Source organism: Erythrolamprus reginae, unplaced genomic scaffold, assembly GCF_031021105.1.
Source record: "Erythrolamprus reginae isolate rEryReg1 unplaced genomic scaffold, rEryReg1.hap1 scaffold_252, whole genome shotgun sequence".
Taxonomy (NCBI): domain Eukaryota; kingdom Metazoa; phylum Chordata; class Lepidosauria; order Squamata; family Dipsadidae; genus Erythrolamprus; species Erythrolamprus reginae.
The window spans coordinates 1-67000 of record NW_027248619.1 but is presented as its reverse complement, the minus strand read 5'-3'; the positions used below and the strand labels follow the sequence as shown (position 1 = coordinate 67000).

The window sequence follows — 67000 nt, the reverse complement described above, 5'->3', positions numbered from 1 at the left end:
TGCATCCTAATATAGTAGATATTAATCAGTCCAGAAATACAATTTTTGTAAAATATTAATAACAGAAACAATAGTAACAAATTACAAAGCACATAGCTGTTGATGCTACATATTGACTTTATGATTGACTACTTTAAATTGGATTGAATTGTTTTAATAGCCATGCCATTTTGTATTTTTAGTATATATTTTTACAGTTCACTAAGATACTTTAATGTCCATAGATAAAGAGTGAATAGGAAAAGTATATTTAGATCTAACATCTAGATGTACAAAATGAAAAGAAATGAATTAAAGAAATCATGCATATTTTCTTAACTTAAAAGGTTAGACTTCACACAATCTTTATTTCTTGTATCTTAAATTACATGTACTAACTTATGAACAAATTCAAGTGATTTTAATGTAAATGGGAAAGCTTTGACTTCATACTGTTTAAAGATATTAAATCACCCTCATGTTTTCTTGTTAATATTCTCTTGGCATTGCTTCAAGCTTTTAGAACTTTATTACTTTAAATATTAAAAATGTCCAAAGTTATACAGTGGTCCCTCGATTTTCGCGGGTTCGAACTTCGCGAAACGGCTATACCACGGTTTTTCAAAAATATTAATTAAAAAATACTTTGCTGTTTTTTTCCCTATACCACGGCTTTTCCTGCCCGATGACATCATACGCCATCGCCAAACTTTCGTCTGCCTTTAATAAATATTTTTTAAATAAACTTTAATAAATAAGCATGATGAGTAATAATCTAAATGGTTGCTAAGGGAATGAGAAATTGGAGTTTAGGGGTTTAAAGTGTTAAGCGAAGGCTTGTGATACTGTTCATAGCCAAAAATAGCGTACTTACTTCCGCATCTCTACTTCACAGAAATTCGACTTTCGCGGGTGGTCTCGGAACGCATCCCCTGCGAGAATCGAGGGAACACTGTACTTATAAATTGGGTTACTTTTTAATTCATTATAATATTTACCCATGAATCCTCGGTTTAGGCATTGTTAGTTCATAAATATTTTAAGTGATGAGCTATACTAATTATTGAAGTACATAATTATCAGTCAACACATATTTAATTTAATTTAATTTATTAGACTTGTATGCCGCCCCTCTCCAAAGACTCAGGGTGGCTCACAACAGTAATAAAAACAGTATAACAATGGAACAAATCTAATAATAAGGGAGATTTTAATTAATAGATTTCCTACTTATATATTTATAAAAAGAGCAAGTAATTGTCGAGATTTGAAAAAGCACACACTGAAGCAGAGATAAAGCTAGTTAACATAGCTATTCATCAGTAAATGGGAAATGTTATTTTGTTTACATAATAGAATACGGTGTTATTTGTTAGAGACGTAAATCTATATAATTCAAATGCATTAAACAAATTTATCAGTTACTATATACTAATATTCAAACCTAGATATGTATACAGTACTTAATAACACAATGCTTTTAAAAGTAATGCATATTTAATGATTTGAACATATGATTAATTTTGTAGTTTTTATTATCTACAATATACACTGCTCAAAAAAATAAAGGGAACACTCAAATAACACATCCTAGATCTGAATGAGTGAAATATTGCACCAGAGGCGGAATAAGACCTCGGACATCAAGAGCTGGGTTTAAATGGGTTACTTTATTAAAGTTAAATGAACATTAACTGATTATTGACCAATAACCAGGATCTGCAGAGGCCACTAAAAATTTGGGGCGGAAATAATTCATGAATAACCTTCCTGGGCAACTATGGGCATAGCTCCTTGCTGTACAGGGTGAAGGTACCACGTCTTCACCTAGTTCCTGGCCACGCCTTGGCATGTGGGAGGGCTCACCTTCCAATCCCCTTCTGGTTATTGGGATAGGTTAGTCCCAAGGGCACTCCCTCTCCTATTGCCCCGGCCGCATGGGACCTGGAGCTCCTGGCGAGAGATTGCCCATCATCTTCCAAAAGATGCCCTAAAGGAGAACACGCAGTTGCTACCACTGCCCATTTCCGCCCCTAACCTGCCAACCCCAGTGACCAAAGGGAAACCGATTATCAAATTGTGACTAAATGTGCCACAACTCCTAACCAGTCCATCTTCACTTCCCAGTATGGAATAGGTGAAAATACGGTCACCGCTAAAATACTGAGACCGCAAAAAAATCCTATTCGCCCCCCTAGGCGGCTCCTTCAAGGCACACTGTAAGATAGGGAGGGTGGGTGGGTGTCCGCTTTTTCTGGAGCCAGGGGTGAGAGGCAGGATGCCTGGGCGCAGCCCTCTTTATAGGGCTCACCCAGTCATGCCCCCGGCTGGAGAAGGCTATTTGTAAAAGCGCGACACCCATGCAGCGATCTTGCGATATCTTGCGAGATCATGGCTGTTTGATATGTTCTCGGCCAAGTTCTTCCTGGCCCCGGTGCAATTTCGGGCAGCCATTAAATCGGGCGCCTGTGCATTTGCATCGGAGGTGGAATAAGAACTCGGACACCAAGAGCTGGGTTAAATTGGTCACTTTATTAAAATGAAATGAACATTAACTGATTATCGACCAATAACCAGGACCTGCAGAGGCCACTAAAAATTTGGGGTGGAAATAATTCATGAATAACCTTCCTGGGCAACTATGGGCATAGCTCCATGCTGTACAAGGTGAAGGTACCATGCCTTCACCTGGTTCCTGGCCATGCCTTGGCATGTAGGAGGGCTCACCGTCCAATCCCCTTCCGATTATTGGGATAGGTGAGTCCCAAGGGCACTCCCTATCCTATTTCCCCAACCACATGGTACCTGAAGGGCCTGGTGAGAGATTGCCCATCGTCTTCCAAAAGATGCCCTAAAGGAGAACACGCAGTTGCCACCACTGCCCATTTCTGCCCCTAACCTGCCATGGAGGGGGTCAGATCTCTATCTTGGCCCCTTGACTCCCCCCTCAACCTACACCAGCTCACTCAGGCACCTCTGCAGGTCCCCAAGGAAAAAATTGGCATTCACCTCACATGAGAGGTGAATGCCATCGGCTTGGTAGAGCCAAGGCCTGTCAATTCCGATCTAGTGTTTTTGTTGACTGTTGCTAACCTCTTTCCAGCATTATCCTTGCTCTAGGGAATAATAAGTTGTGCCACACCATCCTTTAGAGGATCACAGCCCAAAGCAACTTGCAACTGGGCAACCAACATAAAGGTGACCCAAAGGTCTACATAGGCTAGACAGACTACTGCTAAACTTCTCACATTCTAGGGTCATGCCAACTTGGCAAGACCAGCCAGTTGGCGTCACCACCCAATGAAGAGCTGCTGGTCTTCACAGGCTTGACTGATCATGGCCAGGCCATTGTCCAACCAGAGATGTTGCCACTGTGTGCAACAACAGCAAATTGGGTGGCACCATGGTAGATAACCACCCCATATGAAAACTGGGAGGAGCCCCTCTATCGCAGGCCTCTTGGTCAGGCCAGAGCACCATGTCCCACTGGCACAGCATCTGCTGCAATCAAAATTCAGACTTCGTAGTTCTCTCGGGCTCCTCCCACAAGCAGCGATCTAAAAAAATAACATGGTAGGTTATCATCACGGCAGTAAGGCCACCCTGTACATACTGTCAAATGCTTGTCTGAAGACCAACGACTTTCCCTGGCCGATAGTGTCAACAATCCTCTATCCAAAACCTGGCAGCTGCTATTGCTGTCACAGGCCAAAGAATGTGGCACCTACCATCGCAGGGCCTCACCAGCTTGGCCCCAGTGAATGGGGGCATCCTGTTGATAGGGTAACCAGCATTTGGGCCACCTTGTGGAGCTAGGTGCCCCCACCCCTGTCACTATGAAAATACTCCTGTCGAATAAAGGCAGACAAATGCGCAACCTCATGCCTGTCCACTCAGTTCTAGATCCCACAGCAGCGGCCCAAAGGCCAACCCTGATCTTCTCCATGACCAATGACATATTGGTGAACCATGCCAAAGAAAAAGCAAGGCACCAAAGTGGTGTGGGGAATCAATATTAGCATTGCCATTTTCACCTCTCTAAAATGGATGCGTGTTTGTCCAAGAAGACCAAGAAGCATCATCGGCATCTTCCGTTAGACAGTCAAACTGAGCATGGGCACCAGGCCAAAAAGCAGAATTTTAAATGCCAATGATTGAGCCAGGCCATCCTAGTGCAACTTCTAGTGTAGACTAGGACCTTGACTATGTCAGCGAGGTCAGGGGAAAAATGTAAGCCAAATGAAAAAGAGTATTACCAAAGGAAACCTTTGAGATGAGGGGGGGGGACACATGGCATTGGCTTTAGCTAAATCAAACTAGGAGCCTCGGTGTAACCACAGCCACCAGCATACTGTTGTAGGATTGAACTAGCAGCTTTTGCCCTGTATGGCAAAGAAGTAATATCTAGCTATATAAGCTGCCTAATTACTAAGGGAAAACCTAGAGAGATAGTGTTGTTGATGTTGGACAGCATAATTACCCTCTCATCTAGTTAGGCCACAAAGCACCTAATGGTATTAAATAGTAAGTGTAAGCGGTACTGCGAAGTAATACTCAATACCAAGCTTTGCCAACCTTCATTTTAATGTTGCTCAACAGAATTCTGCCAGCGCAAAACTGCCTTTAATCCCTAGGCAATGTACTTATTACCTTCTGACGTCCCTCAATTAAGTCACACATTGTGGGCGTACCGTTCCTGGTCCCAATTTTTATAGCTGGTTGAACTAAAGATGAGGGAATAAGAGTTCGTATCTTTGGTACGAATTCGTTCACTACCTGTTTCCTACCCATCTGCTGGGGAGCTAGGCAAAATTACCTATGTTGGGGCGGGGGGGGGGGAGTCCCCTTCAAATCACTGTCCACCGGAGGTGAAATTAGCAAACACCAACCACAGCCAGCAGTCAGCAGAAGCAGCCTATGCACTGCACTTGAACCGCTGCATCACCAAGGCTTTTAAAGAAGAAAGGTTAGGATGATATTTCAAACTCAATCCACTCTATCACCTGGCCATATTCTTACCAGGAAACGAGTCCGCAGGGTCTGCCTAGCAAGGCCAAAATAATAACCTCCAAACTGCAAGCTCTCTGATATCAAAAACCTGCTCATAAAAATTTCTTCAAGAAAAAGTGCATAAATTATCCCTGCAAATGCAGTATTAATAGAAAAGAGTGCAAGTGCACACCTTGCATTCAGTCTTACCAATAATACGAGAGTAATTGCAGGATTGTCTGTGATATTACGGCATCCAAAGTCCTAAACCATTACTAGTAATGGTCAGATTAGTGGAAGGCAAAAAAGAACACCAAACTGCATTAAACGTCTGTAGGAGCAATCATGATCAGTAACACAACACAAGTAACATTTAGGCTACTAGCTGAATCACACCATCATAATTGTGGATGCCTTCAAATGGGAAGTGCTCCCAGACAGCACATGTTAATCACTTTCTACGAAGCAACGAACAGGTACCTACCTATTGGCACAATGGACCATGGAGAACAAATGTATATACCCTCCTTTATGTATATGGACTGTTAAGCATGTCATTTATATTATTTATTTATTTTAATCATTTATTAGTGAATACTGAAAGGGATTTAAAGAGTCAGGGCTGATGCCATGGTCTCTACACCCCCATCCCCTCATGAGTAAAGCCTAAGCCGAAGCTCCCATCTGCCAATACCAAGTAAAGCTAAAAATCTTTTATTAACCACATGATATATATCATACAAACATTTATCAAACATAACACATATCAAACATAACATACAGATCCCAAACAGTGTGATAATATCACACTGGGACCAATTTGAAGTCACAGGTATTTTTACCCGTCTACCTCAAAAGGTAGAGTACCTAACTTCAAGTATCATCTTTTATAGTAGTTTCATGTCTAATTAACACCCCCTTCCTCCTGTCCATATATGGGGTTGTCTTGCATCCAATTTCATCATAGTTCCTTGGAACTCTTTAGATTAATCTATCAAGTTATTATCCTGTTTATGAATGTTTCTTGGCCTAAAAAATAGGATTTCTTCATCTTGATACAGGATGTAAACATGTTATGGTACTGTTTGTTTTTCTGGCAAGGACTACTGTCCAAAAGGTCGGAAGTTTAGTACTCCAATAAGAGTGTTCCGTATCTATCTAGGCCTTAGATGCCTGGATCCTATAGATAATTCTCTCACAGGGTGATACATACATCGCAAGTATATACAATTATTATTGTATGCATTGTGAACTGCATACTTGTGTATATATAAATCACATATCAGTGAATAAATATATACAGACGTACAGGGCCGGGCTACAATTCCCAGCCCTACTGGAACGGGCTGGGAATGTGCCCCCACTATGTGCTCCTGTGCCATGTGTGTGCATGACCCCTGCACAACCCCCTGCACGGAATCAGCAGCTGCGTGTGAGGATGAGCTATCCGGGGTTTTTTTCACGTCTGCGCATGCCCAGAAATGAAAAAAAACCCCTGGAAATAGCCTAAAAAAGGGTAAGTGGCCGCTTGCCGCTGCCATTTGCCCCGCTCGCCACCGTTCACCCCCCCATCCACACGCCTGTCACGATGGCTCCCTGCCATCTTATGCCCTACCTGCTGCTGCACCTCTCGTGGCAGCGACTGCCTGCAGCCACTGGTCGCCTTTTGCCCTGCCCACTCCTGCACCTCTCACAGCAGTGGCTGCCTGCAGCTGCCGGCTACCTTTTGCTCTGCCTGCCCCTGGTGCCTCTTGTGGTGGCAGCTGCCTGCAGCCGCCTGCCGCCTTTTGCCCTGCCTGTCCCTGCGCCTCTCATGGCAGCGGCTCACCACCACCACCCACTCCTGCCTGCTGTGCTGCACTGCAAGCGGCCCACCTGGTCCTTACCTTGCCTGCAGGGGCGCCACAGGCATGGTGTGGCCGGAGATGGGCAGCAGCCGGAATGGCATGTGGGCTTCTTTCCAGTAGCAAAAATTGCCAGCTTCTTTGCTTCCGCGCATGTGTGGAAGCAAAAAAGCTTAATTTTTTACCGGAATCGCTCTGGCTGCTCATGCACACACTTGCACGAGCAGCTGAAACCGGAACAAGCCTATGCACTCTGCTTTTCCCAGCTGAATGACCGTTCTGGGCGTTCCGGTTGGAGCCCACCCCTGCATATGTATACACACATATATATACACACCTACGAACAAACCTCCATATATATATATATATATATATATATATATATATATATATATATATATATATATACACACACACACGCACATACATACCTATATATGTATAAGCATACATATAAACATATATACATGTGTACTTACATATAAAACAAATTAATATTAGTTTAAATTAAAACTGGATCCTGTGGTTAAATTAATTTAACTACATGATCAGACAAAGTTTCCTTAAACTGAAGTAAATAGCTCATCCAGAACCCTTGTACTAATTCTGCTGGATAATTAGAGCTAATTTTATTGCAATCCCTCCATCCACTGTGAATCTCCCTTGATTCTAATGTAATGAATTAATTTTTATTTTTATTTTTTTCCATGATTTATTGTTTAATAAAGCAATCAAAATTAAAAATACATAGTTTATAAATAAATGGATCCTCAATTAATTAATATGCATGATGATTGGTAATAAATTACTACTTGGGGAAACACATTCCAATTATAATTAATAAAGACAAATTAATTAAAAAACCCTGAACTCAATCCAAGCTGCCACGACCCAACCAAATTAATTATGTGGGCTCCAATCAGCAGATATATTAGATCTTCTAGCAGCTGGGACTAATCTCATTACAGATGTGTATGCCTGGTTAGTATCAAGGGGCCTTCTGCAAGGCAAGTAAAATTTACATCCTATGCCAACAATTCCAAGCAGTGAAGGGAGGGGCATGTTTAAGGCAGCCCTCCACCCCCCCTCACACACACATGAAAGCAAAGCTAGGCGCACCCGAACCAAGGCCTGCTCCATGCCAAGAAGGAGTGGGCGGGTCCCCATGCGGCTCACCTCAGGCGCCATCCTGCACGTGGCCCATTTGAGGCCTCTGGATTCGGCAGCAAACATGAACAAAGGAAAGGGAAAAGGCTTCCCTGCTGCTGCCGCTGCTGTTGCCTTTTCGCCACGGCAGTAAAGTGCTCCGGGTGCGCTGCCAGCTGCCGGTATTCCCAGGTGATCTCCCAGCCATTAAAACTTTTGCCCCCTTGCTCCCGCTGCATTGGAGCCAGGACAGCAAGCCCTGCAACCGTGGGCTCACCAGGTAAGCCGGTGAAACCCTTTCTCCATGTCCTGGGCAGCGCCCAAACCAAGGCTGCACCATGTGGAGGAGAGTAGCTGATGCGGACGCATATCCACTTTTTCTGGAGCCAGGGGCAAGAAGCAAAATGCCTGGATGCAGCCCTCTTTATAGGACTCGCCCAGGCACGCCCCCGGCTGGAGAAGGCTACGTGTGAAAGTGTGACGCCCGTGCAGCGATCTTGCAATACCTCATGAGATCATGGCTGTTTGGTACATGCTGGGCCGAGTTCTTCCTGGGCCTGGTGCAATTTCGGGCGGCCGTTAAATCGGCCATCTGTGCATTTCTCATTGAATACTTTGTTCTGTACAAAGTTGAATGTGCTGAAAACAAAATGAAATTGATTATCAGTCAGTGTTGCTTCCAAAGTGGACAGTTTGATTTCGCAGAAGTCAGTTTGATTTCGCGGAAGAAAAACAACCCCAAAATATGAACAAGTGGGATGATACCTCCCGCTTACCAGACATCTGGAAACCAGCCCTCAAACATATCCCAGCCATAGAAACCAGACTCAGAACACACATTGCAAAACAATCAAGTAGCCTGCAAGCTCCAACTACTCAGGATATCACGCCTAATCTACAACCATTAACTAATCAGCATACCTCAGCTACATCAACGACCCCAGATGTTACCCCACTGACTCACCAGGAAGTTTCTACATAGCAGGCAATTGCTGAGCCATCAAACCACACCCAGCCACCAGTATTTATAGAAGGAAGGCAGCTCAGGTGTCGCAGTGTTCACCCTAGAACAAGGGCAGAAACACCAGCCTGAAGATGACGAGTGGGACCTCGTCGAAACGTCGCCAGAAATTTCCAAATCCTACATGGGAAGAAACCTTGAACCTGCAACCTTTGCCTTCAGAATAAATGGGATGTTTAAGATTGCCCTATATTTGTACAGGTTTACAGTCAAAGGATGGTTTCCCCAATAGAGTTATTAACAACTATATTCACTTACAGAAACATTGACTTGTTCTTAATTGGTCTCATTTTAATATTCAGAAGTCACAGGTCAAATAATTAGGTAATAGTTGTCATTTCTTCACAGATCTTCTAAACAAAATTCTAGAACTATGAGAAGTTGAGAAGTACTCTCCCCTGATTTCATTATCATAGAGTAGTTTAACACTGCTCTTAGAATGGTAGATAGCTAGACAGTGTGATAAGCAATATGCTAAATATATTGCAAATACATTTTCCCTGCCATCGAGATAGAGTGTTTGAGTTGAATGTCTATAGAACACAGATGCTGCACTTAGTACCCTTTATCCTAGGGCCCCACCCTATGAAAATAACCTTACAGAGAGAGTTTGCAGTAATAAAACTCTCCTGTTTGAGTAAGGACTCTGTAACATGTTCTAGGACAGCATTTTCATCTAAAATTAAATTCTGACATCTTTGCCATTAAAGTTCAGGTAAGTTACTTTGGAGATGTTGTGGTCAATGGTCATCCTTCTTGGGGTAAACTATAGTCCATCAGCCCACTCCCCTTTCCCTGTAATGGCAAGTTGCAATTTCCCACCCTATATTCTCCTACTGCTTCACTATTTGCTCCCAGGCCATTTTGTATTTCTCTTACTAACCTCAATCATATAGCATTCTGTGATGCAACCAAGAATGCAGTTTGTTGCTCTCATAATAAGCTTGTACAGTATGTAGAAAATGTAACTTGCTCCTGTAGCTCGATGAGCAGTGAAACTATTGAACATATATCTTTCTATTGTTCATTTTATAGAATCATTCAAAGTCTGATTTCTCCAATACTTGTATCACTACCAGATTGTGCAAACCAATTTATATTTTCTCACTAATCTCAAATCATTTTATGACATGCAAGGTTTTAAATTTGGGCAGGAGCTTGTAAAAAGTTAATTAGATGCAATAAAATCCTTGCACATTTGCACAGTTATTGAATACTATGTATTCTGTTTCACGAGCTTCCAATTAATTCCAATCTCCAGAAAATCACTTCTCTTTAATAAAACTCAGTCTTTATTCAAAATCAAGCAATAGATGAATGCAAACGCAGGGTTAAAAGTAGCATAGGAGCAGATTCTATCTCATTTAGAGCCAGCTTTGATCAAGGTCCAGGAAGCACACCAAACTCAGTCTTTATCTACATTCCTTAGCTCACCAAAAAATTTTCTTTGCGTAGTGTCCAGCACAGATTGTCTTTTTGAGGCAGAAATCGTGGTTTTAAAACTTCATTCAAGCAAACCCCAGTTTCTCGTCTCTTCCATAGAACGACGTTGAGGCTCCATGCCCCATTTCCCACAATCCCATTCCTTTATATTGTCTGAAAGTGACATAATACACTATGGCTGTGAATTAATACCTTTTACTCTGGATCTCCTTTCGCCTTCTGATCATTCTTCTATAGCAAGAATTTATCCAATTGTTTTCCACTAACATGTCTTCCCCACTGTCTGACTGAGTCCATTCCCCCAATGTCACATCAGCCCCCTCAGGCTCTCTCCAGTCACTTTCTGCCTCACTCTCACTCTTAGCTTCCTCCAGCAGCCCCCCTGGCCCAGGGTACCCAGAGGGGCCTGGCTCATCCTCCAGAGCGGCATGACCTGAGGTGGACAAGGAGTGCTCAAAGCACTATGTACTTGACTAGTTGTAGCCATTTATTTAATTATTTAATGTCTATATAGAATTTACCCATTTCAGAAAAGTATTTTTGAGCAGTGAACAATCATATAAACAATTAAAACAATTACAATATAAATAAAAATAAATATATGTCAGCCAATTCTTTCAACAATTCTAAACAATCCCTTGTTTGCATTCTGATTCAGGTGACTCTGAAGACAGTTTAACCCCAAGGTGGTTTTATGAGTGCTAAAGACTGGTTAATGTAAAGAGTTTAAATCCTTCCATTCACCACCAATTAGTTAGATTTGAAGCAGCTTTCAGATGAAAAGTGAAATGTCTTCAAGAAAAATCAAGAAAGTCCAGTTGTCTTTTAAACAGCATCTTCGGGGTAGCCATGACCCTGATGACTCAGAACATCTTTAGATGTGGCAACTGAGAAAGATTTTCAACATAGATATCAATATAACCAAGAAATAGAGCTTTTTGCACACTCAGGAGCTCAGATCCACACACATAACCAAGTCTTCAAGGGTTTATGAAAGGCCAATATAATTGGAGTCATCCTAATTTCTAAGGCAGAATGTTCCAGAGGCCAGAGTTATGGTGGACAAAGCATGTCTCCTAGTCTCTGCCAGCTGACATTCCTTGGTTGATAGGACCCTTAACATGACCAACCTGTTGGACCCATTTTGACCTATATTCTATTGTTTTTGTTTTGTTTTTCTTGATTTGCATAAAACATGTTATCTTCTTCATATTTTAGATCTAATGTATACAATTTAATTATCTTATAGTAATATTCAGCTATTGTAATACACCAATATTAAAACATATTAAATATATTTTAATTGGATATAAGTTATCTATAAATTATTTGTAAATTTTTCCTTGTTTCTATGCCATTAATTTTAATCCTTCATCTATAATTCTCATAGTATATAGAGATGGTCTGGAAGGTTATACAATTTTACAGTTTTATGCTAGTTTATGCTGATCTGTTGTCAAAAGAACTAACTGCAAGAAAACAAGGCAACGTGTTGCTCATAACCCACTGTGAAGTTATTCTCTTGGATGTGACTTAAACTCCCAGGATGTTGTACCTCTTCTGCTTCATTCTCAAGCAGCTAATAAGATTTTGGCCAGGTGTCCTGCATTGGGATTTCCTAAGAAGTTTTTTTCTTAGTTCCTAAGAAGAAAGAGCACTCTCTGATGCCAGAGTGTCTGGGAGCTGTAATCTAAGGACAAATTAGAAAATGAAGCAGCAAGAAAGGAAATTGTTCTGTTTCTCTTAGTGTACCTACTGTATATACAAGATTTTTTTTTCTGCCTCAGCTTGCAAAAGTATGCAAAAGTATTATCCTTGTCTAGCAGATTTATAGAGAAGTTGGAAGCCTCATAATATAATTCAGTGAAAGAGTTATAATTTTAATAGTTATAAGAAGAGTCAGATTTACCAGATACGTTGCATTTCCCATAAAGAACAAACATAGCATTTTTATAAGTCCACAAATTTTGTATTGTGAAATTCTAAAATTTCATTTACATAGGGGACATACCTCCAAAAAGATGGATAGTTAACTTCGATAGAGATCTTCATGATGGCCTTGTCCTTGCTGCACAAGTGGCAAGTTATTGTCCCTATTTGGTAAGAAAGTTTTTTAAAACTTTTTGTTATTTTATGTTTGTTTATAATACATTTTTACATATTAATGGGAAAGGCTAATTTGGTACTTTTATGAAATGTGAATCAAACCAAACTAAAAACAACAATAAATTTAATTATTTTATGACTATACACTATTTAATATGATTATTATGTTGGATTTTACATTTCAGGTGTCCTCTTCTGAGTATGTTATTTTTTAAACTATGCTCAAACCCATTGTCAAACCTTCTCTTTTATCTGAGTCTCTGACTAGGATTGAAAAATTTTCTTTATCTTTGGGGATATTTTTTTTATTCAATTTGATGCCATCTCAGTCAAAAAGAAGGGTGTCAAACTCAATTTCATTGAGGGTCTCATCAGGGCTGTAGTTGACCTGGGGTGTGTGTGTTGCCAATTGGATGAGTGTGGCTGACTGGGGGTTTGTGACCCACTTGACACCACTCCCTGGATGTAGTCAGCTCCTGATGGCTGGGTCAGGATGGAATAAGTCATACTGGCTAACTTGATGTGGGGACAATTTGGGGCCCCACAAGTCCCTTGCCTCCCCAAACTGCTGGCAGCCAAGTGCATGCACACACACACACACACACACACACATGAACACACATTACAAGTTTGGGAACTTTTACCCACGTAGAAAGGAGAGTGTCTACTCCACAAGCCCAGGCATGATTGGCACTTTGTAAGCTCAGATGTGGGTAAAAGTCTTCAAGTTTGGAATTAGGTGGGTTTGTGTGCATGTGGACGGCATGCCAAAGGAGATGTTCTTCTCCCAATCCCAGACATTGGTGGCATTTCCCTTACTGGTGTACCCTCCCAGTAAAGGAGGAGGCGAAGGACACTGCTGCTTTCTGTGGAGATGTGGAGGAGAAAGTTTCATGAAGCAGTTTATTCTGAATCCAACTTCTGCATTTATAAATCTCTAAAGAGCAAGACGATGCGGCAGAGTGGTAAGGATTCTGGGTTTTGGGGGCAACCTTCACATGCTGCTCTTCCACTATCCCCTCCTCATCTCCAGAGATCTTTCAAGGTAGAAAGATCTTTGGAGGACTCCGAATAAATTCCTTCCTGCAAACTTTTACTGTATCAGCATTATGGTTGCCTAAAATGGCCAGTTGCATGTAAGATAATTGTATAATATTAGTTCAGGAGTGTATTAACATGGGCCTAATAGAATTAACATTTCAAATTTAAACAAATATTTGAAATAAATCTGCAAAAACAATTTTAAAACAAAGAACAAACATAAGCTTTTAACATGCAAAAACAAATTTAAAACAAAAAACCCATAAGCTTTTTAGTTCTCTCTCTCATGCAATTTTTTCCAAGCCAGATGCTCGGCATCTTTTATTGGTTTTATTGAGCTGTGGAAACTCTCAGGATAGAGTAGAGGTGTGCATCAGTGAGGCACTTTTGTTCACCCTCATCACAGAGAAAGGTTGCTCACACAGGTATGTGCTTCCAAACATGCACAGCATTTAAACAGCTTGTAGACGGAGTTGGGGCATTGTTTCAGGGATGAACCTGGTGAATTGTGCGGGCCAGGGTGGTTTCCACTTACCTTTGCCATCGGTTTGCATTGGAATTTTTGCATGTTCCCTCGTGCAGTTTGGCTTCTGTGCATGCTCAGTAGCTGGAATCAGCCTGAAACATAGCTAAGGAGCTGATCAGCTGTGGTTCAGGTGAAGGAATAAAGGTCAGTTTAAACCCAGGGATGAGCAGGATGGTCCTTTTATAAGCAACAGAACAGGAAAAATCCTCAAAACAATTTTAAAAATTGCAAAAAATATCCCCAAAATGAAGGTAGCACCACATACTGGCACCAGTCAATCCAGTTTAGTGACTTCCACAGCTGGTCACTACCAGTTCAGGAGATCCAGTCCAAACCAGGAGGAACCCACCCCTGATGCACTCCCTACAGAATCATATTTTGTCTTAAGTGTGCTGTTACATTGGAATTCTATCAGTTCCATCTGCATGTTTACAGGTACTTCCTCCACATCAACTGCAAATGGATTTCTGAGTAGTCCAAAATTGAAAGTCATGAGATACCATTCAGATGGTTGGTAGCGGAGGGAGGGATGGTTACGTGGAGAGGAAAGAAAATCACAATTGACATGACTGAGCAATCAGAAGATTATAGAAGAACATTTGAACAAGAAAGGAGAAAGCAGTACAGAAGCGGAATTCTTAAAGTCAAGAAGAGAAGGAAACAGAGAAGTAGATAGAAAAAAAGGAAAAGAAGAAAAAGAAGACAGAACAGGAAACCTACGAGAACCAAGAAGTACCAGAAGAGTGAGAGTAACTTATAGACAATAAAATGCAAAATTCAATCAAATTATTCTTAGTTAATATAAATGGAATAAATTCAGAAGAAAAGGGGACAACTCTTTAATAATTTATGAAAACACAATGCTGACATTATATGCATGGAGGAAGTACATATTAAAAAAGATGATGTTAAAATATTGGAAAAAACAAAATTAGGTAAACTCTTTACATCTCTAGCGGAATTAAAAAAAAGAGGGATTATAGCATATATTAAAACTTGGTTTAATTCCCCAAAAAATTGCTTAAAAAGAAGGAAGAATATTAATAATGGAAATTACAATAAAGGAAAAGAAAGTAGCATTTGCCATAATTTAATGCCCCAAATGTTAACTAGAAAGAAATTTATAAGAAATTATACAATCAAATTGTTAAAGTAGAAAAAGAGTACATCTGCATTATAGCTGACATCAATGCAGTATCAGATATAAAAACATTATAAAGGTGGAAGAGAGAAAAATAAAAATAGAAAAGTATTACCTTCAAATTTCTTAGATATGGTGAATGGATTTAAATTAAAAGATATATGGCGAGAAAGGCACCCTAAACAAGAAAAGTATACATATTTTTCCATCCCACATAAATCATAGTTCAGATTAGATATGGTCTGGACTGATATGGAATTAGAAAAAAATATTACAACAGTGTAAATAGAACCCAATACATGGGCTGGTCACAATCCCATAACATTAGCAATAGAAGGAGATAAAAGGAAAGGAAAGAAAGAAAGAAACAGATGGATAATGAACCAGAGGATGATAGGGGGAAAAGGATATAAGCAATATATGGAGAAAGAGTTAGATTTAAAATAAATAAATAAATTGGACTGATGAAACTACTACCCAAATTATATGGAACACAACTAAAGCATATACAAGGGGATTAACTATTACATACCCACTTAGGAGAAATAGGAATAGATATAACCAGATAAAAGAAATTCAAAATAAAATAGGAGAATTAGAAATTAAAATGCAAAGAGATCCAATTAACAGTAGAATTAATAAAGAAAGAGAACTACTTAAACATAAAATGAATTTGGCAACACAAGAAAAAATAGCTATTAAAATTAAAATGTCTAAACAAAATTATTTTGAACATGCTAACAAACCGGGCAGATGATTAGCATACAAGTTAGGAAAACAAAACGAAAAAAGATACATATAACAATTAGAGGACAAATCAGAGATTAGACAATTTGATATAGAAGAAAAAAAGAATAGTAATGGAATATTTCCAAGATTTATACAAAAAAGATGAAATAGATGAACAAGACATACAAACATTTAAATCAATGTAATATCCCAAGAATACCAGAAATTAATAAAGATAGAATGGAAGAAGATATAATATTAACAGAATTATAAAGGGTGATTCAAAAACAAAAAAATTATAAAGCTCCCGTACCTGATGGGATTCTAGCTGAATTTTGTAAAGAAATGCAAGAACCTTTAAAAAATCTACTTTTGTTAACATTTAATGAAATACTGCCTAAGGGCAAAACACCACAAACATAGAAAGATGCATTGATTACTCTGATACCTAAAAATAATTTGTTGAGACATATGATTAGTTACAACAGACCAATTTCATTATTAAATACCGATTATAAAATATTTACTACAATAATTGCAGAATGGCTAAAAAAGATAATTAATGAGATAATACATGTAGAACAAAATTGCTTTTTGCCAAATAGAAACATCAGAAACAATGTGAGGAATGTACTAAATAGCTTAGAGTACTAGTTTCTCAAGGTGTACTAGAGCACACCTTGAGAAATCAGTTACCTTAATGTTTCTTGATGCAGAGAAGGCATTTGGCAATCTAAATTGAATTTTTTAAAAAGCCAATTAATGAGCATGAACTTTGGAGAAAAATTCATAAGAACAATACAAACCATATATACTAAGCAAACAGCTAAAATTATTATCAACGGAGATACCACAAAGAATATAACTATAGAGAAAGGAATACACCAAGGTTGTCCCGTAATGTAATGCAGCCATGTGTGCAGCCTCCACTTCCTTAGCACCCTTCGAGGAGAAGGGCTGTGTGGACAACCTTTGGTTCAGGAAGATTACGTGCAGTAGAGCACAGACACCGCAATTTTGGTTTCTTTTTATCTAATTCCTATAATATTCTTGCAGATTTAAATAGTGAGGTTGTTGCGGACATTAACAAGGCCCTCCAGGTAGAGGATGAGGGGATGTTCCAAAGGGAAGTTGTTGTAACAGAGGTGCATTTTCTTGTGGGTGACTCAACTGTTAGAGGTGTTGATTTGGGACAGAGTAAGGATGTGGTGAGGCTGATGAAGTGTCTCCCAGGGGCCACTGCCAGCAGGGACAGGAGGCGGATTACAAATATTGTAAAGGCTGTGAGTAAAGATAGTAACATTGATGTGGTGGTGCATCTTGGCACAAATGACTTGTCTCAGAGAAATGTTAATCAAGTAAAAAGAGATTTCCAATGTCTTAGTGTGGAGTTGGGCAGAATAACTGATTCAGTGACTTTCTCAGAGGTGTTACTGGTTTGTGGTCAGGAGGATAAAACAACTTGTATTGCAGAGTTTAATGAGTGGTTAAGGCAGTAATGTAAAGCTGAAGGTTTTGGATATAATAGTCGCGATGTTAGTAGGTGGTCTAATAGGGAGTTGTTTAAGAGGGAAAGTTTGCACCCATCATACAGAGGTACCCAGGTGCTTGGTGAGGAGTTCAGAACTTTTTTGGACTGGCATTTAAACTAGGTAAAGGTGACAGAGATGTAACTGATGTGGATGATTTCTGTCCCTGAACAATGAGGATAAATCAGTTTGCTGAAATTTATGAAAAGGGAGCTGTAAATGAAATAGACGTACCGTGTTTCCCCGAAAGTAAGACAGTGTCTTACTTTCTTTTTATCCCCAAAAGCCCCACTATGTCTTACTTTCGGGGTATGTCTTATATTGGAAAAAAATTGTTGATTTTTTTGTTTTAACCATAAAATTAACATTTAGACGTGGTGACGTATGGAGGGGGGTGGCGCGGAAGTGGGCAGGAGGCGGCGCTCATTAAGATCAGAGGGAGGTGGCAGACACGGCGACGTATGGAGAGGGGGACGGTGCGGACGTGGGCAGGAGGCGGCGTGCAGCTAGATGAGAGGGAGGCGGCAATACCCCCGTGTTTCCCCGAAAGTAAGACATATGTCTTACTTTCGGGGTATGGCTTATATTAGCCGACCCCCTGAAACCCCCGATACGTCTTACAATCGGGGGTGTCTTACTATCGGGGAAACAGGGTAGTTGTTGAGGATAAGAGACAAACAAATAATGATAATAATATTCGTCGGGTAATGTGCACAAATGCCTCCAGGGAAATCTGAGGATTATGACAATAAGATGGTGGATGAAATTACCCAAATGGCAGTAAAGGGAGATATTGTGATTATGGGTGATTTCAACATGTCTGATGTTAACTACCCTTACATGCAAAAGTAAAAATATAGTAGAGGCCCTTACAGGAGCAGCTGTGGTACAGCTGGTTAAGACACCAACTTGACGGAAGAATATTCTAGATTTAGTTTTTACAAAGGGGAACAGGGTTTCAGAGGTTAAGGTGGGAGAAAACCTTGCAGTGACCACCTACATTTGTGGCTTAATGTAAAAACTGATTGTGAGCAATCCTATACTACAACCAAAGTATTGGATTTCAGAAAAACAAATTTCAGTAAAATGGGGAAATATTTAAATAATGAATTAAAGGGCTGGGATAAAATGGCAGGAGCAAGTGCGCAGTGGACTGTATTAAAAAAGGCCATCTTCAAAACCACTGGACTGTATGTAAGGCAAATAACTAAAGATAAAAGGAAGAAACCGCTATGGTTTAGTAATGATGTAAGGGCTATAGTCAATGAAAAAAAGTCTGCCTATAGGAGGTATAAAGTGTCTGGAAGTATAGCTGACAGAAAGGTATATAAAATGAGACAGAAGGAGGCAAAACAGATAATATATGCTGTTAAAGCCTCAAAAGAGGAAGAAATTGCAAAATCTGTGAAGAAGGGGGATAAAACCTTTTTCAGATATATTAGTGATAGGAAGAAGAAAAACTGCAGTATCACAAAGCTTAGTACTGGAGACAATACATACATTGATGGGAATAACCCTGGACTCAGGCTGCTGCTGCTCAATGCCAGGTTGGTAGTTAACAAGGCTCTCCTCATCCGGAATTTGATCCTGGAGGAGGAGGCTGGCCTGGTATGTGTGACTGAAACCTGGCTGGGCACAGAGGGAGGAGTTCCTCTCTCTGAAATATCAGGTACAGCATCAGCCGCAACGCCAGGGAAGTGGGGGAGGAGTGGCTATTATACCTAAGGAGACTATTAGCCTACATAGACTCACTACTCCTGAGATTGTGGTTTGTGAGTGCCTTTTTGTGAAATTAGACCTAGGAGTTCAGGTGGGCTTGTTGCTCATGTACCTGCCTCCCAGCTGCGTGTCAACAGCCCTGCCTGTGCTGCTCGAGGAGGTAGCCAGGCTGGCAGTGGAGTTCCCTGGACTTATTGTCCTGGAGGACTTGAATCTGCCATCGCTCGGCAAATCCTCTGGGTTAGCACAGGAGTTCATGGCCACTATGACAGCCATGGACCTGACCCAAGTAGTTCAGGGTCCAACTCAGGTAGGGGGACACACATCCAACATGATATTGAATGATGGTCTGAGATTAAGGGGCTTAGAAGCTGTGCCTTTGTCATGGTCAGACCATTTTCTGGTGTGGCTTGACTTCAAGGCTCCAATCTTCCCCGCAGGGAGGCAGAACCGATTAGGTGGTTCCGCCCCAACACCTAATGGATCCAGAGGATTTTCAGAGGGCACTTGGGGCTTTACCGGATACACTCATACACAGTTCGGCAGAGTCTTTCATTGTGGCATGGAATAAGGCTGCAGCTGGGGCTCTTAGTTTAGTTTTAGTTTAGTTTTATTGGATTTGTATGCCGCCCCCTCCGTAGACTCGGGGCGGCTAACAACAGTGGTAAAAACAACATGCGACAATCCAATACTAAAACAGCTAAAAACCCTTATTTTAAAACCAATCATACATACAGACATACCATACATAAATTGTAGAAGCCTAGGGGGAAAGAATATCTCAGTTCCCCCATGCCTGACGACAGAGGTGGGTTTTAAGAAGCTTAGGAAAGGCAAGAAGGGTGGGGGATATTCTAATCTCTGGGGGGAGTTGGTTCCAGAGGGCCGGGGCTGCCACAGAGAAGGCTCTTACCCTGGGTCCCGCCAAACAACATTGTTTAGTTGACGGGACCCGGAGAAGGGCCACTCTGTGGGACCTAATTGGTTGCTGGGATTCGTGTGGCAGAAGATAACCTGGAGATAACCTGGCCCAGTGCCTGAAGGGCTTTATAGGTCATAACCAACACTTTGAATTGTGACCGGAAACTGATCAGCAACCAATGCAGACTGCGGAGTGTTGGTGTGACATGGGCATATTTAGGGAAGCCCATGATTGCTCTTGCAGCTGCATTCTGCACGATCTGAAGTTTCTGAACACTTTTCAAAGGTAGCCCCATGTAGAGAGCGTTACAGTAGTCGAGCCTCAAGGTGATGAGGGCATGAGTGACTGTGAGCAGTGACTCCCGATCCAAATAGGGCCGCAGCTGGTGCACCAGGCAAACCTGGGCAAACGCCCCCATCGCCACAGCTGAAAGATGTTTCTCTAATGTGAGCTGTGGATCGAGGAGGATGCCCAAGTTGCGGACCCTCTCTGAGGGGGTTAGTAATTCCCCCCCCAGGGTAATGGATGGACAGATGAAATTGTCCTTGGGAGGCAAAACCCACAGCCACTCTGTCTTATCAGGGTTGAGCTTGAGTCTGTTGACACCCATCCAGACCCCAACAGCCTCCAGACACCGGCACATCACTTCCACTGCTTCACTGACTGGACAAGAGGTGGAGATGTACAACTGGCTATCATCTGCATATTGATGATACCTCACCCCATGCCCTTGGATAATCTCACCCAGTGGTTTCATGTAGATATTAAACAGCCGGGGGGAGAGGACTGATCCCTGAGGCACCACACAAGGGGAGCAATCTAGAGGTCGACCTCTGACCCCCCCACTAACACCGACTGCGACCGACCGGAGAGGTAGGAGGAGAACTACTGAAGAACAGTGCCTCCCACTACCAAACCCTGCAGCTGGCTGGATTGCGCCTTTGCGATCTCTCTGTGGCACTAGACCCCGGAGAGCTCCTTGGTTTACCGAGGAACTCTGGGTGTTGAAACGCCAGAAGAGACGTCTAGAGAAGTGGTGGAGGAAATGTGAATCTGATCAAACACTTGTAAGAGCTCATATTAAGACTTACAAAGTGGTACTCAAGGCAGCAAGATGCGCGTATCATGCCCCTTGATTGCATCAGCAGAATCCCCTCCGGCCACTTTGTTTAGGGTGACCCGCTCCCTTCTTAACCAGGGAGGCATTGGGGAGCCCTTGCAGAACAGTGCTGAGGACTTTAACTCATTTTTTGCTGATAAAGTCGCTCAGATCCGGATGAACCTCGACTCCGATTGTACAGCAGTGTCGGCTGACAATGGGGCCCATACTTGTCAATCTGTCTGGGAGGAGTTTCACCTGGTGACACCTGTTGAAGTGGACAAGGCCATGGGTGCTGTGAGTTCTGCCACCTGTTTACTGGATCTGTGTCCCTCTTGGATGGTTTCGACCAGCAGAAAGGTGACATGAAGCTGAGTCCAGGAGATTTTCAATGCTTTTCTGAGGGGGGTTCCTTTCCGGCTCCCTACAAGGAGGCACTCATGCACCCCCTCCTCAAGAAGCCTTCCCTGGACTCAGCCGTACATAACAACTATTGTCCAGTTTCCAACTTTCCCTGGACCTCTCAGCAGCTTTCGATACCATTGACCATGGTATCCTTCTGCACTGGCCGGAGAGGCTGGGAGTGGGAGGCACTGTTTTGCAGTGGTTCTCCTCCTACCTCTCCGGTTGTTCGCTGTCGGTGTTAGTGGGGAGTCGGAGGTCGACTTTGTGGGGTGCCTCAGGGTCATTCCTCTTCCCTTCTGCTATTCAATATCTACATGAAACCGCTGGGTGAGGGACTTCCGGTCTGGACCGGGACCGCTGGGGAGGCTCCGGGGCAGGGCTCTGTCCCCAAGACTCCTTTCACCCCCCAGAGGTCACGGATTGCGGTTGGATCGGGTCCGGACAGCCCGATCCCAGAACAGGGGGCTTCCCTCTGTCTGAGGAGCTATCGCTGAAGCTCCGGAGGCAGTGGTCTGCCCTGCAGCTCTGGAAAAAGGGAGAACCAATCCTCGGCACCCAGAGGATATGACCATTGCGATCCCCCCACACCAGTGGGAAGCAAAAAAGTGAAAGGAAGAAAGTCGAGATCTCTGAAGTCTAACAGAGTGAAAAAGAATACTAAAAGAAAAGAAGAATCAAGGTAAAATTTCATTGTTCCATGTTAAATACAGAAGATTGAAGTAAAGTGAAAGTTATAAGTGAAAGTTTTCTTAACAAGGCGAAAGAGGAAGTTGGTAGAAAAATTCATATCCTGGAGCCAAACAACGGCCGGATCTATTTTCTCTCTTTCGTTACTTAAGTTGAATTTGAACTTTTGAACTTTTAAATTCGGAAGAAAGCTGGATATAAAATTTAAATTGAAAATATGAAGAGTTATAACCTGGCAAAGCTGAAATAAAGATTGGAATTACTAAGTCTTCAGAATAACATCAAATCCCAGGCACTACTTTTGATAGCGGAGGGATTACGTTTCTTTTGTTCCAACTTCTAATTTTAAAATGAAATAAACCTGCAATCTGCAATTAATTAAACAACTTAATGAATTGACGATTTGGTGACTAAAAAATTAAGAAGATTTACACTGTTTGAGTGATCGTGATTGGAATCGCTTTTATTGGATTATTGGCTTTCTCTCTGGACTCGCAGTAAAGAAGAGATTGTCTGCTTTCCTTGGGCTGCTTTCGTAGGATTTATTTTAAAATCTGGAACTGACCTAAACTTAATAAATTTTGATCTGGAAAAATACTAAACTTTGGACTTTGGCATAGTGACTGAATAAAACTTAACAAGACTTCGACTTTCTTGGCATTATTTGGCATTTTGAGACTTTGGGATCATTATAAAAGGTTTTGGAAAATCAAATAGAACTTCAATAAACAAGGATATCTACGTTTAAAAGAAGATTATAAGTATATTATTGTTGTATTATTTGATATCTTGTTTTTTTCCTACTCCTTTTCTTTTTTCTCCTTTACATTACTTCTGGTTTTTTCCCTTGTTCTCCTTGTTTCTAGACATTAGTATAAATTTTAAAATAGAAATAGTTTGAAATAAATGAACTGCTATTCCTTGATCCCCTCTCTCTCCCTGTGGTGGTGTTCCCTCCTTTTTTCTTCCCTTTTACTTTTTTCCTTTCCTCTTTTTTCCTTATTTTCCCACTTCTGCTTTCTTCCCTCTCCTTGCTGCTCTCTCCTCTCTTATTTTGTTTTCTTTTTTTTCTCTAAGACTAGTATATTGGTTAACTGAGATTGATTTGCTATAATAATATACTATACATTATTGCTTTTTGAAATTGAAAGAATTTTTTGAAATTGAAAGAAACTTTAAAGGTTAATTCCTTTAAAAAAAAAACAAGAATAAGGTTTATTAAAAATTTATATTTTTAAACATTGATAAGGTATATATTAAGTATAGACATATATAGATTTTAAAGCACTAAGATTATCAATATCTCTGTTGTGTTTGTTGTGTTTTTGCATTGTGATATTTAGAAATAATTAGCGAAGTTTGATAGGATTGGAGTTTGTTGGAGTTTTCTTCCCCTTCTTTAAAATCTACAAATAAGAAATAACACAGAAAAATGTTGCAAAGCAAAGGATGTCAAGTACGTCTACATATACTAAGACCATTAAAAAACAAACATTAATGTCGGCCTCATCTCCCCAAGTATCAACTCAGCCTTCTCCTGTACACCAAAGCACTACTGCAACCATGTTAGCCAAAGAGAAGGAGAAAGAGAAAGCACAACAGCCTACCCTTGTAACGATACAAGAAACATTAAACACAATGAAAGATTTTATGTTAAAATCTCAAGAAGACGCAAATCAACAACGAGAAGCTTTAAAAGCAGAAATGGGTGAATTAAAGGCTGATACAGGAGAAATGAAGGAGCAGGAAATTCAACAAACTTTGAAAGAAAATGAAGAAAGGGTGAAGGCGGTAGAAGAGAGAACTGGAAAAATGGAAAAGAGAATGGACTACTTTGAAGGCAGATCCGATGCACGCTATCGAAAATATGATGAATCAATTACACATCTTGAAGTACAACGAGCATCCTATGGTTTAAGATTTCAGAACATAATAGAAGAAAAAGACGAAGATTTACAAGCAAGAATGGCAGAAATTATTGGAGGAATCCTTCAGATGGATCCCACAGAATTAATAAAAGAAATTGATGAAGTTTTCAGAGTACAAACTAGCTATGTACGTCGGCACAACCTACCAAGAGAAGTCCATATCAAATTTGTTAGGAGAACTATAAGAGATGACATTTTGAAATGGTCAAGAAATGAAAAACTACAAGACAAAGGAAAAGAAATCACAATACTGAAACAAGTTCCAAGAAGTGTAAGAGAAAGCAGAAGGGATTATCATTTTCTGACCAAAATTTTGATCAAAGAAAACATAACTTTCCGTTGGCTTATTCCAGAAGGACTATCACTTTATTGGCAAACCAAAATATATAAAATAGAAAATTTGGAAGAAGCAAAAGACTTTTATGAAACCAGTGGAATACGTCAACTTGAGCAACCAATGAAAGAACTGCCAGAAAGAAGGGAGGAGGACACGGGGCGTGCAGCAGAGGGAGGAGAGGAGGACCTAGGTGCAAGAAGAATACAACCACAGCGCGAAACTAAAGACACCAAGAAATATTACAAATGACTACGTCAAAAGACTTGAAAATCTTTTCCGTAAATGTGAATGGTTTAAATGAACCAAGAAAAAGAAAACAAATATTCGCAAAAATTAATCAAAAAGCTCAAATAGTAATATTACAAGAAGTTCATATAAAAAGGACAAACCGAAAATTATTATTAAATCCAAAAATTGGAAATATGTATGCTGCATTGGCAGATCAAAGAAAAAGAGGGATAGCGATGTATGTTGAGAACTCCACAAACTCCAAACAATTATATGCAGACCGAGTCTTCGGAGAGGGGCGGCATACAAATCTAAGTAATAATAAATAAATAAATAAATAAATATTAATTGTGCAGATCAATATAGAGCCTAAACCTCTTGTCATTGTCTCTATTTATGCCTCAAATGAAAATCAAACGACATTCTATAAACAATTGCATCAGAAAATAAATGAATTAAATATTGAAAATATGATTATAATTGGCGATTTCAATGCAATTTCAAATAGATTATTAGATCATTCAGGGGGGGGGGAAATAGTAAGAAAAAGAAAAATATATTACCAACTACTTTCCAAAAGATGAAATCAGAATTATTATTAAATGATATTTGGAGGGAAAGACATCCTCAAACTAGACAGTATACTTTTTATTCAAACCCTCAGGAAATTTGGACAAGAATAGATATGGTGTGGGCTTCAAAAACAACAGCAGAACAAATAAAAGAGGTAGAAATAGAAGTAAATACTTGGGCAGATCATAATCCTGTAGTAGTTTACATGAAAAGTAATAAGAAACACTCAAATTGGCAGATGAATAGAAATATTTTAAAAGATAAAAAATATAAGGAATGGATAGAGAATGAATTAAATATTTTTTTTTGAAATAAATAAAAATTTAGATACTACCCCTCAAAACCTATGGGATACTGCCAAGGCATACATCAGAGGATTAAGGATTTCCTACACAGCAAAGGTAAATAAAGAAAAAAAAATACAATATGAACAGTTAATCACTGAATTAAGACAAGTAAACATAGAAACATAGAAGACTGATGGCAGAAAAAGACCTCATGGTCCATCTAGTCTGCCCTTATACTATTTCCTGTATTTTATCTTACAATGGATATATGTTTATCCCAGGCATGTTTAAATTCGGTTATTGTGGATTTACCGACCACGTCTGCTGGAAGTTTGTTCCAAGGATCTACTACTATTTCAGTAAAATAATATTTTCTCATGTTGCCCTTGATCTTTCCCCCAACTAACCTCAGATTGTGTCCCCTTGTTCTTGTGTTCACTTTCCTATTAAAAACACCTCCCTCCTGAACCCTATTTAACCCCCTTCCTGCTTGTTATACCTCTAGCTATGCAGCCAAGCATCCTACTTGCCTTTCCTACCGCCTGACCACACTGCTCACCCATTTTGAGACTGTCAGAAATCACTACCCCTAAATCCTTCTCTTCTGAAGTTTTTGCTAACACAGAATTGCCAATGCAATACTCAGATTGAGGATTCCTTTTCCCCAAGTGCATTATTTTACATTTGGAAACATTAAACTGCAGTTTCCATTGCTTTGACAATTTATCTAGTAAAGCTAAATCATTTACCATATTACAGACACCTCCAGGAATATCAACCCTATTGCACACTTTAGAGTCATCGGCAAATAGGCAAACCTTCCCTACCAGACCTTCCCCTATGTCACTCACAAACATATTAAAAAGAATAGGACCCAGAACAGACCCTTGTGGCACACCGCTTGTAACCTGTCTCTGCTCAGAATACTCGCCATTAACAATAACTCTCTGATGTCTATGCTTCAGCCAGCTTGAAATCCACTGAACTATCCAGGGATTAAGTCCAATCTTCACTAATTTATCCATCAGCTCTTTATGTGGAACCGTATCAAAGGCTTTGCTGAAGTCCAGATAGGCAATATCCACGGCACCACCTTGATCCAACACCTTTGTGACATAGTCAAAGAAATCAATGAGATTAGTCTGACATGATTTGCCTTCAGTAAAGCCATGCTGATTTGGGTCCAATAAGTTATTGTTTTTTAGGTGCTGATTTATCCTCTTTTTGAGTAGAGTCTCCATCATTTTAACTACAACTGATGTCAAGCTAACTGGCCTGTAGTTACCAGCTTCTTCTCTACTGCCCTTCTTGTGGATAGGCACAACACTGGCCATTCTCCAATCCTCAGGAACATCTCCTGTTAACAGGGATTGGTTAAACAAATCAGTCAGGGGGGTAGCAATGACAGATCTGAGTTCTTTAAGAACTCTGGGGTGGATGCCATCTGGACCCATTGCCTTATTTATCTTTAATCGTTCAAGTTCTTCTAAGACATTGGCTTCTAAGATCACTGGAGCTGAATCAGTACAGCTGGAAGCAATGCTATATCCCCCTATAGTATTATTTTGTAAGGTGTCTTTTGAGAAAACTGAACAGAAGTAGCTATTGAAATGGTCAGCGATCTCCTTATTCCCATCAATGCATGTATTATTCCCGGTACTAAGCTTCGTGATGCTGCAGTTTTTCTTCTTCCTATCACTAATATATCTGAAGAAGGTTTTATCCCCCTTCTTTACAGATTTGGCAATTTCTTCCTCTTTTGAGGCTTTAGCAGCATATATTATCTGTTTCGCCTCCTTCTGTCTCATTTTATACACCTCTCTATCAGCTATACTTCCAGACTCTTTATACCTCCTATAGGCAGCCTTTTTTTCATGGACTATAGCCCTTACATCATTGCTAAACCATAGCGGTTTCTTCTTCCTTTTACCTTTAGTTATTTGCTTTACATAAAGTCTTGTGGCTTTTAAGATGGCCTTTTTTAATACAGTCCACTGGGTGCTCGCTCCTGCCATTTTATCCCTCCCCTTTAATTCATTATTTAAATATTCCCCCATTGCATTAAAATTTGCTTTTCTGAAATCTAATACTTTGGTTGCAGTGTAGGATTGCTCACAATCAGTTTTTACATCAAACCACAAACATAGATGGTCACTGCAACCTAAATTTTCTCCCACCTTGACCTCTGAAACCCAATTCCCATTTGTAAAAACTAAATCTAGAATATTCTCCCCTCTAGTTGGTGTCTTAACTAGCTGTGCCAGAGCTGCTCCTGTAACGGCCTCTACTATATTCTTACTTTTGCATGTAAGGGCACTGGGGATATTCCAGTCAACATCAGGCATGTTGAAATCACCCATAACCACAACATCTCCCTTTACTGCCATTTGGGTAATTTCATCCACCATCATGTTGTCATGTTCCTCAGATTGCCCTGGAGGCCTAGATAAAGTAGAATCTTTATCGCAACAAAATGCTAAGAACAAGGAGCTAAAGGGAAAGATAGAAGTAATTAAACATAGAATTAAACTTATAGAGCAAAATCAAATAGCAGAAAAGATAAAAAGAGCTAAACAACATTATTTTGAATATGCCAATAAGCCAGGAAGATGGCTTGCGTATAAACTAAGGAAACACAGACAGTCAAAAATAATTAAAAAGTTAGAGAACGAAAACGGAACAATAAAATATAATATAGATGAAAAAGCAAAAATAGTACAAAATTTTTTCAAAGAGTTGTACAAAAAAGAAGATATTAGTGAGGATGAAGTTTTTAATTATTTAGAATATATAAAGATACCGCAATTAACGGAAGAACAACAGGAAAGTTTAGATAGTCCAATAACAATCGAGGAACTTCTTACAACTATTAAAAAGCAAAAAAATAATAAAGCCACTGGACCTGATGCTATACCGGCAGAATGGTATAAAATAGATAGTGAAGTAATAACAAACAATATGTTGGAAATTTTTAATGAAAGTAGAATGGATGGTAAAATTCCAAAATCATGGTCAGAATCTTTAATAACCTTAATTCATAAACCAGGAACTGCAAAAGAAAAAATTAAAAATTACAGACCTATATCATTATTAAACGTTGATTATAAAATATTTATCACAATTTATGCTGATAGATTAAAAAAGATTTTAAATGAGAAAATTCATCATGACCAAAATGGATTTTTACCAGGTAGGCAGATTAAAAAAAATCTTAGAATGATTATTAATACATTAGAATATTATGAACAACATTCTGAAAAATCAGTATCATTAATGTTCTTAGACGCTAAAAAAGCCTTTGACAATGTTAATTGGACCTTTATAAAAATGCAATTAAACAAAATGAGATTTGGTATTAAATTTGTAAACTTAATAGATGCAATTTATTCAAAACAAACAACAAAAATTATATTAAACAATGAACAACTGGAAACATTTGAAATAAGTAAAGGAGTTCGACAAGGATGTCCGATATCACCTTTATTATTTATTTTATCTTTAGAAGTTTTATTGATAAAAGTAAGAGCAGATCCAAAAATAAAGGGTTTGACCATTGGAAAAGAAATATACAAAGTTCAAGCATTTGCGGATGATTTGACTTTTATAATTGAAGATCCGATAACAGTGGCCCCAATACTGATACAGATAATAGAACAATATGGAAAAGTTGCGGGGTTAAAAATAAATAAGAGTAAAACACAATTTATAGTGAAAAACATGAATAAAATTCAAGAAAGAAAACTTGAACATATCACAGATATGAAAATAGTTAAGAAAGTTAAATATTTGGGAATATGGATAACATCAAAAACAATATCATTAAAAAATGATAATTACATGAAATTAATTGCAGAAATCAAAAAAGATTTAGAAATATGGAACAACTTAAAAATATCTTTTCTGGGGAGAATTGCCACAATTAAGATGAATATTTTACCTAAGATCTTGTTTTTGTTTCAGGTCATTTCAATAAATCCTGGGGAAATTTTTAAATTTTTTTTAACAACGATAGTTAAAAAATTCTTATGGCAAGGAAAAAAAGCAAGAATAAAGATAAATATTTTGGGAGATATTAAAGAAAAAGGAGGATTTGCTTTACCTAACTGGAAATTATATTATCAGGCAGCCGCCTTAACATGGATTAGAGACTGGATAGTATTAGAAGATAAAAGAACATTAAAATTAGAAGGACACGACCTTATGCTTGGCTGGCATGCCTTTATATGGTATGATAAGGATAAAATACATACATATTCTAGAAGACATACAATAAGAAAGTATTTGTTGGAAGTCTGGAAAGACATAAAGAAGAATCACTTTTTGACTATTCCAGAATGGATCTCTCCCCTAGAAGCAATAACACACCCTAATTCAATAAGGGAAATGAAAATAATAAGATACAAGGTATTACTAGATGACCAAATGAAATTAAAGTCAAGAAATAAACTACAAGAAGAAGGGATTACAATTGACTGGTGGCAATACGCTCAAGATTCAGTCTAGATTTCAAAGAGATAGTACGACATACATTTTTAATAAAAGTAAAAATTTCTTAGGTAACTTACTAGTTACTAACCAGACTAAATTAATAGGGAAAGTATATAAATATATGATTGCTCACAAAAATATAGATTTGACCTTAAAGGATAACATGATAAGTTGGTGCAAAAATATTGGTAAAGAAATTGATATAGATACATGGGGAAATGTTTGGACTTTAAATTGGAAAATGACAAAATCAGTTTCCCTAAAAGAAAATCAAATTAAGATGTTCTATAGGTGGCACCTCCCACTAAATAGGATAGCAAAAATGTTCCCTAAGACTTCCCCATTATGTTGGAAATGTAAGAAGGAAATAGGGTCCTATTATCATCAATGGTGGGCGTGTAGTAAAGTTAAGCTTTATTGGAAAATGATAGAAAGAATAATGAAAGAAATAGTAAAACAGGAGATAGAAATAATCCCGGAATTTTATTTACTGGGCATAACTAATCAGAAATATAAGAAAGAAATTTTATACCTAGTTATTCATATTTTGACCGCGGCCAGGATAATATATGCGCAAAATTGGAAAGGGGAAAATATCCCCAAAGAAGAGGAAGTTATTAAGAAAATATTAGATTGCGCTGAAATGGATATGATGACAAGACGGTTAAAAGATCAAGAAGAAACAGAATTTTATGAGATATGGAACAAAGTGTATATATGGATAAACAAGAAGAAATATTAAAAGTAAATAAATAAATAAATAAATAAATAAGAGAATTGTATTAGCAGAATATGATTTGAGAGTTATGTTAGAATTAGTTTATGTATGAACATTTATTACATAACGTAAAACAAATTTCTTCTTTTCATTTAAAGTAATAAGTTGATTTTAAGTATTTTTTGAATGTATTCTTTTTTCTGTATTGAAATTTTACTTCTAGAATAAGCGGGGAAGATACAACCCCATTTTTATGTTAAATGTATGTTTGTCAGTTTTCTCTATTTTAAGAAAATTAATAAAATATATTGGGAAAAAAAACAAAGAAACTGCTGGGTGAGATCTTCCAAAGGCATGGGGTGAGGTATCATCAATATGCCGATGATACCCAGTTATACATCTCCACCCCATGTCCAGTCGGCGAAGCAGTGGAAGTGATGTGCTGGTGTTTGGAGGCTGTTAGGGTCTGGATGGGTGTCAACAGGCTCAAACTCAACCCTAACAAGACGGAGTGGCTATGGGCTTTGCCTCCCAAGGACAATTCCATCTGTCTGTCCATAATCCTGGGGAGGAGGAATTATTGACCCTCTCAGAGAGTGTTCGCAAATTGGGCATCCTCCTCGATCCACAGCTAACATTAGAGCACTATTTTTCAGCTGTGGCAAGGAGGGCTTTTCCCCAGGTTAGCCTGGTGTACCAGTTGAGCCCTATTTGGACAGGGAGTCTCTGCTCACGGTCACTCATGCCCTCATCACCTCGAGGTTCAACTACTGCAACACTCTCTACATGGGCTACCTTTGAAAAGTGTTCAGAAATTTCAGATCGTGCCTAATGTGGCCGCACGAGCTATCATGGGCCTCCCTAGGTATGCCCATGTTTCATCAACACTCCACGGCTTGCATTGGCTGCCGATTAGTTTCCGGTCACAATTCAAATTGTTGGTAATGATCTATAAAGCCCTACATGGCATTGGATCCAGAATACCTATGGGACCACCTTCTGCCGCATGAATCCCAGTGACCAATTAGGTCCAACAGAGTCAACTAAACAATGTTGTCTGGCGAGACCTAGGGGAAGAGCCTTCCCTGTGTTGGCCCCAGTCCTCTGGAATCAACTCCCCCTGAGAATCGAATATCCCCCACCCTCCTTGCCTTTTGTAAGATGTTGAAGACCCATCTATATCACCAAGCATGGGAGGATTGATTTCTTCCCTTACTTTTCCTGACTCAACATATGAGATTGTTTTAGAATTCTTAGTTTTTTATAATAATGGGGTTTTTAATATAGTTTATATTGGATTTGTATTTTATTGTATCTATTGTTGTGAGCCGCTCCGAATCCTCAGAGAGGAGCGGCATACAAATCTAATAAATTATAATGATAATTATGTCTATATGCTGGATTTCGTATTTCATCACCAGTCAGGTGTTTCCCAAGCACCTAGGACTGCGTGATGTAGTGGCAAATTATGTTTGCCGATCCCAGTAAAGCGGCCTTTTGCAATTGACAGATGGAGATTTTTTCAATTCCAATGGTTTTCTTTTTTTATTATTTTTTAAAATAGTATTTTAATTAGTTTTTAAGTGGTACACACACAGACTGCACATCATACAACATAAAACAGTGCCCTGTGAGGGTGCACCCATCATCTAACAACATACATACCCCACCACCAATTGGAGGGTCTGTACAAACATCTTTAACATTCTTCTAAGCTAGGATCTGCATTTTATTTACATATCAAAAAGTGATTCTGATTTATTCTTTATGGCTAGATCACAAATTTTACTTGTCATATAACCTCTCACCATGTCCCATCGTTCCATCAGTTTCTTCAATTTATTTTCATTGTACATATTCATCCTTACATCCATAATTTCAAAGTGAATGTGGTCCACCATGTACCGATACCAATTCTGTATCGTCCATTTTGCTGCTTCTTTCCAACCCAATATAATTACTGCTTGAGCGCTTTCCAATGCTACTACTTTTATTTCTCCAAATTCTCTTAAATCTCCCTTTTTTACTAGTACTGCCATTTCTTTTGTGATTGTCCAGTTAATATTTAACATTCTGTTCATTTCATCTTGCACTTCTTTCCAAAATTTCTGTACTACTGAACACTCCCAGAACATATACATAAAAACTCCTCTCTCTTGGCATCCATGCCAACAGCTGCCCTTCCCCTTCTTCTGAAAATATGCAAGTTGCGTTGGTGTATAGTACCACTTACGTAAAATTTTCCTTCTCATTTCTCTAACTCTTGTATTCTTTATTTTTTGTATATTTTCAACTATATCCTTCATCCCTCTTTTGTCTATTTGTAATTCGTTTTGCCACCATCTGGTTAATCCTTTTATCACACCCTCTTCCGCCTGTGATAACATTCTGTATATATTACTTGCTTGTGCCTTTATATCATCCCTTTTTTAAAAAATATTTTCTCTAAGTGAGTTTCTTCTCTTAATAATGCTTCTTAATTCTCCCTTTCATTCAAATATTTACTTATTGCGTTTATCTGCAACCATTTCTGTTGACCCAACCACCTTTCTAAACAAATTCTACTGACTCTTCCATCCTTCTCATATAACTGTTCTATTCTGGTTATCCCTTTGTCATTCAATTCCTTTATAATTTTATTTAAATTGGTTTTATTATCTCTGTTTAATACGTACAACGTTGACAGCTTTGATCTCCTTATTCCCATTTTCCCCTGCCATTTTGACCAGATTTCTAAAGTCCCCTTAAAAGGGTCCATTAATTTATCAATTTCCTTTTTATTCCATTTTATGAATAACAGCTCTCTATTTTTAATTTTATTAATCTCTTTTTCCAATCTAACCTATTTATTATTCTCTAATATCTGCAACTCCATTAATCTTTCAATTTGAAACGCATCTCTTTATAGCTCCAATCTTCCCCATCCTCCATCTTTTTCATTAGCAATCAGCTGTTTTTTCCTTATTATAGGTCTTTTATTCTCTTCTATCCAATAATTCAATTTACTATCCCATTCCCTCAATTTTGCCCCTGAAAAGATGCCTCGTAAAGCCTGAAATAAATACATCATTTTTGGGATAATCATCATTTTAAGTGCTCTTATCTTTGCACTCATTCTCAATTTTTTATCTTTCCAACTCTTCATCTGTTTTAACATTTTCTTCCACATGAGATTATAATTAACCTTCACTATTTTATTTGGATTTTTTAATAACCATACTCCCAAGTATTTCATTTTTACACCCTAATTTCACTCCTGATACCTTTCTAATCTCAATTTGCTCTTTAGGATGTGTATTCAAACAGATTATCTCTGATTTTTCCATATTAACTGATAGTCCTGACTCTTGTTTAAATTCCTGTAGTATATTCATTATTTTTTTAATCATTTCAATCGGAGTCTCAGTTAATATAATAGCATCATCTGCAAAGAGATTTAATTTTAATTCTAATTTTCCAATTTGGTATCCTCTCCAGTTTTTTTCCTTCCTTATCTTGTTGGCTAGCACCTCTATTGCCATTGCGAATAACATTGGAGATAATGGGCAACCCTGTTTAGTGCCGTTTTGAATTTTAACTTTTTCCGTTCTATGTCCATTAACTCTAATATAGGCTGTATTTTCTTTATATATTCCCTTTATAGTTTCACAAAAATTATCTCCCATATTTAAATCCTTACATAACTGATATAAATAATTATGATTAACTTTATCAAAAGCTTTATACACATCTAATTTTAAAATTCCCAGTTTCCTTTTAGTAGCGGTAGCATGGTGTAACACATTAACAACATTCCTTATTGGTTCATATATTTTCCTTCCCTTTACTGATCTTCTCCAATTATCTTCGGTAAGATACTCTCAATCCTATTAGCTAATACCTTCATAAATATTTTATAATCCTGATAAAGCAAACTGATGGGATAATAGGAACCTGGATCACAATCACGATCTGGTTTTGGGATGGTTATAATCTCTGAGGTCTTCCATGTCTGTGGAATATTAAAAGTTTGAAATACAATATTAAACAACTTCCCCAAACACGGTGTTAATTCATTCATAAAAATCTTATAATATTCTCCTGTAAATCCATCTGGGCCTGGTGCCTTGGCAGGTTTTAACCCTTTAATAACTATAAGTATTTCCTCATTTGTTATTTCTGCATTCAGTATTTGCTTATCCTCTTCAGTTAGTTTTTCCTCAACCTCTATAACTCCCACCTTCACTTGCTCTTCTTTATATAAATTCTCATAATACTTTTTCATTATTTTTTCCAATTGTACATTTTACTGCATTTTATTTCACCATCAGTATCTCTTAAAGCTAATATACAAGATTTCTCTTTTCTCTTCTTCAAATAGTGTACCATTTGTTTCATTGATTTCTTCCCCCATCCCATAATTCTTTATTTTATGACCATCCTCATATTATTCCATTGTAACTCATCAAAAAGTTTCAGTTGTTTTTTCTTTGTTTTCAATAGATTGTTCCATTCTCTATTTCTCTTGTATTAAATCTATTTCTCTTATTTTCTTCTCCCTTTCTATTCCCCATCTCTTTTTGATATGGGTTTTTGTACTAATGCATTGTCATCTTATAAAAGCTTTCTGTGCATCCCAAACCACTGTTTGCTGAATTTCTCCTGTGTCATTTATACTAAAATACTCACGTAATTCTTTTTTCAATTTAAGTTTATCATCTTCATTTGCAGAGACAACAGTTATATCTCCAAATTCTTTTATTTCTATCTAAACCCATTTCCACTACTGCTAATAGTGGGGCATGGTCTGATAACCAAATGCTTTTTATTTCTATCTTGTCAATTCCGATGGTTTTCAAAAGTCCACTGTCCTGCAAAATTATGCTGCTTTTTGCCAGAGGTTTGAACAAGAATTTCAAGACCCCATGCTATCACTCAATTACGCCAATTGCACATCGGCAATAAGACCATCTCGGAGTATATCTCCGACTTCTGGAAACTAGCCACACCCCTGAATTGGAATGAGCAAGCCCTTATGGAATTGTTCCAAGATGGCCTGAGATGACATGCTAACTGACACCCAACATGTTAAATGAACTCTACGAGACCTGTTTGACTATCGAGATTAAAATGTCATCTGCACAGAACCATGCCACCAGACATGAAAACCAGTTTGGAGAGGGAATCAGACCAGTGCCAGCTCCACACCAAAGATTTTGAAACAATGGTTTCAACTCTGTGCCAAGACGTCCCTTCCAGATGCCAACAGACACGGGAAACCGAGCAGCTGTCATCGCTCAAGAGGAACCAATGGATCTAGGTACGGCCATACCTCACCTGAGTTAATCCGAGAGAGCTAAATGTCAAGGGGAAGGCCTATGCATGTATTGTGGAGAGGCTGGACACATGATACCTACTTGCCCTCAGAGAAGAGGTCTCACCCCCATGTCTACTCCAGTCTTGAACACCGTGCCCATAGTTCAGGTACAGGCTACCTTGCTGGGAAACGACCAGAGCCCAGCCTAAAGCAAACTTTATTCCGGGCAGGCACCAAACCAAATGGCAATGATAAGACAGAGGAACCGAGACCGTCAAGACACTTGACCTTAGCCACTAAGGTGAACTTAGAAAACCTACCCAAAAACCTCCCTGCTATTGCCTTTGTGGATTCTGGAGCCACCACCAACTTCATGGATGAGACATTCGCTCATTCTCGTAAAAAATATAATTTATTAGTTTTATAAAAGGGAAGAGGGAAATGGGAATACAAAATAAGACCTTCGCTCATTCTCATGCCATACCATTGGGCCTCGTCACACCTCCTATTATTGTTGAAACCATTGACGGCCAGGTTTTCTTGTCCGGACCAATCAAATTCCAGACCCAACCACTTACCTTAACCATTGAACACCACGAAGAACCTATTCAATTTTATGTCACAAGAGGCCTTCAATTTCCTATGGTCCTTGGCTTAGCATGGCTCAGAACCCACTTTGCTGTGACTATCATAAACTCAATTCCATTACCATTCACAACCGCTGCCCTCTACCTTTAATCTCAGAACTCATAGACCGCCTCCGTATAGCAACCATTTTCACCAAAATCGAATTACAAGGTGCCTACAACCTCATTCGCTTCCGTCAAGGCAATGAATGGAAGACCGCCTTCGCCACCCACTATGGGCATTTTGAATTCGCTGTCATGCCTTTCGGATCTACCAATGCCCTCGCAGTATTCCAACATTTTATGAATGAGATCTTTAACGACTTTATTGACCACTTCATGATCGTCTACATTGATGACATTTTGATATACTCTCCTTCTCCAGAAACTCACCTACACCACTTACGACAAGTACTCCCATGTCTCCGACAACACGTTTATGCAAAGTTAGAAAAATGCCTTTCAAACGGCCATCGACTTCTTAGGCTATGTCATTTCCCCTCAAGGCATCACCATGGACACCGAAAGACTCGATGCCTTGCAAACTTGGCAACCACCAGCTCGAGCCAAAGATGTCCAACGACTTCTGGATTTTGTCAACTACTACCGAACCTTCATTCCTAACTTCGCTATATTGACTGCACCCCTCACTCACCTTCTCCAGAAAAACGTTCCATTTCAGTGGGGCACCAACAAACAACAAGCCTTTCTTAATCTCAAAAAAGCTTTCATGCAAGAACCTATTCTCCAATACCCTGATCCCCACCATCCATTTATCATAGAAGCCAATGCCTCCGACATTGGAGTAGGAGCTGTACTTCTCCAACAACACCAAGATGGCGGACCTTTATTTCCCTGTGCCTACTATTCTAGGAAATTAAAACCTCCTGAACAGAATCATTTGGGAAAAGGAACTTTTGCTTTTGAGACCTGGCGACGTCATCTGGAAGGAGCCTGTCACCAAGTACAGGTCAGAACTGACCACAAAACCTTGGAATTTCTCCAAACTGCCAGGAAGCTAAGCCAGAGACAAATCCGATGGTCCTTTTTCTTTGCCAGATTTGACTTACCTACATTTCTAAGTAGGACAACAAACAAACCGACGCATTGTCCTGCAAACCTGAATACACCCAAACCCATGAACCTGTGCCGCTTCATACCATTCTGCCTCTTGCATCGATCGCAGCCACCCACAATGTGGTAGATCTTGGCCAACAAATTTGGGAAACACAATTTATTTATTTATTTATTTATTTATTTATTGGATTTGTATGCCGCCCCTCTCCGGAGACTCGGGGCGGCTAACAGCAACAATAAGACAGTGTACAATAATAATCCAATACTAAAAACGATTAAGAACCCATTAATATAAAAACCAAACATACATACAGACATACCATGCATAAAACTGTAAAGGTCTAGGGGGAAAGAGTATCTCAATTCCCCCATGCCTGACGGCAGAGGTGGGTTTTAAGTAGCTTACGAAAGGCAAGGAGGGTGGGGGCAATTCTAATTTCTGGGGGGAGTTGGTTCCAGAGGGCCGGAACCACCACAGAGAAGGCTCTTCCCCTGGGTCCCACCAAGCAGCATTGTTTAGTAGACGGGACCCGGAGAAGACCCACTCTGTGGGACCTAACTGGTCGCTGGATTTATGCAGCAGAAGGCGGTCCCTGAGATAATCTGGTCCCGTGCCATGAAGGGCTTTATAGGTCATAACCAACACTTTGAATGGTGACCGGAAACTGATCGGCAACCAATGCAAACTGCGGAGTGTTGGTATAACATGGGCATATTTGGGAAAGCCCATGATTGCTCTCGCAGCTGCATTCTGCACGATCTGAAGTTTCCGAACACTTTTCAAAGGTAGCCCCATGTAGAGAGCGTTACAGTAGTCAAGCCTCGAAGTGATAAGGGCATGAGTGATTGTAAGCAGTGACTCCCGGTCCAAATAGGGTCGCAACTGGTGCACCAGGCGAACCTGGGCGAACGCCCCCCTCGCCACAGCTGAAATATGTTTCTCTAATGTGAGCTGTGGATTGAGGAGGATGCCCAAGTTGTGAACCCTCTCTGAGGGAGTTAATGATTCTCCCCCCAGGGTAATGGATGGACAGATGGAATTGTCCTTGGGTGGCAAGACCGACAGCCACTCCATCTTGTCTGGGTTGAGTTTGTTGACACCCATCCAGGCCCCAACAGCCTCCAGGCACTGGCACATCACTTCCACTGCTTCGTTGACTGGACATGGGGTGGAGATGTATAACTGGGTATTAAATAGCAGGGGGGGGGAGTACCGACCCCTGAGGCACCCCACAAGGGAGAGACCTAGAGGTCGACCTCTGACCCCCCACTAACACCGACTGCGACCAACCGGAGAGGTAGGAGGAGAACCACTGAAGAACTGTGCCTCCCACTCCCAACCCCTCCAGCCGGTGCAGAAGGATACCATGGTCGATGGTATCGAAAGCCACTGAGAGGTCAAGAAGCACCAGGACAGAGGACAAGCCCCTGTCCCGGGCCCACCAGAGATCATCCATCAGCGTGACCAAAGCAGTTTCCGTGCTGTAGCTGGGCCTGAATCCAGACTGCTGAGGACCTAGATAATCGGCTTCTTCCAAGGACCGCTGGAGTTGAAGCACCACCACCTTCTCAACAACCTTCCCCATAAAGGGAAGGTTGGAGACTGGACGGTAATTATTGAGCACGGCTGGGTCCAGGGAAGGCTTCTTGAGGAGGGGGTGCACAAGTGCCTCCTTATAAGGAGCCGGAAAGGACCCCCTCCCCAAGGAGGCATTGACAATCTCCTGAACCCAGCTCTGTGTCACCTCTCGACTGGCCGAAACCAACCAAGTGGGACATGGATCCAGTAGACAGGTGGCGGAACTCACAGCTCCAATGGCCTTGTCCACTTCATCAGGTGTCACCAAGTCAAACTTCTCCCAGACAGATGGGCAAAGACGTTTAGCCCCAGTCACCTCGACTGACTCATTGTCAGTCGACTCTGTTTTACAGAGCGAAAAACGTGTTAAAATCCTCGGCACTACTCTGCAAGGGCTCCCCAACTCCCCCCAGGTTAAGAAGAGAGCAGGTTACCCTAAACAGAGTGTTCGGGTGGGATTCCACTGATGCAATCAAGGCGGCATGATACGCGCATCTTGCCGCCTTGAGCGCCACTTTGTAAGTCTTAATATGAACTCTTACAAGTGTTCGATCGGATTCGGACTTACTCTTTCTCCATCGCTTCTCTAGATGTCTCTTCTGGCGTTTCAACTCTCGGAGCTCCTCATTGAACCATGGAGCTCTATGGGGTCTAGTGCCGCGGAGAGACCGTAGTGGCGCAATTCGGTCAAGGGCCTCCGCTGCAGCCTTGTTCCAGGCCTCAGCGAGAGACTCTGCCGAACTGTGGACGAGTGCATCTGGAAGAACCCCAAGCGCCTTCTGAAAGCCTTCTGGATCCATCAGGCGCCTGGGGCGGAACAACTTAATTAGTTCCGCCTCCCTGCGGGGGAGGATTGGAGCCAGGAAGTCCAGCCGCAGTAGAAAATGGTCTGACCATGACAAAGGCAACACTTCTAAGCCCCTTAGTCTCAGATCATTACTCAGTTGCTCAGAGAGGAATACCATGTCGGGTGCGTGCCCCCCCCCTCGTGAGTCGGACCCTGAACTACTTGGGCTGCCATGGTGTCCATGAACTCCTGTGCCAGTCCAGAGGATTCGCCAAGCAACAGCAGGTTGAGGTCCCCCAAGACAATAAGTCTACTGAACCCCACTGCCAGCCCAGCTACCTCCTCGAGTAGCACAGGCAGGGCTTGTGCCACACAGCTGGGAGGCAGGTATGTGAGAAGCAAGCCCACCTGAACCCGTAAGTCCAACTTCACCAGGAGGGACTCGCAACCCGCAATCTCCAGAGCAACAAGTCTATGCAGGCAAAGGCTCTCCCTGGCTATAATAGCCACTCCTCCCCCCTTCCCTGGGGTCGAGGTTGATGCCATATCTGAAACTCCTCCCTTCGGGCCCAGCCAGGTTTCAGTTACACATGCCAGGTCGGCCTCCTCATCCAGGATTAAATCCCAGATGAGGAGAGCTTTATTTATCACCGACCTGGCATTGAGTAGCAACCTGAGCCCAGGGCCAGAATTACACTCATCACCAGTGCCCAGGGTTGAGTTCACGGAGCCAGAACAAGGAATCGTTATTAGACAGCGATCCCTCGTTCCCCTGGGACGGCTGACTCTATGGCTCCTGCCATATCTGCCTCTCCCCAGCAACACCGGGATATTCTGACCCTCTGCCACCCCAGAGATTGGTGCCCCCTCCCCTCCTGCCTCTCCAGAGTCAGGTGGGCCAAATATATCATTCATACTATTTCCATTCATCTCATCCCTGGCATAACCCCACCCATCCCACTCATACCAATCATTCATCCCATACACATTATTGCACCCACCCCAATTATCCATCAGTTTAAAAAAACCCCAATTAATTAAAAATAGATTAAATTAGCAATAGATTAATGCACTAATAAAATATGTTACAAATATATAAGATATAAAATTATAAATTCATAATAAGTTAATATAAAGAATATAAAATCAGATCTTGGTCGCTATCAATCATCAGTCAATCAATCAATCTAGGTATGATGTCCTCTATAGATCTTCCATATAGTCTTACTTAAAGTCTGCTGTTTTCTACAATCTTCCCACTAGGGGCGCAATTCTATGGTCTTAACAGTAATTAAGAAGGAGAAGGGAAGATGGGGGGGGGATGAGAAACTATGACAAAAACGAAAGTTAGACATTAAACAATATCTCCAATCTAATTGGCCATGATGATTCTAGGTAGTTAATTCCATTATTCTTACCCCCTCTAGTCACTCTGGTCACATTAGTCAGTTGTTCTGATATCTACCAACACCTACTCCATGGGCACTCATACTGGGCGTCTGTCTGCATCCCACTTTATCCTCCTTGGCACCAGCAGCTCTCACCCACTGGTGCGATGCAGGGTTTTTTTTCGTTGTTTCTGGATATTCCTCGCCCACCATATCTCTGCAGACGTCCTCCACCACCGACAGCAGGTCACTCCCACCGGCCTGGATCCTTAGCGTCTTTGGTCTCACAAACAAACAGGGTCACCTCAGTTTCAGAGCTGGTCTCTGCTCCACTCCGCTCTGCTCCGCTCCCCTCCTTTCCGTCGTCCCCTCCCCTCCACCGCCTCGGCACTGGCACTAGCACTGGTCACTCTCATTCACCGATGCCGAGCCAGGAGGCTCGGCTCGGTCTGGCTCTCTGCTTTCACAATTCCCTTTCTCCCCTTCGGCGTTTTGCATTTTGCATCCAGGCACGGCCGCCATCTTCCGCGCCCCAGCTGATTGCCCTGAAGAACTCTCTCGGAGTCGCAGTCTCTGGCGCCCCTACAGCAGAGCAAAAAGCATTTAGTTTCTAGCCCCCACAATGGGAGACCAGGTAGCAGATCGACTTCGGGCCATTTCAAGTCTGGATTGATTCATTCCTGACGATTTTTTCACCGTAGTCTCAGAGGAGAGGTGGACCCACCATCTCCATACTGCTCACACCGGAACCGGATGCCAGGACCCCTTTGTCACCCAAAGGAAACAAGATCCAGAACCTGATTCTCCATGGACCATCGCTGATGACTTGCTCCGCTACCGTGACCTGCTCTACGTTGCCGCAGGTCCACTCCGAGGTCTCATCCTCAACCAGTGCCACGATATTCCCGCAGCTGGCCATTTTGGCCTCTTCAAAACCCTACGCCTCGTCTCTCATACCTTTTGGTGGCCCATGATGTCAGTACCTACGTTAACTCATGTATCCGTTTTCGCCAAGCCAAAGCCGCCACCGGACCCCCTCCGGGATTATTGCAAACTTTACCTACACCTGAAAGACCCTGAGGTACCATTTCTATGGACTTCCTTACTTGTTTACCTGTTTCTCAAGGGTTCACTGCTATATTTGTAGTAGTGGACATGTTCACGAAGATGGCTCATTTTATCCCTTGTTGTCAAATCCCTACAGCCAAAACCACAGCTCACCTATTTATCCAACACATCTTCCGCCTTCATGGATTTCCTGACACCATCATCTCCGACTGTGGTCCGCAATTCACTGCCCAGTTTTTGAAAGAACTGTCTCCAAGTCAAGATTTCCCTGGCATCTACCCATCACCCCCAAACCGACGGCACCGAAAAAGTTATTGGCATCCTGCAACAATACCTCCGTTGCTTTGTTCACGACAGACAAAACGATTGGTCCAAATATATGTCTGTAGCTGAGTTCGCCTTTAATAACTCTGAACATACCTCTACGCAGACCACACCATTCTGCGCCAACTACGGGTTCCATCCCCGCTTGTTTCCGCTCACTCCTGCTGATTCGCCATTTCCACTTGCTGGTGATTTTCTCAATGAGTTACGTGCCATTCACCAAGTCATCCAACGTTCCTTAACTCAAGCCAAAGAAGACTACAAACGCTTTGCCGACCATTCCCACAGAGGCACTCCCCCATTGACTGTTGGCGACCAAGTTTGGCTTTCTACCAAATACCTTTCTTCTGAACCTCATTCCAAGCTGGATCAATGTTTCATTGGCCCTTTCGCTGTTGAAAAGGTCATCAATCCTGTCACATACTGTTTGACCCTACCTTCTTACATACGGGTGCATCCCGTTTTTCATTGCTCACTATTGCTCCCAGTCTCCCCTGACTCTTCATTTCGGGCCCCAGTCCCTGGTCCTACCAGTCCTGCTCCCTCCCATTGGGACACCGCCCTTCGCATTCCACTATGATGCTTGGACATTACTAGCATCTGGGACTCTTGTTGGCTCAATGACCGTTTCCAATACCAGGTGGAATGGTCTAGAGGTGGGCCTGACACCACTGTTTGGATGGATGCTCATGACTTTGATGCTCCTGCTTTGATTGCTAACTTTCATGTTCATTTCCCTGATAAATTTTAAAAATACAAATTTAAAAAATAAATAAATAAATATACCTAACCCTAATTTTCCTCCGGGGAGGGGAGGGATCCTGAGGAGGGGGATGGTGTTGTACATACTCCTGGTCAGTTGGAGGATGATGAAGAGCTTGAGGACTCTGATACATATAGTGTTTATGAATTAGTGGTAGGCCCTAGGTTACAGGTATTAGAACAGGTGGGAGGCCGGCAACAGGATGTTGCTATGAGTCCAGAATCTAGTGAGGAAGAAACAGACATTTGTTGGGTCAATCCTCAATTCAGAAGGGTCCAAAATCGCAAGGAACAGGTGTTAGGAAAAATATATTAAGGGCAGAAATGGGTTAAATACTGGAATGATGTGTTAGTTATGTCAGGAGGCTAGTGGGGAAGAAGGGCGGAGTTTCAATGTTGTAGCTCTAAGAGGAAACATGTTTCAGTTTGGCTCCTGAGTGAGTAAGTTTATTCTGTGTTATATTGCAGTCATTCCTGCTGTTTTTGAATCATGCTGTAAATTCATGAATTTCAGGAGACGGAAGGAGGCATGAAGGAATGCATTTGGAATGTAATTAAGGGAGATAACGGGAGAAAAGAATGTACCAGTCTGTATTGCATTTTTGAATACAGAAGCAAAGAGAATAAAAATGGAGTTTCTTTGTTTATGAAATACTGCATTCAGTAAGAGTTATTTTCAATAACTAAAGTTCTACCAGAAACCAGAACACAACTAAGGTGACATTTTTTGACAGAACAATCAGTGGAACTTCTTGCCCCCAGAATTTATGTGTATTCCAACACTGGATGTTTTTAAGAGTTTAGACATTTCATCTGGAATGGTATAGGGCAGTGATGGGCACCACAAGTGGCATATGGAGCCGTTGCCCATAGCTCAGCTCCAATGTGCATGTATGTGCCGACCAGCTGACTTTTGGCTTGTACAGAGGGTTTGGGAGAGGTTTTTTGGCTTCCAGAGAGCCTACGGGTGGGGGGGAGTCATTTGTACTCTTCCCCGTCTTCAGGGAAGCCTTTGGAGCCTGGGGAGGGTAAAACCCGAGCCTGCTGGGCCCACCAGAATTTGGGAAACAGAGCCAGAGGACCTACAGGGGGGTGGGAAAAGCTGTTTTCACCCTCCCCAGGCATTGAATTATGGGTGTGGGCACTCACACATGTGCGATAGCACGCATGCATGCTCTTTCAGCATCCAAGGGGGAAAAGGTTCGCCATCACTGGTATAGGATTTCCTGCTGGAGCAGGGTTTTGAATTAGAAGGCCTCCAAGGTCCCTTCCAACTTATTGTTCTGTTATTCTTATTCTGTTGTCCTTTACCTGTAACTATTCCAGATGTTCACTCAGAAAAACTTTTATTTTCATTTTGGTTGCAGATTTCAACTCACTTCGTGAATATGTACACTCATCCCACAAGTTTTGAACAGTATTTGCACAATGCTTTGATACTTGTGAATGCTTTTCATGCAATAAATCTTGACATAGATATAGTGGTAAGTGGTCCTATATTACAAATATTCTATGAATAATATTTTTTCAGTTACACCATTTTATGTTCCTATTTTTAAAGTATGCTAATGCACGTAGGTGGTTAAATTAATTTAATTTAATTATATTATTTCAATAATTGTTTAATTATTAAGTTATAATTAAGTTATAATATAACTATCAAGCTAGCTTATTTTAACTTTTTGTAAGTATAAAAAAGGGACTAAGAACAAACCTAACTCTAACCCTAATTTTATGGTGATTTGTAATATTTCAAAAATACAGAGGTTTTGAATTAATTATGCATGAATTTATTTGATTTATATCTTGCCTTTATTTGTCAGTCAGGGGTCTTCCTCCCAGTTCAGACAGGTTCATCCAAACTGGTAGTGACCTGCTGGTGACATCACAATGATGTTATCAAACCAGATCAGTCGTTGCCAGTCCATGGGCGCCACCATCTTTAAAAAAAAAAAAATTCTCCCAAATTTTTGTAAAAACAATTTCTTGTTTGCCTGTGCAAAAGTCATGTTTCCAGCATTGTGCATGCAGTCACCCTCTTGTTTTCGGCATTTTTATTTTTTTAAAAAAGTCTGGTTTTTTGCACTATGCATGGTTTTTTGCACAGCGTGGGAGGAAGTGAACCGGCAGTGAGGTAAGTTAGAACCCATCTTTGCACTGAGTGAAGGAGCCTCCAAAGTTGCCAGCATTGCTGCTGTCCCCCACTCTCTGCAGCTTAGAGCTCCAAGCTGAAGAGTTCTTTAACTATTGCGATGAAATGGGAGCTCTGGGTGTGCCACGCCCACTTTGTTCTCCTTGAGAGCTGCTTGTTCTGTCCCCAGCAAGAATGTAACACAAAACCCAGTTTATACACTTATTTAATTCAAACATCACTACTAATAAACGTCTTAGCAGTGAATATGCACACGCCAATCTACAAGCAGTCTTTTTTTGGCAAGCAACCAGCTACTAATTAATCTTCATTAATAGCTGGTATCAGTTTGAAGAGTTTTAAAGCAAAGAAGAGCAATTAGGTCTTGGTATCTTATGTAGCTTCAGAGAGTTGGCAAAATGCCTAGAGGTAGTTCTTGATAACTGAAATGGCAGCAGAGAAAACAAAGCAGAAGTCTTTCAGACACTATGAATAGATTGGTTTCTCTAACATTGTATCCTGCTTGGCTGTGCACACACATGGGAAAGAAATGATTTCTGCCCTTCATTTGAGATCTGACATAGTTAGTACTATCTGTTTCCTATTTATTTATTTATTTATTTATTTATTTACTTACTTACTTACTTACTTACTTACTTACTTACTTACTTACTTACTTACTTACTTACTTACTTGTTTATTTGATTTGTATGCCGCCCCTCTCAACAACGCAACTAGTAGAACTCAGAAAGCATTTATTAACGAAGTAAGGGATAGAAAGAAGAGGGAGGGAGAAGGAAGTAAGGAGAGAAAGAGGAGGGAGGGAGGAGAGAAAGAAAGGTTGAATGAAGGTGAAAGGGGAAAGGAAGTTAAAATCAGAGCACAGAGAAAGAAGGAAGGTAAAATCAGAAGGGAGAATGGAAGTAAGGAAGGAATAAGTATGTGAAGGGGGTTCATGTAACTGGGTGGGAGTGTGTGATGTTGGGTTTGACATGCCCACCCATTTATTTATTTATTTATTTATTTATTTTGTCAAGTACGTATTGGTAGTATACAAAGATATAACACTGTTTATATACGTGATATTGCTAATAAGGGAAACATTAGGACAGGACAGTGCACTTATGCATGCCCCTTACTGACCTCTTAGGAATCAGTGAAGTCAATCATGGATAATCTAAGGAGAAAGTTTTGGGGGGTTAGTGATGAAACTATAAAGTCAGGTAGTGAGTTCCAGACGTTTACTCCTTGGTTGCTAAAGTCGTATTTTCTACAGTCGAGTTTAGAGCAGTTTACTTTGAGTTTGTATCTGTTGTGTGCTTTTGTATTATTGTGGTTGAAGCTGAAATAGTCGTTAACAGAAAGGACATCGTAGCAGATGATTTTATGGGCTATGCTTAGGTTGTGATTAAGGTGACGTAGTTCTAATCTTTCTAAGGCTAGGATTTCAAGTCTGGTTGTGTTCTGTTTCAAGTAGAGGAGTGGGGGGCTCTTCTTGTAAAGTATTTCTGGACTCTTTCTAATGTATTTATGTCTAAAATGTGTTGTGGGTTCCAGACAGATGATCTGTATTTCAGGACTGGTCTGGCAAAAGTTTTGTATGCTCTGGTTAGTAGTGTGATAATACTGGAGAAGAAGAAGCTACGTAAGATTAGGTTAACAATTCATGAAGCCTTTTTGGCGATGTTGTTGCAGTGAGCTTTGGCACTTAGGTCATTTGATATGAGTTAAATATTGCTGTAAGCCGCCCTGAGTCCTATGGGATTGGGTGGCATAGAAATCAATTAAATTAAATTAAATTAAATTGTATGAAGTGAGGGTTGTCTATAAGGTCTTGTATTTGGTGTTCTGATTCTTTTTGTCAATGTGTAGTACAGAGCATTTTTTGGTTGAGATTTGAAGTTGCCAGATGTTTGACCATTCTGACACAAAGTCAAGGTCTTTTTGGAGGGTAGCTGTGTTATCAGTGTTGTTGAAGAATTTTAAATCATCGACAAAGAGAACGCAGTTGCTTGTAATGTGATTACAAAGGTCATTTATATAGAGTATGAAAAGTGTTGGGTCTACTACGCTGCCTTGGGATACACCACTGTTAACAGGAACAGGATTAGAAAGAGTGCTCCCTATTTTGACAACCTGTTGTTTGTTTGATAGGAACGAAGTTATCCAATCATGTAGGGATCCTGAGATGCTGTAGGTTTTGAGTTTTAGAAGCAGTTTATCATGAACCACTGAGTGAAAGGTTTTACAAAAGTCTATGTAAATTGCATTTATTGATTTGCCTTGATCGAGATGCGTAGTCCATATGTTTTTGCAGTGAAGGAGATACAGGTTACAAGATATTTTTTTCTGAAACCAAATTGTTTGTTAGAGAGTTGGTGTTTAGTTTCTAGGTACAGGGTAATTGATTGGTTAATGATTGATTCCACATTTGCATGTGACAGGCATAGAGAGATTGGTCTGTAGTTTTCAGCTAGACTGGGATCTCCTTTTTTAAGATGGGGATGACTGTAGCTAGCAACCATAGGTTTGATAGTGAACTGGTGCTGAATGATTTTTAAAAGATTATATTTAGTGGTTCAGCTATGGCTGTGGATAGCTTTTTTAGGAAGAATGCACATAGACCATTAGGCCCAATTGATAGAGAAGGTTTTAGGTCGCATAGTGCTTTTTCATTGTTGTCTTCAGTAAAATGTATTTGAGTTAAGTCATATTTATACGAGTATTTGTGGTACGATTAGGGAATTTGGGGCATTAGCCGTTGCTGTTTACAAAAACTGAGCCAAAGAATGTGTTGAAAAAGTTAGCTTTGATTGATTCATCATAGCATTCTTTGTTGCTGGGTCCTTTTAGTAGTGAGATGGATCTTGAGTCCTTGAGTTTGTTATTTACAAATTTGTAAAAGGCATGGTTGGATTTGGTGCATAGGAGGGGTTTTTTTCTTGTTTGCTGTGATAGTTGAAGCATTCCATCTTTATTTGGTGGCATATATTTTTGCAGTTTTTGAAGTTGGGATTTTTGGTGGGGGAATGTAATTTCCTTATTGATATTGATAGTTTGTTTTTCTTGGTTTTTCTTATAAATGATACTTGTAGCCTGATAGTTCTTTTGACTTCGAGCAAGAAAATGTTGTAGAGGTCATTGGCAGTGTTACAGCCAGAGAGTAGAGTTTGCCAGTCAAGAGTTGAGAGATCAGCATCTATGAGTTCATAGTTGGCTTTTTAAAAGTTGTACTTGGGTGTCCCATTATTAAGATGATTCTTGCAGTGGTGTATATTGAGACTGAAGTTAATCATCCTGTGGTCACTGTTAGAAAAGCATTCTTTTATTTGTAGTCCATAAATTGTGCTTTTGCTGTTGCAAAATATGAGGTCTAGGCAGTTGTTGAGTCTAGTATTGTTTGTTACTAGTTGGTCGAGTCCCAGATTAGTAACAGCATTATATAGGGTTGTATGGATGGGTCCAGCCATGCTTTCATTTAGGGTCCAGTTAATGTGAGGTAGGTTGAGGTCTCCAAGAAAGATAAGGGGGTGTGGGCAGGAGGCTGCCCATGTTAGCACTAAAGTTAATTTGTTCGCATGTGTGATGTTGTAGTCTGGGGCTCTGTAACAAAGTAGGAAGTGAAGTGTGGCATTTAGGGATAGATCACAGACGATGGTTTCGGGGAGAGTGAGATCATGTGTAACTTGGATATTTTTTAGGTTTAGTGTCTTTTTGTAGAATGTAGCTACTTCACCTTCTCTGTGGGATTCAGAGTCGGACCAGTGAATCCAGGTTTTGTTGCTCTCTGTGTTTTTGTTTCTGTAGAAAATGAGTCCAAATGGCTCTTTGAGTGTTGAAGGTTGCTGAACCCTGACCTAAACTACCCCCCCCCAAAGATTCAATGTGTCTCCTGCATCATTTTTATCATCTCCATAATATTAACCATTCAATTGTTAAGGTATCCAAGATTTCTAAATCCCTTGCTGGCATACTCCTTATAGCAAAGGTAGCAGATCATGTGAAAATACACATTATTAAAATCCATTTATATCAATCAGTAGAGTTCATACAGGGTATTAAGAAAGAGAAAGAGATAAGTAGACAAATTTGGAATGGATGTTAAATAGGTAAAGAAAATAGAAGTAAGTAAGAATTATGTAAACATAGATAACTCTAAGGAATAAGAGATATAATAATATAGAAGATACACAAAGCTGTGGGATGAAAAATAATATAAACTGTTTATGTTTTGTAAGGTTATGTTATGTAAGGTTACATCATATAATGTTGATGTTATGTTATGCATATGTGTGTGTGTGTGTGTGTGTGTGTGTGTGTGTGTGTGTATAAAGGTCTTGGCATATTCGAGTTTCTTCCCATGTAGGTTTCAGAGATTTCTGGTGACGCTTTGACGAGATCCCACTTGTCATCTTCAGGCTGGTGCTTCTATCCTTGTTCTAGGGTGAACACAGCTGTGTCGCCAGAAATCTCTGAAACCTACATAGGAAGAAACCCGAATATGCCAAGACCTTCATACCTCCCCCTGTGAAAATCTACGAAAACATATAGATAGATAGATAGATAGATAGATAGATAGATAGATAGATAGAGATAGATATAGATATAGATATAGATATAGATATAGATATAGATATAGATATAGATGGAGAGAGAAGGGGAGAGAGAGGGGGGGAGAGAGAGAGAGAGAGAGAGAGAGATAATTGTCCTAAAAATGCAAGTTCCAGGTGTATTTATAAATGAAGAGGCAACAGCCATTGCGATCTCCGGAATGTTTAAAATTTATTAAAAACTACTAAAATTAACTAAGCTTTTGTTAGTCTTCTACTAATATCATCAGAATGTTAAAATCCCCATTGAAGACAGTTGATTTTATATAATGCTGCTCAATTTGCTCATTGCCCATGTCACAGGCCCACACCCTTCCTTCCAAGGACAACGAGCAAATTGAACAGCATTATATAAAATCAACTGTCTTCAATGGGGATTTTAACACTCTGATGACGTTAGTAGAGGACTAACAAAAACTTAATTTTAGTAGTTTTTAATAATCTAGGTCCTCATTTTACCTACCTCAGAAGGATGGAAGGCTGAGTCAACCTTGAGATGGTGCTGAGATTTGAACTGCTGAACTACAGCTAACAGTTAACTGAAGTAGTCTGCAATGCTGCACTAACTACTGTGCCACCCCAGCTCTTTTGTATATATGCATATTTTGTATTTATATGTTGCATTTTTAAAACTGTTCAATAAAAATCATTTAAAAAGAAGAAAGAGAAAGAGATGAGAAAGAAAGAGAAAGAGACAAAGTAACCCACCAGTCATATGATCACCCAGCTACACCCACTCAGTAACATGACCATGAAGCTACACCTGCCTAGTCATATGACCAGGAAGCTACGCCACCCAGTCACCTGACCATCAAGCCACACCCATCATCACATGACCATCAAGCCACACTCACAAAATAAGCCATGCCCACAAAACTGATAATAACAGTATTTAGAACCCTTCCCTGAAATCAGTGTACAAGAATCCTTATATTCTTACCACAATAGACCTGTGTGGCCAATTAGACTAAGAGCCACCCCGAGTCTTCAGAGAAGGGCAGCATACAAATCTAATTAATAATAATTGTAATAGTAATAGTAATAATAGGAAGAAATAGATCGAGCATCTCTCAGTCAGCTGACATCACTAAAGAAGAACTAGAATTTACAGATTTCTGGTTTCTAGGGCTGCATCTTAACCATAACATCAGATTTTAATGTGTGTGGATAAGAAATTTGCTTTTCGGAAAAGTAACTATTTAATGCCAGCAATATTGTAAATCCAACTAAAAAAACAGCAATGGTTAGAGAGGTTTGGATGAATCCTAATTTCACTGTGCTATCCAAAGAATTCAAATTATCATATTTTGGATATATTAAACAAAGACTTAGCTATCTGACAGAAGTTTATAATTCTGGGAAAACTGCAAGAAAAAAGAAAATGAAGATGGCAGCAACAAGATAGATGGTCTTGGTTACAACAGCAATGAAGAACTAGCTTGGGGACAGGATGTCCTGAAGAAAATGTATCTTATCACTTGGAGTCAATACCTATTAGATATTGGATAATCAAAATTAAAATGCAAACTTTAAAAAAATGAATATGGGATACAACAAGGAAGAACTGTAATAATAATAAAAGAATGAATATATCCTGATTATGACTGTACCCTCATCTTGATTACATGACATCAATATTGTTGATTTTGTCAATTATTGTTGAATAATATACATTAGATAGATTTTTTTTTCATAACGATTTGTCTATAATCTGGCCTTTCAAATCTTTCAATGGTGCATTCATTGCTAATGTAACTGAACACATTGGTGCTGATCATCATCTTCTCTTTCCTTCCACATTTCCCAGCATTAGAGCCATTGCCAGACATCTAGGTCAAAATTATAGAATAATTTGACCTTAGGCATTTATGCCTCAAATGAGAACTCTGGGTTGATTTATTCAATGATCCATAAATTTGTTTCCTTGAACAGTATGCCCAGGATTATTTTTCCAAAACTGAAGTTTGAAAGCATTCAAACTCTTTCTACTCTAGAAAAACACCTAATTCAATTTCAGTAAGCTGCTTTAAAAGTGTATTTTAAGATTGTATTGGTATACAATACTTAAAAAGTAAACAACTAATCACTATAAATATTTGTATGAAAAGAATTGTGAAAAATGTAATATTTTCTGTATTTCTTACTGAATTAGTACTTAAATATTTATGCAATTTTCCCCTTGTTTCTCAGATATTTGTTTTTATGTATTTCCTTATGTTGATGTTTGAAATAAAATTGGTTCTAGTTCCTATCCCAAAGGTGGATTTTTTCAAGAGGCAACTGGAAGGATTTTGAAATTGTACAGCCCTCTCAACAGAGGGGGAGAGATGTGACATAATCTATCTCCAATCCACAACACAGTCCTTTCAACAGTTCCAAGCACTGCTCCACATCCATTTCACAACTTGGGTAACCCTGATAACACAAATAAACCTCCAGGTGACCTTAACTACCTGTATGCAAGCTGTCATTCCCTACCATCCAGTCAGAGCTGAAGAAGCTTCTTGGATGAGAAGTGAAATGTCTTCAAAGTAAAACCAGAAAGAAGAGTTGCTTCTTGGGAAAAAAAAGCACCTTTGGGACAATCATGACCTGCATGGCTGAGAATCTCCATAGACTTCTAATTCCTATGTTTTATTTTCTGTTTCACAGTGATTTTAGATATGAAAGATCATTAGTTGCAGTCTCTGAGTTGGGTTTTACCCCGTATAATACTTTAGTGTGTATGCGACGTTAGTTATAGTTATATTCAAAGCAGCACGAAGCTAACAACTTCAGCCTGATGATGGGGAATGTGATTTCACCGCAACATCGCATAGACACTCAAAATATTGCAAAGGGTAAAACCCAAACTCAGAACAATCTACATACATATGCCCTCGAAAATCTACGAAAACAAACAAATATATATGTATATATTTATATATATCAATTTACACTGCTTTATTTTTAATGTAAAATTAGGCTGCTGACATTTGTGATCCAAATCCAATTATGATGCTTATGCTTTGTGTCTATTTATATGAGAGACTTCCTCAATATTTACCTAAGAAAACACTAGAGTTTGCTGGCCAACTTCATGCTACTATTCTTAGAAAGGTATTTGTATATTAAGATTTTAAGTAATTTTTGATAGAATTGAAAGTGAACTTGGGGATTTCTTTTACTAATATTGGAAGAAACAAACCTTTATAATTAAGTGTTATAACTAGATACTGGAAGATGAGCTGTAACATGAAGAAAAAGTAAATTGCACTTATTGATTTATAGCTAGAAGTCTGGTTTCTGAATCTTAATGTTTTCACGTTGTTATTCAGATGTTGTGCACTTCTATCTGTTTCCATAATACTTACGATTACTGGATGTTAAATTCTTCTAACAGTCAAAATAAAGGTTGTGCCATCTTTTACTATAGAATAGGATAGGATAGAAGTGTGATTGGACATACAAAAAATTTGTCTTTGGTGCATATACTAACTGTACATTAAAAAAATATACATTTGTCAAGAACACTTAATGATTGTCATAGGGGTCAAATAAGCAATTTAGGAAACAATCAATATTAATAAAAATCTTAGGAATACAAGTAACAAGTTACAGTCATACAGTCATAAGTGGGAGGAGATGGGTGATAGGAATGATGAGAAAAAATTAGTAGTAATAGTAGTACAGACTTAGTAAATAGTTTGACAGGGTTGAGGGAATTATTTGTTTAGTTTAATCAATTTTTATTTTGCATAATTTTAATAATGATCTAGGATTTTGGATGTCCTTGCTTCGTTACTAGAGCTATCATCTAATAAAAGTTGTTTGAAGCCTCAATACAACTCACCATCTTTTAGGTTCTCTTTCATCTGTAATATACGAATAACAACTGTCGTTTTTACAAAAAAGAATATAATGTATAGCATGCCTCCCCCCCCCCCCATATTGCAGCTGTTGCATTTATTGAAATAAAAAATGTAATATTATTTGTCATAGTTTTTATGCACAGTTTTATGTAAATCTTTGGGAGTTGCTTTGAAAAGGAGTGTAAAAAGATTCAGGAAATAAAAATATTGTATTTTTGCAACAGATACAGTTGAAAAACCCCAGCATAAAACCCTTGGTATACAATGCTACAGTTTTAGGAAAAGAATCCTCTACTTTTTCATTACCTAAAGGAAATACTGTCACAATTCCCCCAAAGTAAGTAACGTTCCATTTGGTTTATGATTGCAGTTAAACTTTTGCTTTACTTTGATTTATGTTTATTGGTTGAAATCTTGTGTGGTTTTATGTGATTTGGAATTCATTTACAGGAGAATTATTAAAATAAGGTTTAGATAAGTGATTCTCAACCTTTCTAATGCCTTGACCCCTTAATACAGTTACTCATGTTGTGCCCCCCCAACCATAAGTCTAGTGTCAATTGTCCCAGCAGAGCTTTAAGCTGATTGGCAGGAAGGTCAGAGGGACACCACTGTAAACAGCTGATTGGTCAGATTGTAAAAATATGTCCCAAGAAGCCAGAATAGAAGTTTTAGTTCCTAACACCATGGGAAATTTGTGTTTTCCCATGGTCTTAGAGGACCCCTGTGAAATGGTTGTTTGACCCCCAAAGGGTGGGGTCCCAACCTCCAGATTGAGAACCACATTTTTTTAGATCAATTCCATCTTATCTATCATGAAACTTACATTTCCCTTGCTTTTTTTGGAATTGTCTTTCAAATAGTTTTCTTTGTTTTTAACAGCCATGTATTTTTTAATTAATTTTTAATATTTTTTTTGCTATATATAGAAAGAACCACAATTGTATAAATTATATAAACTGTGTTGTCTGGTTACAATTAGTTTGAGGAATAATCATCACCATCTTCTTCATTAGTAGTAGTCATATAATAACAATATTTTCTCATTATATTAATACTTTTTAATTATTGATACTAATTAATATTATTAATAAACATATCATAATAAGCCATCATAGTAAAGTTAGTCTTTCTCATATGGTTTGAGCATGTCAATGGGATGCTAATCAGAGTGGTCCCCACCACACACCTTACCGAACCCATGAGACTGGAAATAGGTAGGCTCAGAGGGCACCTCTGGTTCATCGTGGTGCCAAAAATGAGAGCAATGGTGATCCTGAGATTAACATGGCTGGATAAGTGGATACCCACCATCATATGGAGAGATTGCTACTAAGAGGTGAGGATTGGAATAGAACTCCATGTCTGACCACTGGAGAGGAGAACACCCAATCATGGGATGATGCCAAGTGGGAAGAAAAGGCTGCAGCCACCTCATAACCACTCCCAGGCACCTACAATCCCTGCAGAATATCGGGACTTAACAAAAGTGTTCAACAAGGAGGGTTCCAACATGCTTTCCCCTCACCATCCCACTGATTGTGCAATCAAGTTCATGCCAGGACTAACTTACCCAAGTCTAAGATGTACTATATGACCCCAAATGAGATGAAAAAGCTGAGGAGGTAGATTGATGCCAATCTAGCCTGCAGATTCATCCAGCCAGCAAAATCCAAGGTGGCAGTCCTGGTCCTCTTTAGGGAGAAGGATGGGTCAGTGAGACCGTGTGTAGATTTCAGGAGAATCAATGCCACATGCATGGATAACATCTACCTGCTTCCCCTTATAAAGGACATGTTGGCCCACTTGGCAAAGGGGAAGGTGTTCACTAAACTGGACTTATGAGAGGCATACTACCAAGTGCAAATCAAAGAAGGAAGTGAGTGGGAAAGTGCCTTCAACTGCTCCTTTGGTAGTTTTCAGTTGAGAGTGATGCCATTTGGGTTGCAAGGAGCACTTGCCGTTTTCATGCAACTGATAAACGAGGTGCTGCATGACCAACTGTACAAAAGGGTTCTTGGATGACATTCTCATCTTTACCGAAAGCCTAGATGAACATGTGAACCTGGTGCACCAGGTGTGTTATGGTCCACCAGTGGCCTGTGCAGCTGGTAGATTTGGACAGCGAGAAGTCTGGTGTTGTGATTTGCTAACGGCCTGTGCAGCTGACACCAGAGTCAGAGAGTGAGGCGGTTGGAGAAGGCTCGGTGCCAGAGGCAAGGATTCAACCAGTGCCTTCAGAACCTCCATAGGCTGCCATGAGTGAAGAAGAGGAGGAGGAGGAGGAGCCAGTTCTCCATGCATGCATACGCAGAGCTGCCAAAAGGCAGGAATGGTTCTGGAGGAAAAGAACTACTCAGGAATAAGGCTTGGGGATAGTTGACCACTTCCATAGCCTATTTAAGTGATTAAAATAAATGAGGAATTTGCAAGAAGCAACTTTGTTCATTTCAAGTCCTTGTCTTTGAATTCAAACCTCTGTTCTGCTCATGTTGGAAATTATCAATTTTGCCTGCAAATTGTTTCTGGGCAGTTTTGTCAAAAACAATAAGGTTCATGTGGGTTATCTGCTGTTATCTGAAAAACTCTTTGTCAGATGTGTTATTTTGCTTAGACTATTACTGACTGTTAAGGAGACTAATTAACATCCATTGCACAGAAAAGATTGGTTTATACTTTATTTGAATTTAGGACAACTGCTAAGGCAAACAATTAGTAGCCTTTGCTATGGGGGATTTTGACATGAATTCAGTTTGACACAGTTTGGAGCCCTAAGGGGGAGAGCAGAGGAGGATAGAACCTTCATCCAAAACAACATAGCTGTTATGCCGGGCTTCACGTTACAAGCCCGCAATTAAGTCCAAAGGAGAAATTCAAACACACATGTTTGTAAAGTAAACGAAGTTGGTTTATCAAAAGGAAAATACTGTCCAAAACGCACTTTTAATCAGCCAAAGTGCTCTCCCACACACCACAAGCCTTGAATGCTGTGAAAAACATAAAACAAAAGTAAAGCAGATAAAAGGCAGCTATGAAGACGTCACAGCCACCCCCTTCAAGAGTCCTCACGCTGAGACTTAACTGTGAATTGTTCCACAAAGTCTTTGAAAATCCTGAAGCTGTTCACAAAAGTCTTTGTAAATCCTGAAGCAAACCACAAGTCTGTCTCTCTCATAAAATGGATAAACTCCCACGCCGAGAGGCAACAATGCTGGCAATTTATCAGCAGCCCCATTAGCCTAATTGCCCCAGCCACAGGTGTTCTCCCTTATTTCCTATAATACTTGGGCATTTGTTCCTTCCTTGACATCAACCTGCGTCTGCAAACATCTATGAATGCCTCCCCTTCTGAATCTAATGATGATAATGATGATGATGGTTCACTAATGTGGTAATTAGCTAATGGGCTGCCTGTAATTACCTCCTCCATTGATCCTACTTCACTTCCAGAATCTTCCCCTGACAGAGACGCTTCACTGTCAGAAGCTGTTGGCAGTAAAACCGGCCTCTGATAATGTGAGGATCAACCCCCACAGTCCTTGGAGCAGGAGCTGGCCAACCACAACAATAGCTAGCTGATGAGTCAAGTACATCCCAACAGCTAGCTGACTGGAAGAGGAAGAGAGAAGTCATCAAGCAACCAGCCCTCATCTTGGTTGGGCAATGTGACAGCTGGTTTTGGAAAAATGAAAAAACTATTATTTATATTGGGGTGAAAAGCACAGGAACTTTCAGTACTGGCTTTCCACCAGTAGTACCAAGATGATGTATCTAAATTAATTTATTCTTTGAGGAAATACAATGTCTCAGAGTTTGAGTTGTAATGTGTGCATTACTTGGAACCTGACACTCTTTTGCAAGGATCTCCACACTTTTCCAATGTGGTGCAAATGCAATTGTAGCTGCTGTTAACACATGTAGTATTAAATACATAGACCCTTTATTATATTTTGCTGTTATAATACCCAACAGAAATATTTCTGGTTTTAGATCTATATGTTCCTTTATCATTTTTTTCTATCCAAGTATGTATTTTTGTCCAATATGCTTTTGTCTTTGGGCATATCCACCATATTTATTTGTTTGTTTGTTTGTTTGTTTGAGTTGAAAGGAACCTTGCAAGTCATCAAGTCCAACCCCCTGCTCAAGCAGGAAACCTTACACCACCCCAGCCAGATTGCAGTCCAAACTCCTCTTTAATATGTCAAGAGTTGGGGCGTTCACAACCTCCACTGGCAGGCCGTTCCATTGATTGATCACTCTGACCATCAGGTAGTTCTTCTTTATTTCCAGGCTGAATCTCTCCTTGGTCAGCTTCCATCCGTTGTTCCTTGTTTGGTCCATGGGTGCCCTGGAAAATAGTGTAACCCCCACCTCTCCGTGGCAACCAATTAAGCACCTGTATACTGCTATCATGTCCCCCCCTGGCCCTTCTTTCACTAGACTGTCCATGCCCAGTTCCTGCAACTTCTCTTCGTATGTCTTGGTTTCTAGTCCTGTTATCATTTTGGTTGCTCCTTTCTGTATCTTTTCCAGAGTTTCTATGTCTCTTTTGAAGTGTGGTGACCAGAACTGAATGCAATACTCTAGGTGAGGTCTGACTAGAGCATGGATGATCTCTGGCGGGCCCGGGACAGGGGTTTATCCTCTGTCCTGGTGCTCCTTGACCTCTCAGCGGCTTTCGATACCATCGACCATGGTATCCTTCTGCACCGGCTGGAGGGGTTGGGAGTGGGGGGCACTGTTCTTCAGTGGTTCTCCTCCTACCTCTCTGGCCGGTCGCAGTCAGTGTTAGTTGGGGGTCAGAGGTCGACTCTGAGGTCTCTCCCTTGTGGGGTGCCTCGGGTCGGTCCTCTCCCCCCTGCTATTTAATATCTACATGAAACCGCTGGGTGAGATCATCCGAGGGTATGGGGTGAGGTATCATCAGTATGCTGATGATACCCAGCTTTACATCTCCACCCCATGTCCAGTCAACGAAGCAGCGGAAGTGATGTGCCGGTGTCTAGAGGCTGTTGGGGCCTGGATGGGTGTCAACAGACTCAAACTCAACCCGGATAAGACGGAGTGGCTGTGGGTCCTGCCTCCCAAGGACAATTCCATCTGTCCGTCCATTACCCTGGGGGGGGGGAATTATTGACCCCCTCGGAGAGGGTCCGCAACTTGGGCGTCCTCCTCGATCCACAGCTCACATTAGAGAACCATCTTTCAGCTGTGGCGAGGGGGGCGTTTGCCCAGGTTTGCCTGGTGCACCAGTTGCGGCCCTATCTGGACCGGGACTCATTGCTCACAGTCACTCATGCACTCATCACATCGAGGTTCGACTACTGTAACGCTCTCTACATGGGGCTACATTTGAAAAGTGTTCGGAAACTTCAGATCGTGCAGAATGCAGCTGCGAGAGCAGTCATGGGCTTACCTAGGTATGCCCATGTTTCGCCATCACTCCGCAGTCTGCATTGGTTGCCGATCAATTTCCGGTCACAATTCAAAGTGTATGGCATTGGACCAGAATACCTCCGAGACCGCCTCCTGCCGCACGAATCCCAGCGACCGATTAGGTCCCACAGAGTGGGCCTTCTCCGGGTCCCGTCAACTAAACAATATTGGTTGGTGGGCCCCAGGGGAAGAGCCTTCTCTGTGGCGGCCCCGACTCTCTGGAACCAACTCCCCCCGGAGATTAGAACTGCCCCTACTCTCCCTGCCTTCCCTAAAGTTCTTAAAACCCACCTCTGTCGTCAGGCATGGGGGAACTGAAACATCTCCCCCGGGCATGTACAATTTATGTATGGTATGTTTGTGTGTGTGCTTGTTAGTATATTGGGGTTCTTTTTAAACTTTTTTAAATATTTAAATTTATTTGGATTTGTTACGATTTGTTTATGCCTTGTTGTGAGCCGCCCCGAGTCCGCGGAGAGGGGCGGCATACAAATCTAAATAATAAATAAATAATAAATAAATAAATTATAGAGTGGTATTAATACCTCCCTAGTCTTGGAATGTATCCCCCTGTTGATGCAGCTTAAGATTGTGTTGGCTTTTTTAGCCGCTGCTGCACATTGCTGGCTCATATTTAGTTGGTTATCCACCAAGACTCCAAGATCTCTTTCACAGTCACTACTACTAAGTGTGGTTTCTCCCAGTCTGTACGCATGTCTAGTTTTTTTTTTTACCTAGGTGAAGGACTTTACTTTTCTCGATGTTGAACATCATTTTGTTAGTTTGGACCCATAGTGTTAATCTATCTAGGTTGTATTTTGAGCCTATCTTCTAGGGCAGTGATCACAAAACCTTTTCAGACCAAGTGCCCAAAATGCAGCCCAACACCCACATATTTATCTCCAAGTGCCAATAGGCCAATTTACCATATTTTTCAGACTATAAATCACACCAAGATTATGAAGAGGTAAGTAAGAAAAAGGGTTTTGTCCGTCCCCCCCACAAGCACTTTGCAAGCCTCTCAAACCTGCTGCACACATGATTAACGTTTTTTAATCACACATGATTAACGTTTTTTCTCTGGAAACACCCCCCCCCCCCCCACAATAACAGTGCTTTCAATGAAACAACTAACTTTTTATTGAACTGTAAAACTTTGCATTTGGCATGATTTTTATTAGTGTGATTTTTGCTGTTGCATGCCCACTGATAATTGGTCTATCCTTGGCTCATATTCTATAAATTTGAGATAAACACATGCAGCACTCAGTTCATCTATAAGTCTGTTTCTGGTGTCATTTTTGATATGATTCAAAGCAGAAAACAGCTGCTCACAAGCATAAAATGGTCTAAACAAAGAAAGAAAAGCAATCCCAAGTGCTTTCATTGACTTAAAATCCTTTTCAGATTGAAAACTTGTAACTGTCATATGATTGGTTTTGGACAGATAGTTGGAAAAACTAAGAGTCTGAGAATGATAGTTCCTCACTTTCCCTGTAATAAACTCTTGTCTTTCAATTGCACCAAGTTCTGCAACATTTTTGTGGTTGGTGTCAAATTGCCTTCTGACACTTGATGTGCGACACACAACACTTTCCTTGCACAAAGTACATAATGCTTTCCCCTCTGCGTTCAATCACTCCAAATGATTCTGTCCAGGCCTCTTGGAATAATACTCCACTATTTGTTTTTGAGTTTTTTGCTTCACTCAATTTGGGATATTCAAGAATTGGAATCTACAAAAACACAATTTTTTAAAAAAGAGGCATCCAATACAAATCTATCCATGTATCAGAAATACCTAACACTATTAGTTAACATTAAAGAAATCCCCTGAATCAACCAATCTAGGCCCTCAACAGTCAGGATTCAGATCCAGCTACAGCATGGAAATTGCTTTGGTCACGCTGATGGATGATCTCTGGCGGGTCCAGGAGAGGGGTTTATCCTCAGTCCTTGTGCTCCTTGACCTCTCAGCGGTTTTCGATACCATCAATCATGGTATCCTTCTGGGCTGGGAGTGGGGGGCACCGTTTTACGGTGGTTCTCCTACCTCTCCAGTCGGTCGCAGTCAGTGTAAGTGGGGGGTCAGAGGTTGACTCCTAGGTTTCTCCCTTGTGCAGTTCCTCAGGGGTCAGTCCTCTCCCCCCTGCTGTTTAATATCTACATGAAACCACTGGGTGAGATCATCCGTGGGCATGGGGTGAGTTACCACCAGTACGCTGATGACACTCAGCTGTACACTTCCACCCCGTGTCCTTTCAATGAAGCAGTGGAAGTGATGTGCTGGTGCCTGGAGGCTGTATGGATGGGTACCAACAGGCTCAAGCTCAATCCAGACAAGATGGAGTGGCTGTGGGTTCTGCCTCCCAAGGTCATGTCCATCTGTCTGTCCAACACCCAGGGGGAAAATTGTTGACCCCCTCAGAGAGGGTCCACAACTTGGGCATCCTCCTTGATCCACAGCTGACCTTAGAACACCACCTTTTGGCTTTGGCAAGGGAGGCGTTTGCCCAGGTTCGCCTGGTGCACCAGTTGCGGCCCTATTTGGATAGGGAATCTTTGCTCACAGTCGCTCATGCCCTTATCACCTCGAGGTTTGACTACTGCAATGCTCTCTACATGGGGCTACCTTTGAAAAGTGTTTGGAAACTACAAATTGTGCAAAATGCAGCCGTGCGAGCTATCGTGGGCCTACCAAGATATGCCCATGTTTCTTCAGCACTCCGTGGACTGCATTGGATGCCAATTGGTTTCTGGACCCAATTCAAAGTGTTGGTCATGACCTATAAAGCCCTACATGGCATAGGACCAGATTACCAGTAGGACTGCCTTCTGCCGCACGAATCCCAGTGCCCGGTCAGGTCCCACAGAGTTGGCCTTCTCCAAGTCCCATCAACTAAACAATGTCGTTTGGCGGGCCTTAGGGGAAGAGCCTACTGTGTGGGGGCCCCAGCCCTCTGGAATCAACTCCTCCCGGAAATTTGCACTGCTCCCCCCTCCTTGCCTTCTGTAAGTACTTGAAAACGCATCTATGTCGGCAGGCCTGGGGTCACTAGATCCCAGCCTGTGCCCAGTAAATATATTAAATGTGTCAGTATGGATGTGATTCTTCGTTTTTAATAACTAGTTTTTAAGACATATTTTTAAAAGTAATTATTCTATTAATTGGCTTAGCAATGTATCTTTTTATTGAAATGTTGTGAGCCGCCCCAAGTCCATGGAGGGGCGGCGGCATATAAGCCAAATAAATGAATGAATGAATAAATGAATATATAAATAAATAAATAAATAAATAAATAAATAAATAAATAAATAAATAAATAAATCTACAGCAAGTGTTTTATTTGCTCCTTGTACTCCTTGGCTTTACAATTTTATCTGCCTTTTGTTGTGGTTCAGCCTGAGCCAGATCAAAGACCAGCTGCGTCTCTGCTGGCTCCATGCCCGGGGGAGGCTGAGAGCGGAGAGGAAAGTTCTTGGCAGTCAGACAGTACAGACAACAGTCACGAAAGTGAAGCTGATGCAAGGCCTGGGAGCCCTGGGGGAGGGCTATCTCAAGCAAGTAGCTGTGATTCCCTGGAATCCCTGGATGACAACGCACAAGCTATCATTAGTAGACGGCAGAGACGCATAGCTCAAAGGAGGAATCAACTGCGGAGATACTATCAGCGTTGAATGAGGAACACCAGAGGGTTGGGTGTGGTCCTCATTAGCAGGGAAGGGTTTATAAGGCATGAGAACCATTCCGGCAGCGTGGAGTGGTATCAAAGTGGAGTTGGTGTTATCTGCATTTTCTCTCAGCGTTTTTGTTCCTGGCTCGTGGCCTAGCAGTCTTGAAGACCGGGGGAGGTTTGTGTCTGTTAGCAACAGCCTCGTTTGGCATTAAGGATACTGTTTTTCTGTATGAACAATTGCTTTCGTGTTGCTTTTGGAGTTCCAGTGCTTTCCTGACTTGTAAGGACATTTTCTGTTGGTTCTTTGCTTTTTACCCTTATAAAACTGTGTTTGGATTCAACCGGTGTGTCTGGCTTATCTTTTTGGGTTGGTCATAGCTTCCAGAGTGACCCAGACAGAACACCTTTTATTTCTAGAAGTCAGGCTCTGGATTAAATGGTACTCTAGACAAAAGATGAGAAGAGTATTTTGTTTTTAGACATGATAATAGATGTCTAGCAAGGTGAGTTATGAGCTATTTTTACATCATCAGAAATTTAATTTCTTACATGGTAAAAATGCAAAGACAAAGAGTGCAAGGAACAAATAAAAGACCTTCATGTTGGGATTGATTCTGAACAAAGCTCTAAGCTTTCTTTTATCTCCTTCAAAAGTATCCCCCCCCCACACACAAATCTAATATTACTGACCCGCAGGAAGCTTGGCATCAGGAAATAGTTCAATGGCACAATCATATGGCCAATGCGGTGGCAGCCAATCCGCCTCCTTCTCATTGAAAACTTCAGCGAATTCTGTGAGGCACTCAGGTAAAACAGCCGTGGGGATCCCGGGCCCTTGAGCAGCGCAAACATGACGGTGATGGTCCACACACTGCAGACTTGAGAAGGTGACTATGTTCTGGGACCACACCACATGTGGATCATGCGCACATAATCAAGACAATCCCAAAACTACAGGAAAATGGAGGCCTCGGGTGACATAGAACTAGAGAGCCTCCTCGTGGGTCCTGATGACCATACACACTGGCAAGGTCTGGAACCGGATGGACCCAGACAACAAAACTTGCCCATCGATAGTTTCCACAGTCAACAGAGGTTCCACCAGACACAAGGGCAAAGAATGTCTCTGCGCATAAACCTAATCCAAGAAGTTCGTGGTGGCCCCCGAATCCAGAATCAATTAAGATGGCACTAAACAATAAATAAAGGAACAACAAATACTTCCTTTATTTTTCTGCCAATGAAGACTGAAGGAAATTAGCACACAATATGGTTACATTGTTACATTCTCTATCTATCTGTTGATACTGAAATTTTCATTAACAGATGATTGAAGGAGAAGGTTGTTATATGACAGACAAAATGAAAAGCCTCTGCAAATCTCCCTTCTTCCTTTCCTTCTCTTTCCTTCTTTCTTCTTCTCTTTCCACTTCTCTCCTTTCCTTTCCTTTTCTTCCTTTCCTTCCTTTTTTCTTCTCCTTCTCTTTCCTCTTTCATCTTCTATCCTACTTTCATTTCCTATGCTATCCTATCCTTCCCTTCCTTTTCATCCTGGGCATCTTCTTCACCCAGCACCTTTAAATCCTCTGCATGGAGAGAGGAGAGAGGCTGGGCTTGTTTCTCTGCTGGGCTATTTCTCAATTGCTGAAAGGTCCCCCTCCCCTTTATTTACACTTTATTCCTGAGTGTGGAATACCTGGCAGAGTCTCCCCTCCCCATCCTTTACACCTTTAATCTCTGCGTGGAGAGAGGAGAGAGGCTGCACTCGTTTCTCTACTGGGCTATTTCTCAGTTGCTGAAAGGTCCTAATCCCCTTTATTTACACTTTATTCCTCAGTGTAGCTGGCTCTCCTGAGTACCTTTGGTGCTTGGCTGCCTTCCTTCCTAGGAGAGCCAGCCACACTGAGGAATAAGGGCTTTAAGTGGGAGGGAGCGCCAGGCACTTCATTCTCTCACAGCCAAATGAGGGATAGCCTGGGATAAAAATGAGCGTGGTTGGCTGTCCTGTTTGCCTTCGGCGCTCCGCTCCTCTGCCTTCATTCCTAGGCGGGGAGAGCCAACCATGCCTATTTTTCTGCCGGGCTATCACTCTGGCCCTTGGGCTCCAGGGTTTCTCCCAGCTGCACCCCCTCTCCTGCTGCACCATGCCCCCTGCACACACACCCACATGCCACGCAGCCCCTCCCCCAACAGCCCACTTAGTATGAAGCCAGTGAGGAGGGAACAGCTAACAGCACTTCAGAAGCTGGCTACTGAATTTTAGTTACTGCGCATGCATGCCAGTTCCCCCGGAAGTTCCAGGGTGGCTTCCTCACGTGCCTGGCAACATGGCTCCATGTGCTGCCTGTGGCACATGTGTCATAGGTTCACCATCATGGCTCTAGGGTGTTGGCTATCCCCGCCAGCTTGGTGTTGTCTGCAAATCTGATTAGTTCCCCCTCTATTCTCTCATTTAGGTCATTAATGAAAATGTTGAAGAGCACAGGGCCCAGGACTGAACCCTGTGGTACCCCATTGCCTATTTCCATGTGGATTTGGAGCCGTTGAGGACAACTCCTTAAATGTTTTAGTAGAAATTTAGATTTGTTATATACTGTTGTTTCCACTTTGTTGTGAGCCGCCCCGAGTCTGCGGAGAGGGGCGGCATACAAATCTAAATAAACATAAACATAAACATAACTCGTTGGGTGTCGTTGGTCAGTCAACTGTTTATCCATCTACATGTGTTATAATCTACCCCGTTTTTTTCTAATTTGTGGATTAGGAGATTGTGATCTACTTTATCAAAAGACTTTACTGAAGTCCAAGTATATTAGGTCTACAGCATTGCGTTGGTCTACTGATTTGGTTATGGTGTTGAAAAATAATATGAGATTGGTTTGGCATGATTTGTTTCTGTCAAACCCATGTTGGCTGTTAGTTATTATCTTGTTTGTTTCTAGATAGTGGCAAAGCTGTTTTTTGATTATTTTTTCCAGTTTTTTTCCAGGTATAGAAGTCAGATTGATTGGTCTGTAGTTGCACGAGTCTGTCTTTTTTCTTTTTTTGTGGATGGGGACTATATCAGTTTATTTCCAGTCTTCCAGTAGATCTCCTGTGTTGATTGGTGGTTTCTTTTTGTGTGAAAACTGATGCAAAATAGGAGTTGAGCAGCTGTGCTTTGTCTCTGTTAACTGTGATTTCTTTATCGGCTTTATTTTTTAGTGTAGCAATTAGTGATTGCAATATATTGTATTTTAGGATGACATGGTCACTTTCACCCAATGTCCCTTCTACTTCAGATCCCTCTATCATTTCTTCCCTATTTGTGAGTATTAGATCTAGTGTTGCAGTCCCTCTGGTTCCTATTTCCACTTTTTCAGCCAGAAGGTTGTCTGCGAGACTGGTTAGGAATTTATTAGATTTTCCGCTTGGTGCTGAGTTGGTTTTCCAATTGATGTCGGGGTAGTTAAAGTCCCCCATTATTATTGTGTTGTGCTTTTTGCATATTTCTGTTAGTT

General features: G+C 40.6%; 1 long non-coding RNA gene across 2 annotated transcripts; it reads left to right on the top strand.

The window, feature by feature from the left end:
• The first annotated feature begins 12428 nt into the window (after window positions 1-12428).
• LOC139156052 (uncharacterized) lies at window positions 12429-54723 on the top strand. 2 transcript variants are annotated; one of them, XR_011557197.1, is made up of 3 exons: window positions 12429-12522; window positions 45160-45276; window positions 53498-53563. It is a non-coding gene; the product is annotated as an uncharacterized lncRNA (long non-coding RNA). The 2 variants fall into 2 exon arrangements; XR_011557196.1 differs by lacking the exon at window positions 12429-12522 and adding an exon at window positions 54609-54723 and having other exon boundaries at window positions 45250-45276; window positions 53563-53632.
• The last annotated feature ends 12277 nt before the right edge of the window (window positions 54724-67000 follow it).